This window comes from Phyllostomus hastatus, unplaced genomic scaffold (assembly GCF_019186645.2).
Source record: "Phyllostomus hastatus isolate PE091 unplaced genomic scaffold, TTU_PhHast_1.1 phas_scaffold_78, whole genome shotgun sequence".
In the NCBI taxonomy this organism is placed as follows: Eukaryota; Metazoa; Chordata; class Mammalia; order Chiroptera; family Phyllostomidae; genus Phyllostomus; species Phyllostomus hastatus.
Window position 1 is genome coordinate 29382307 of NW_025334041.1, and position 72089 is coordinate 29454395.

Here is a 72089-nt window from a genome sequence, read left to right on the forward strand (position 1 = left end):
GTCATTTTTCTGAAAGTTACAGAAGCTATCCATGACAGTAAGTGAGGACTTATTACTATATTTATTTCCAAATTCCTTAGGGTTGTATGACACTTCCACATTGTAGCAGAGGTTGTTATCTGCCATAGAATTTCTAGTCCCTTAATTTTTCCTTGGTAATATAATCTTGGCTTTATTCAGGGCAGCTGTAGGCCAAATAAATGACATTTCCCAAGCTGTTTTGCATCTAAGGGTGGCTGTGAGACCAACATCTGCCCAGTGAAATGGAAGTGTTGTGTGTGACTTCCGGGAGAGCTGCTTGAAGGAAAATGACTTGTTTGGGAATAGAATTGTTTCTTATCTTTTTGCTTTTCTTCTTTCCCAGCTGCCACCTGGGACTACACGGCGACTTTGAAGATCAAAATAGAAAGACCTGGGTGTTGCATTAGTTTGCTAAGGCTACCATAACAAAATACCACAGATGGAAGGCTTAAACAACAGAAATTTATTTTCTCACAGTTCTGGAGGATAAAAGTCCAAGGTCAAGGTGCCAGTAGGTCTGGTTTCTTCTGAAGCCTCTCTCCTTTGCATGGAGGAGTTAGGCTGCACACTTTGTACTCCCTTGGTTGCCCCTCAGTCTGTGTATTGTCTGCGTCCTGATCTCCTCTCCTCTTTTTTTTCTTTTTTTTAATATTAACATTTTTTCTTTTTTTTTAAGATTTTATTTATTTATTTTTAGAGAGGGAAGGGAGGGAGAAAGAGAGAGAGAGAGAGAAACATCAATATGTGGTTGCTGGGGGTCATGGCCTGCAACCCAGGCATGTACCTTGACTGGGAATCGAACTTGTGACACTTTGGTTAGCAGCCCGCGCTCAATCCACTGAGCTATGCCAGCCAGGGCCTGATCTCCTCTTCTTGTAAGTCATATTGAATTAAGGTTCATCCACATGATCTCGTTTTACCTTAATTTCCTCTTTAAGGAATATATCTTCAAATATAGACACATTCTGACTGTAGGGGTTAGGACTTGAACACATGAATTTTGGAGGGTCAAATTTCAGCCTATTACAGTTACTGTGAACTGAATATTTGTGTCTTTTCAAAATTCACGTATTGCAGCCTAATCCCCAATGGGGTGGTATTTAGAGGTCGAGCTTTTGAGGGGTAGGTAATTTGGTCAAAAGGGTGAGGACTTCATGAATGGGGTTAGTGTTCATGTAGGAATTGATACACAGCCCTTGCCTGATACAGTAGCTCAGTTGGTTAGAGCATTGTCTGGATACCCCAAGGTTGCTGGTCCAATCCCCGGTCAGGGCACATGCAAGGAGCAGCCAGTGAATGCATAAATCAGCGGAACAATAAAGTGATATTCCTCTCTCTCACCCTCTTTCTCTCTTTCTCTTGCTCTCAAAAAAGTTAATTTAAAAAAAGAAAAGAATAGATACTGAAAGCTTGCTTCTTCTCTCTCTGCTCTTAGCCATGTGAAGATAACAGTGAGAACGTGGCTATCTGTAAGCCAGGAAGCGGGGTCTCCCCAGACACCAGCTCTGCCAGTGCCATAGCTCCAGAATTGTGAGAAATAGTGTTTGTTGTTTAAGGCACCAGTCTATGGTATTTTTATTGTAGCAGCTGGAAATGATGCAGGTAACAGTGCTACAAGAACTGATAGGATGTTGCTAAATCATGAAGGTCAAGGATGACGCACAGAAATGTTGAGAATAACAGAGATTTGAAGAATAGAGAGTAAAAAGTGAAGATATGGGGTTAGAGAAAGGAATATTCCAGAAGGAGAAAATGGAGAGAAAAAGGCACGTGGTAGAAAGAGAAGGCCATGGCTGGGTTCCTGCAGTGACAGGGCATCTGGCAAGAACAGTGGCTGGGGAGGAAGGGGAGCCGGACCACGCAGGTCAGGTAGGGTAGGGGTTTTTGTTTTACCCAAGAGCAACAGAAATATTTTGATTGTTGGAAATAAGGGTGGCATGATCAGATTAGCATTTTGAAAAGGTCATTATGGCTTCAGTTTGGAGAATAGATTGGAAGGATGCCAGAATCAATGGGAGAAACAAAATAAAGAAAAGAAAAGAAAAGAAAAGAAAAGAAAAAAGCATTGGACTGGGTCTTGAAGAGTGCCAACTTTTAATGGCTGGGGAAAGAGGGGGAGTCTATAAACACTTTTTCCAAGAAGTTATTCTGAGAGGAGCTAAGAGAAAGATCAGTAGCTGAACAAGGGCATGGGGTTCAGGTTTTTTTCTTAACTGGATAGACATGGGTATGTTTGAAAGTTGATGGGAAGTCATTAGGGAAAAGGGTTTGACAATTCCCCAAGAAGCCAAACATAGAATTACCATATGACCCATCAATTCCACTCCTAGGTACACATCCAAAACAACTGGAAACAGGTGTTTAAACAAAACGTAACACACAAATGTTCATGGCAGCATAATTCACAATTACCAAAAGGTGGAAACAACTCACATGCCCATCAGTTGATGAATGGATAAACAAAATGTGGTTTATCTCTACAATGCATATCATTCAGTCATAAAAAGAAGTACTGATAGATACTGCAATATGAGTGAACTTTGAAAATACCATGCCAAGTGGAAGAAGCCAGACACGAAAGGTCACATATTGTATGATTCCGTTTACATGACATGTCCAGAGTAGGTAAATCCATGGAGATAGAAAGCAGATTGGTGGCTGCCAGGGGTGAGAGAAGGGAAAAGGAGGAAAAATTGCTTAATGAATATGGGGTTTGTTTTGAGATGATGAAATATTTGGAAGTAGAAATGATGGTTGTCTAAAATGTGAATGTACTAAGTGCAACTCAAATGTACACTTCAAAGTAGTTAATTTTGTGTCATGTGAATTTTACCTCAATTAAAAAAAAAAGGAAGAGACGTTACTGGGGAGACTCCATATGAAAAGCAGAGAGAAGCATTAATAAAGATTGGTAGGGCTCTGAGAATTTGTGAGGATATGGAATTAAAGCAAGTGTGGAGAGGTTTGCCTAATGTAAGTTTGTGGGATAGCTCCTTTATTGTAAGAGGAAGGCAGTGAGAATGATGAGCAGGTATAGACAGATTTGTGCATTTGCTATCAGAAAGCTGAGGAGAGCCCTTATGAATGGCATATATTTTCTCTACAAATTAACAAGTGACATCACCATGTGCTGAAAGCAAAGGGACTGAAGGATTGATTAAAGATTTAAGAAATAAATTAAAAAACATTGTGAAAAAAACACTGGAGAAAGTGAGAGAATGTAGACCAGTGTTCAATATAAGACAGCTAGAGCTGCTTAGGTTCACAGTCTGTTTGAGACTTCGAAGCTGTAAAGGAACTAACCAATCTGCCATGTTACATGATTTATTTTTCTTAGCTGTGTTTAGCTCCCCAGGTGCAAGCATGAAGAAAGAGTTGGCTAACTCAGAGTTGGGGTTTTGCTGGACTTACATGGTGAAAAGACAGTACGGCAGGAGAGTTGCAATATTGACAAGAGCATTATTGAAACAATGAGACACGAAATTAGATGATCTCAGGAGGGAAATTAGGAAAGGAAAAGTTAGGGTGGATGAAATAGGAGGAAATAGAGGGATCAATACATTGGAAGTGCTGATGAAGTTGAACAAGGGCCAAGACGACCCAGGAAAGTATGCTAAACGTAGAAGAGTTTGTGAGTTCGAAGGTGGTATGGGAATTAGCGATGTTCGTCAGGCAACAGGTAAAATGGAGGTGATAACAGGAGTGAGGGGCTAAAAGGAATGGACAAGGACAAAGAGGAGGCCAAGAAGCTGAATGCTCAGGATGCTGGTTGGCTCACAAGGTCATCTCCACAGACACTAAGACCATTCAGGCTTCCAACAGGACTGTGATAAAAAAGAAAAAGAGTTTGAGGCTAGATGTCACACACTTTGATTAAAAAATGGGAATAACAAGATGCTAGCTTGGGTAAATATGGGATGGTTAAAGATTAGTAAAGTCGGATGCACTTGATCTAAATGAGCAGGGTGTGAGAAGATAGGTTGGGTGAATGCAGCAACAGAGATGAGGCTACTGACACTAACTCCCGGCTATAGAATAGTTGGGATATGAGATAATAAACTGTGACACATAGTGTGTTGCAGAGAAACTGTCATCGAAGATGACGTACATTTTCTCTAAGGCAGAAAGATGGAAGAAACCTTTGGAAACGGGTTTGAGGTAGCGGTTGTATATCAGACTTGGACTAGTGGTCAAAAAATAAAAAGAATGTTTTCTGTCTTTTGTGCCATGGGAATTTAATCAAGGAGTTGGTTACGAAGCTCTTGGCAGAACTGGAGGAACAGAAGGAGAGAGATGAGGTCGCTGTTGAAGTATAAAAGGAGAAGCAGATTTCCAGGGATCAGAAGCCACCAATGCCCATAGGCAGCCTTTGCTGTGTGCTACTGGAGAAACTGTCATGGTCAGGTCTGGGTCCATCTCAGCCAGGGCTAGAACCATTGTGACTGCGCTGCCCTGGCTCGGCTGCTGGAGTCCACCATTCCTACTGTGGGTACCACAATTGCCAACAATTACCACACCATCGTTGGAGCCAGAAGCAGGGAACTAATCCCTCCCTCCCACCTTCTGTTCTTCACTGTCTTCTGCTGGCAGAAGGAAGCCACCTGGCAGGGGGCCTGCAAAACTACGCTAATGATCTCCCAGTCCTAGCAATGTGGATCCAAGTGTAGAAGCGTAGGTGTGGGCTGAGAGAAAACACTGAGTGACTGGCAGGAGTGGGGCTTGCTGGTTATGGATGAACTATTGTAGAGGGCACAGCAGAGGGTTGGAGTGGAGAGGTGGGTCAGGGAAGAACAATAGGAAACATCTCCTCCTCTGATGATCAGTGAAAATTCCCACAACTGCTCACCGCCACCCTTGCTGAGCCACCTGACGCTCTGCCTTCACTGCTGCTACTGTGGATAAACCAAGACCAGTCCCATTTCCCCTTGCCTCATCAAGGACATCACTGTAGCAAGTGTTTCCTCATTCTCCAGCATCATCATTTTTTATCCTTATGGAATCATTCCCATCTGAATATAATCACGGAGTAATGTTTCTCGTTTAAAAAAAAAAGGAAGAAGGGAAAAAAAAGGAGGCAAGGAAAGGAGGAAAGAAAAGGAGAAAAGAAGGAAGCCCCGCCCCCTTTTTATCTTTTTTCAAGTACAGTTGTCTCCATTTTGCCCCCACCACTTTCCCCCATCCCACCAACCCCCACCTCCCACCCTCAGCCCTACCGCCCCTTGGCTTTGTCCATGGGTCCCTTACACATGTTCCTTGATGACCCTTCCCCTTCTTTCCTCCATTATCCCCCTTTCCCCTCTCCTCTGGACAGTGAAAGACAAATACCATATGATCTCATGTATTAGTGGAACCTAGTCAACAAAACAAACAAGCAAGCAAAATGTAACCAGAGACACTGAAATAAAGAACAAACTGACAGTAACCTTTTCTGGCTCCATTGTATGCTACATCATAGTAAATGGAAACTCTCCCTCTCCAGTTGCTCAGGCTAAGAGCCTTAGAACCATCCTTTACTTCTTTCTTTCACTGCATCCACCCACTTCGATCCTGTGTACCAGTCTGCCTGTTGAATCACAGCAGCTCTACCTTCAAGGTACTTTGTTACTTATTACTGCTTTTACCACTAAAATTTTAATCTGTTCTACACACAGCAACCAGATGATCCTTTTAAAATATTTAGGGTCATGTCTCCTCTTTGCTCAAAGCCATCCAGAACCTTCCCATCTCATCCAGAGAAAAGCCCAAAGTCCATTTGTTTGTTGGTCAATAATTGATCTCTATGGGATGCGCACTGTCTCCTCTTTGACCTTTCTCACCTCCTGTTTCTCCTCCCCTCACATACTCTGCTCTGGCTTCACTGGTCTCCTTACTGATCCTGAAAGATACCAGATACGCCCCTACCTCAGGGCCTTTGCACTAGCTTTTCCCTCTGCCCACGGTAGTCTGCCCTCTGTCACCCACGTGACCTGCTCATTCTCTCCCTTCAGGTCTCTGTTCAAAAGTTGTCCTCTCTGTGCGGGTTTTAAAAACTGACCTCCTTAAAGCAGCAACAGTTCCCACCCTCTTAGTACTTATCGCCATCTGCCATATACATTTATCTATTTGTTTATTTCTCTTGTCTGTCTTCCTCCCACAAAACGCAAGGTTCAGGAGGGCCAAGACTTTGTTTTGGCCTTTGCTAGGTCTCCAGAACCTGAGCAGTGCCCAGAATCTCACGAGCACTGAATAACTATTGAGTTCAATGAATATAGGGGTGGGCAGAAGTAGTTTTATACAATACAAATAAATAATACAATAATGAATAAATTATAACACAATAATAAACTCTTGTGTGTCACATCCTCACCACCGCTGACCTACTTTTGCCAACCCCTGTAAATAGAAGCATGGAGGACAGATACGTAGATTACATTTTGTGAGGCTCTGCTCTCTGGCTTTGGGTATGACTCCGTGATATGCTTGACGCTTGTGAGGAGCAGTAAAACCTGTAAGTTCTCAGGGGAGGCCACTGTCGCTTCACTCTGAGCCCCTATCTTTCTACTGTGAACCAAAAACACTCACCGTTTTAGAGCAAGCCTTTCAGTTTTCAGTTTGGAGAGGCTGAGGATTCTGTTTGGTTTATTCTCTTAATTTATTCCTGAGAAAGAACTTAAAACAGATAATGTTGATGACAAAGAAAATCTTAATCTGTGAAGTGTTCTGATGTTAAATAAATTCCTCTTGGACTTGGTGGTTGTTTTGGTTAGAAATATGGAAACTGAACTCTGTGAAGTGTTCTGATGTTAAATAAATTCCTCTTGGAATTGGTGGTTGTTTTGGTTAGAAATATGGAAACTGAACTCCAAATTCTGAATTCCATGCAGGAAAAACTAGACATCTGAAACATATTGACTTATATCTGGTAGAAGTTTCTGAGGTATATATTATTTTTCCCCAAGCAGTGTACTTTTTTTTTTAACCTCTAAAGGGCAGGATAATTTGTGTGTTCTTTTGAGCTGTTAAGATAATATATTTACATGTCTCTTCTGTGTTTAATAACTTGGTTGTGTTTGAGTGGTTATTAGTGAATTCTACTCACACTCACTAAGGACACGGATGTGTGCCAGAATGGCTGTGCTATATACTCTCACATGCCTGCCTCTTCCCTTTGGGACACACTGGCGAGGAGGAGCCGGGAGTGAAAGGGTGCAGGCAGAGAGAGAGCAAGGAAGAAAGAGCAATAACAGAAGGAGTCGGAAAGTATGCCTGAAGGCAGGGGAGAGGCTGGAAGAAAGGCACTGGAAGAAATCTGAGAGGCCAGCTTTAGGGGAGAACAGCTGTACTGCATACTGCTTTCTGACAAATCAGTTGAAATGCTTCATAAAAGTCCTCAACCCTTTCAGCAAATATATATTTTTTGTTTTGTTTTGTCTTTTTTTGTTTGAAAAGCATATAACAGGGTTGAGAAGATAGTGTTTAATCAAGGAGAAAACAGTTCTGTTCCTGTGAGTAAATTAATATCTACCCTTAGGCAACTGCTTGAAATGCTTCGGAAACGAAATGGAAGACTCTGGAAAATAAAAAAGACTGCACGTAGCCAAGCCTATGAAAACAAATGAAGGTCTCAGATTTTTAAAGAAATAGACAGGAACACTTTTGGCCCTTGTAGTAAACCTGTTTTGTATTGATTAGGCAAACCAAATCAGACAAATGGACATGTTTGGTCAATTCAGTTTTCTGGGGCCCAGTGCCATAGTTGTACCATGTGGTGGGGATCTGGAAACCCAGGGTGAGGAGGATTTCTGGGAATCCGGTTGACATGCTTATTCAAGTTGCTAATTTTCCTTGACAGTTCTGCGTGGTTGAGACTTAAAGCTTTGCTTTGTTTATATTATAGTGATATCTGTATACACTGAAGACAACTGCGGTTAGCAGATGATTGAGACAAAAAATTTAAATTGTTGCTCTGGTGCTTTTGTCTTTCTCATTTGTTGGGGGTGGTAGGGGATTATGTTTTTATTTTTTTAAACCTGGGAGTTATGTTAGGTATAGTGTGTGGCGGCGGGGTGGGAAATGATAATGAATAAGACTCAGGAAATGTCATCTACTGAGAGGCATAAGAAATACAAGAAGCCACAATGGAGGTCCTTCTTGGACCACCTGTACAGGAAAACCCAGTGGTGAGAGGTTAAATACACGGCAGAGGTGGGTGTGCAGGATTGAAGTGGGTGCAGGGTAGGGGGCAGTCATTCCAGGAAAAGGAAAGAGCGTGAGGGGCCCCCTCAGGAGATGAGTGGAAGGGTTCACCTGGCTCCCCGTTCATAAGGACATCTGTAGAAGGGGGGAAAGGAGCAAAAAGAAAGCATGGCTGTGATCAGATCATGAAGTCTTTGAATTCCAGTCCAAACAATTTTTTTTTGTAAACATGGATCAGCTTATTGCAATGGTCATAGTCTTTGACCAAAAATTCCACTGTGAAAATAATCTTAAATAGGAAACTTTCATGTGTAAATAAGCTATGTTATTTATAATAGCATAAAATCAGAAAGACTCTTAATTTTTAACATTAAGGGAAAGATGAAGGAAGGTACGGCAGATCTACCAATGAGATAAGAAGCTGACAACGTTTATGTAACATAAAAACAGCATAGAATGCAGAATGCAAGAAGCATATGTCTAGGGGAAACTGAGAAAGTGCACTAAAAAGTCAACAGTAGTTGCCTTTGAAGGATTTTTTCCTTTCAATAACCTTTCTTTAGTGAAAGAAAACCCATGGGAATCTCTTCAGAAAGACAATAAAATCAGTATTACATTGCAATAATTTCTGTATCTTTTCATATTATTATCTAATATGTGTGATCGGTGGATAAATTTGTTACTAAGATTAAGAAAGGTTACAGTTTCATAAAAAAACAATCTAAGAAGTTAAAACTTACAACTTCTTGGATCACATCTTTAGAATAAATGATTAGCAGATCTTTAATTACCATTTTCAAACTTAAGTCAAAATACCAGTACAGAACACAATGCAAGTAAATATCCCCACCAGTTTACAAGCTAATACTGCATAAACTGTCACTAAAAAAAAAAAAGCTCAAGTAAACTTTAATCTTTGCTTTCAGAAAAACATTTTACTTATGTAAACAATCTATCCCATTTCCTCAATTTAGCATGCAACATAAGATACCATTTCACTTAATCTGTGTTGACTTTAACTGTTTTTATTTAAAGGAGCTATTCCTCTTTGGGCTTTTCCCCTCCTGGTACTATTGTGTACATCTGAACAAACAGTTACCCTGCTACTTCTCTCAGGTGCTTGGGAAGGAGAGGGAGCAGATCCCTGGTGCTATCGAGTTCTTTTAAGAGTTCATGGTCACAGGCTAGAACTCCTCCTCCATGGCCCAGTTTTAGAGCTGCCCTCGAGGGCTGTTATCTTGGAAAGTGTTTGTGTCCATGCACTGAGTTCTCTGGACTTCTTGAGCATTTTTAAAAAATTTGCCCTTGGGAATGTTAGCAAGGTTGGAAGCTGCCCCAAAATCTGGAGGTGTGGAAAGAAGGGAGAAGAAACTTTGTTTTGATTGTCCTTCCAGTTTATCATCTTGAGCTCTCTCTCCCGCTCACTCTCCCCCCTCTCCCTCCCTTGTCCTTGTCCCTTTACCCTTGACCCCTTTCCCTTCTTCGTCTTCCCTCCTCTCCTCCCTTTTCCTTCTCCCCTTCCTTTTCTTCCTTCTTCTCTCTCTCATATACACACACAAACATTTTTTGGAGGAAAGCTGTATAGTCCCTCCCACAATTTCTCTTCTCACCTTTCTGAGTCTTGAAACATTGTTTCATCAGACCTGAGATGATGATTTATTTTGTGTGTGTGTGTGTGTGTGTGTGTGTGTGTGTGTGCATGTATGTGTGTGAGCAGTCAGTACTGTGGAATGACTGTGGAATGTCCCATAATTCCCACTCTGAATCTAGCACTAGCCCTTGTCTGTGTTTTCCCCCAGATGGTCCTTAGATGGTGGGGGAGGGGGTAGGAAATTTTGCTTGTGTCATCAGTTATACCTTTTAATTTTCACAGGCTTTAAGACATTCTGGATCTCAGAGCTGGGGGGCGGGGGGGGGGGTCCGGTCAGCAGGGGAACTATTTCCCTCAGGCAGGCTGATGTCTTCTCTGGCTTGGAAGGCTGTGGGCTCCCATTCCATTTGTGTGAGCCTGCGGAGTCTGACTCACCGCCCCGGGGTTGGGGCGTGGGGTGGGAGGCAGAGTTCAGACTGGAGTTGGGAGCGAGCCCCTGCCTTAAAGACACAGCACATGGATTCTGGCTTAGGAGAGGAGGAGGGAGCTAACAAGTACAATAACTGGGCTGCTCGGCTCTAGTTTCTAGCTGCCTTGTTTTTGTGGCCATCATTGATAAACATAAACTTCAATGAAAAGACAATTGTTTACTCAAAAGCCCCTTCACTTGGGAATGGAGAAATGCATATTGAATTATACATTCCCTTGTGAAATTGAAATCACCTGTATCATCCACGTGGTGAATAAGAATATTTATTGTATGATTAAAGTTCTGCTTCACAGGGGGAGAAAAAATCATTTGCACGTCACGATTTTTCCGCCTCCTTGGTTCTCAGCCCACTCACTTCATAAATTAACAACAGGTAGCGTCAATCTCTCTTCAAAATATGTAAGACACATGTAACCTGGAGGGTTCACGCTTTGTGAGCTAGTGAAAATGGGTGTTGTCATTAACTTGAACACCCACACCTTAAAGTCTAAGATCCTGCTTGCTTGGGTGCAGGAAGTTTGCTGTTTTAGGGACACTATGCCGGGTGGGTTTCCACAGGGCGTGCACGTGTGTTCATAAATCGCCCCTTGTCCTTTCTGGCTGAGGATGATCAGCAACCTAGAACTTAACAGCCTAGAGCCTGGGCATAACCAGCAATGCCTTTTGACTCCAGCATTCTGGCTGCCTCCTGGGCGTTGCCACGTGGATGAGCTGCAGCCCTGCAGTCGCTGGTGCTGCAGAGGCTGGAGCTCAGAGGCGCTCCTGCTCCCTCCCATGCAGCTGGAACTCTGACTCTGCCCCGTACCTGAAGGCCACTTCTGGAGGTGGAAAGATGCCAGTTACATCTGTGATCTGTTCAGTTAATGGGTGGGAGTGGGACTGATTATTTTCCTCTGTACTTGACAGGTTCTAGATGTGTATGAAGAAGTAACTTATATTTAACATTTTTATTTGAGAAACTTGGATGTGTACTTCAATTTACTAGCTATCACCTTGAAAACCCCTTGACATGCAGAAATTACCCACTTGATTTATCATTGTCTTCTGAAGGTTGCCTCACTCAGAGATGATGTGACATTTGCATCTGAAATCAGTACTGTATTTATTTCATTGTTCTGAGTCTTCCCAAATAAACCCGTTTTTTAAAAATAATTGTGTGAAAAATAATAATGTAACAACCATTTAGGACTTTATGGGTTACCCTAGTTCATAGCCCTTTCAACTTCAATCTTCACAAACTCTGCTCAGAATAGCAAAATGACCATACTCCACCAAAAGGAAAATTATGTGCTGGCACCAGGGCTGGAGCTGGATTAACAATAGGAACAATGACAATTTTTAAAACAAGCACTGTAACTTTGCCCATGTTTCTCCACCCCTAATATCTTTAATAAAGAAAATAATAAGACTGATCTTAAACGTAGGGAAATAAATGTGTTGCTCAAGAGGATAAAGATGCGGAGGGTAAGACGGGACAGCCTAGGTTGAAATCTTTGGATCTGTGGCTTAAGGTCAGGAAAAATGTACACACATGCTGTGATTTTTACAAGATGCTATAGTAACATTCTTGATGAATAGGATGGATATTGCACCCAGGATTTTTAAAATTATTCTCATACCTGAGACCCACTTAGATTGTTATATGTGGAATACAGACTACCATTGATCAAAAAGGGAAAAGTTTGAAATGAAAACTGGAAAACTGAAATGAAAATTTGAAGGTCCGATGTCAACCACTATCCTTACCTAAATCCTAAATATGGGGATGAAAGACAGGCAGATCCTTGTAATGTACTTTCATTGGGTGCCTACTATTTATCACACACTTTTCTGATTCTTTAAATGGACTGAATCACTTACTCACCCCGACAGCTCCCTGAAATAGTACTATTCTTATTTCCGTTTCCAAAGTGGAAGAGCTTGCCCCAAATCCCAGAGCTAGTTAGTGGGAGGGTGGGATGCAAACCCAAGCAGTGTCTGCCTTGCAAGCCCGCATCTGAATCACCGCGGGAGGTCTTTGGGGTGTGGGATGTGCCTGAGATGATAACAATTCAGCAGAGAAAAGAACTGGAGGTGGCGGTAATCTCCTAACTGAGAAAAAGTGTCTTGGAGAACCAGTCTTTGTACAGCACTTTGTTCTACAGGCGAAGATGTTTTATAGCCAAAGCAGCTCAGATGACTTGCTTGAGGTTACTTACAGCTTGTTTGTGGCAGAGGTGAGACTGAAGACTAGGTAGGTTTTTCTGACGTCTATTATTTCTGCCAATGCTTGTTGTACCAAGCACGTTTTCAGGTGTTCGTGATACAGAGCAACACAACGGATGAGGTCCCTGGCTGTAGGAAGATTATATCAGGACCAGAACAATGATTTCACATTACACTAGATTACCAAGGGACACTGTAGATCACCCATGTTAAAATATTAAAAAAGTGGGGATAGACCCTAAGTGGGGAATAAGCTTGATATCCATTCTACCCCATTTTATAGATGAACTTACTAAGGTTCATGGATAACACCGTGTCCAAGTCATAAGTATTGGAAGCAAGCACAGTTCAAACCCACCCTGACTCTCCTGCACAGTGGACAGTGTGTTTGCATGTGTGTGTGTAAGGACATCACAACCTGTTGGTCAGGGAGGGGCTCTTTAAATGAGCCAGTAAAGCTAGTTGGAGCAAGACACCTAGTCAGTTTGCCTGGAACCACAGAGAACCATTTTTTTTCTGGCAGGGCCCACACTGCCTAATAAAGCCTCACTTTTTTTTTTTCATGTTTGACTTCCTTAGAAATTCAAACTCACCGGTTTGCAACTTGTTCCCCCTCTCTAGCCGGGGGAGCCTGTGACATTAGGGAGCATCCACCAGCCTGGTAGCTACAAAAGAGCTGGCTCAGACGCCAGAACTGGGGCCGGTGTGCCACCTCCTTCCAAAATTAAAAAAAAAAAAGTTAATCATTTTGGTGTGTGAAGATCTGCTTTAGTCTGAAAGTCCCCATCAGCTGTGTCTTCTTGGAGGAAAGTGGAAGAAGGTGGTTCCTCTAGGTGGCGCTGTTAGAATAAAGTATCTACCATGGAGGAAAATTGTAAAAGGCATTCCTCCCTATTGTCTCCTCTGTGGGCTTGTCAGAAAAGGGAGCCCAGTCTGAATGGGTGCAGCCCTGGGCCAGGGTGCTTGGATGGGCGGGCCATGGCCTTGCTTCTGAGGGTCTTGGTGGTTTAAACCTTGAGGAGCCCAGGTGGAAGGGAGACTCGAACAACTCACCCACTTGCTACAGTCTAGAGGGGGTAGGGGGAGGGACTGGAGGGTGGAAGCTTTTTGCCTGCGCAGATCCTGTGGAGGGTTTCTAGGCAAAGGAGATCCCAGCACTCCGTCCTGCCTGAACCCACAGCTCACCCGCCTCCCTGTCGGAGCTAACGTGGCAGAGGTGGCAGTGGTTGGGAGGTGGTTGCTGGCTGTGGGCCCTGAAACACTGAGTAATTCCTGGGATGGCTGGGACTGAAGGCACCATTCCAGACACTTCCACGTTGTCTAAAAGTATAAAAAACTCCAACGCCATCCAGCCCAAACTGTTGGAGGCAGATGCCTTGGCTCTGAGACAAGACCCGTCCCTTTCATGGAAGGAACTTTGCTGGAAAGGTCCACTATATAGGAAAGCCAGGGTTCTTTTTCTAGTTTTTACAGAGCAGGGAGGGACCAAGTCAGGAGTGAGGGATGGAGGGGGTTGGCCGAAGGGAACCTCCTAATTTTTCCAAAAATTTTTGAATCTGCATTATGACTCTTGGCTTATAAAGACAAAGATATGAGCTTCCTCTCCATCTCTTCCAATGAAACAGTTGACCACTTTTATGCAACTCCCCCCACCCCCGCGCCCCTGTTCCTCGCCACCCCTGTGCGGTGTTCATGCTGTGGACTTACTGAGGAGTTCGAAAGCATGGAGCTCCTGATTTCAGAAGAAACGAGACAAGATATATTGCAGATCACATCCTATAAATGACAACCCAGCATAGCCAACAAAAATAGGCCTTTGCAGCTGCGCTTTGGTAGCTGAGTGTTTATTTATTGGAGAAGAGAAAGGTACAATCCAGAGAAAAGGGAACCACATCAGGATGTTATTGTAATCAAGCAGATGGACCACCTGGAGTGACATCCCTGACTGTGCAGAGCAGGGATGCCAGCCATTGGGACAGGGACAGGAGAACATTTGGGACATGGATTTAGAGCCCTCATATCAGTTTTGAGCTGGACCTCAGGTTTTAATGCAATTAAAAGCCGCTACAAAGTCTTGAGAGGAGAAATGGTATGATCAAATTGTTAGAGCAGTATGGTTTTTATTTTAATTAGGACAAACCACAGGCACCTGAGGGGATTGAGAGGCTCAGCAAGGGAGGTAATTCACTAACAGAATCAGTTTAGGAGCTGAAAAGGTTTCTCTGAAATCGACACATTCAAGTTGCAGCTGGACACTATAGACAAGAGGTTTTCTTTTCTTTAATTTTATCTGATTCAGTTACCTGGTTACTTCTGACACAGTCCTGAATCACCAGCTTGTGAGTCTCCCACCTATGCATCCATAAACAGCACAATCATACCATTTCACCCATGCATGTCTTTATCCACAGCTACGCTTTAGGAAAAGTGATGAGGAAAAAATGTCCAGACTAAAGGGGACTGATTTCCCTCCCCCTTTATCCTATTTTGAAAAGAAGAAATTCATGTTTTTCTTACTTTCTTATTATCAGCCTATCCCTCTTGGAGGATTTTAGTCTGAAATCTAAATGTGCTTACCAGCTGGGAAATATTTGACATTTACTTGATTTTTGTCCCTTGGAAGTAAAAAAGGAATTGGCAGTCTTATTAAACAACAAGTCTGCTTATTTATTCCCTCAATCCCTCCCCAGGTTGTAGGTTCTTTTCAAAGCTCCCTCAGACCTCTAACCAGTTTTCTAAAGATAATTTCCCAAAGTGCTGCCTCTGGGCATAGAAAATGCCACGTTGTGTTCTGGGTTTATAAAGGCGGAGAAGCCGTTTGGTTACATTTGCTGTTCTTTTTTTTTTTTTTTTTTTTTGAGTGTGGTTCTGGGTGGTAACACCCCATTGCCAACATTATTCTTTCCTTCTTCTGGGAAGAGTCGTAATTGTACTTGGCTTGGTTAACACAAAGGCTCTAAAAAAATATGAAGCTGATCCCTCTAGTGTTCCTTCGTGAAGACTACAGTGCTGCAGAATGCGGAAAGGAGGAACACAGCAGCGGATTGCTGCAGACAATAGCACTGGAAGTCAGTCTGTTTTTCAAATGACATTAATAGAAGTGACTTACATTGATAACTTTGTGTGCAGCGTAGCATATTTACAGAAGAAAATACCGGCCCTTTCCTACAAGCCATTCCCATGTTGTGAGTGTGCTGTTGGTTAACATTATTGGAGGATGTGTAGTATTGAAACTTATCTGAACAAATAAGAACCAATTTAAATAACACTGGCCAGAGTTATCAGAGATGGAGAGGCAGGGAAAACTTGCCTCATTTTCCAAAATGAATTTACTACACTGGTTAGGACGGCCTGACTATCTTCACAGGCTTTTTCCTGGTCAAACAAAGAGAAGAGACGGTATACATTTTTACATTCTTTCTCTGATGCTTCCTGACGTGCAATAAAAAGAGTGGGCTATCTTCTTCATTTTTTCTTTGACATTTTCTTCTACACTCAGACATTTATTAAACAGCTATTCTATTCCAGGCACCGAAGATAACAAAAATGATTAGAGTCACTTTCCTCAGTAAACTGCATAATCTCACTGGGAGACAGACTCTTAAGCAGCTATAGTAGAGGTGTACACGAGGTGCTTGGGACTCAGGGCAAATGGCACTAATCATTAGTATTAGTTAGGAAAGAGGGTGAGCTATTTCAATTGGGTTTTGAAGACTACGTGGGATTTACAGTTCTCCTATAGAAGACAACTCACGGGTTGTCACATTTGACTATTCCCCAGCTTACCGGCAGTTTCCAGGGAAAGCTATGGCAGGGCGGGACTGGTCTTGGAGCTGCAGAAGCCTGAGTTCCCGTGCAAAATGTCTCTTGGTTGGTACAGTTTCTCCTCTGGTGCCTCCTGGTCTTTATTTAAATGAAAAGAACAATCCCTATGCGGTAGAATGTCAACTTTCAGTTTAATGGATATAAATAAAATTTGGCAGCATCATTAGGAGAGGTATTGGACTGCTGCTAAAGCTCTGAATTCTGAACAGGAAGAGGAGCTGCACAGGCAAAACCAAGAGAAATCGTGAGGGCGGAACCAGGCCTGTTCTGCAGCTAGGAGCAGACCCTGAAGGAAGGAGTTGGGCGATGTCCAATGACCTCCAAGAGCCTTTCCATTTGTAACAGCCCATAAATTAATTATGTGAATTATTATCAAAAGGACAGATTGCCCCAGAAAGAGTCTTGGTGGCTGCACAGCCACTTGAAACCCTCCACAATGATATTTCCACCAGACATTGCCTAACAAAGTTGCCTGCAAACAGACCCCCAACTGACAAGATGATATTAACAGTGATGTTGATAAGGAAGTTCACTGGCTGGAAAACACTGAGATAGTTTTCATAGGTTTCTGATGCTTTTGGCTGTAGTTTAGCACATTTTGAGATCATTTGGTTCATCACCTCAAACTGAATCCTCTGCAGTTTAGTATATTTTACCTGCACAGTTAAAGTCAAATCACCATCATAAAAGCTAAAAGCATATCAAGGGGTTTAAGAAATTGTAGAATGTGAAATTGTGGTGTAATTCAGTGTGGATGCCACTATAGTAAGCAAATTGTGTTTTACAGGCAGTTGAAGTAATACTACTTTGTAAAGGTTGGTCTATGGAGATTAGCCTTGAGTCTTCAGCCATTTTATTCCTACATTAATCACAATGCACATTCATCCTGCCAGTGTAAGATAATTCGTATACATGTTGTCAGAAGAAATGGAGTCCTAAATTAATTTGGAAATACAAATTTAAATATTTAAAAGGAAATCTGCATTTTGTTGTGGGTATATCCGTTCATTATAGAAGGGGTAACGGGGATAGAGAACACACATTATGAAATAGGACATAAACATATTATGCCCTTGGAGTCTAAGAATACTTTCACACTTGAATTTCCCTGGGCTCTACCAGCCTGTGCAGAGGAATGAAGTCATATCAATGGGAGATCGGCCATGGAGATTGGCCATGGAGATTGGCCATGGCTCAGATTCATGGGTTCATTTTAGTTATGACTGATGATGAACGTGAGCGGCTTCAAAATGCCCATCTTTCTATCCAATATTTTGAAAAGTGTCTCCGGGAGATGTCTTCTATGTGTAGGGATAAGCATCTTCCCTTGAACCATGGCTACACGTCTGCACACCACAGTCTGTCTCTGTTTTGCCCAGCGTTATAGCTCCCATCCAGTGATGCTTATGCTTACGTAGCTCCATTAGCTGCAAGCCTGGCACTGCAGATTTCCACTGGGCCGACACAGTGTTTTTAGAGTCCTAGAAGTGCCAACTCTGGGTAAGGGAAGAAGAGCAAGAGAGTAGACGGAAGAGAAGGAAGATGGAAGGAAGAGAACAAGAGAACACTTTTCTCCCTGATTTTGTTTCATTAGAAGTGTTGCTTATGGCTTGGTTTGTTAATGGAGTAAAGCAGCCTTTGAAGCTTTTACTTATAGCTCTTTTTCTTTGAGATTCATGCATGTGTGTGTGTGTGTGTGTGTGTGTGTGATCAAAAGATATTAAGTCTGGAATTCTGAATTATTTTAATTTGCTTTTCAATACTTGATATTTTCATACTTAATATTTACAAAAATTGGGTAGGTATTAATTTCACATTAAAAAGAAAAAGAAACATCTATACCTCAAGGTGATAAACTTTAGCATTATGTCCAAAGTCTGCAACATAACAGGGAACAATCGTTAGTTTAAGATTCTGAGTTAATGGTTTTAACAGTCATTTATTAATTCATATGCCATTGATGTATGAAGGAAATTTGATGGCATCTAAGATAACTAGACAAAAGCCAAGGTTAGAAATGAAAGTTAAAATCCAAAGACAAGGAAAGTTAAGAGAATGCTTGGGCAAGAAATGAAAGTAATTTACCCTGATAAAAAGAAATTTAGAAAGACTAATGGAAGAAGACCTTGTCACGGAGGACAATCAGAAGGAAGGAGGCATTGTTCCTATCCCTGGGTAGTTCTCCGTCTTTATCTTCCACGACATTATATTGTTAAATACTGCCAGCTCCTTGCTAGCTCTCCTAGAGGGCTAAACTAAGAAATCCAATTACTTTTCTAGAAGCTGTAGTGATGACCAACTAAACTGTGGCCCTTGGGGACAGTATTTGTATCCTTTGACAGCAATTAATGAAACCAATAAATCAATTAGTTAAATTAAATTAAGTTCCACCCAGCTGTCTCCACAGCCCATCCGTGTGTCCCTAAATGTGATTATAAGGGTGCCCTCGATGAGGAACGGATACAATTCAAGTGATCTTTACTGTCTTTATGTCCTTAACGTCACCCCTTTACAAAATTATAGTTATTCTACCTTTGCCTTGACTCTATAGTAGATGAATTTTGCTTGGGGGAGAGCTCTTGATAGGGACAATGGAAATACTCTTTATCCTGCTAAGTGAAAACTGGTAACACCAGAGACTGCAGTTCCTTCTATTTATTCCTTTGTTGGATTTAAGAGATCTCATTTTTCTTCCAAAATAATCATTGTATTTAGACCTGTTTTTTTTTTCCAAAGAGGAGGCTACTCTCTTTTCTGAGAATGGTAACTCCTCTAACTTCTGCCTTCTCTACGCCATTCTAATTTTCCTTCTTGCCTCACTGGACGGGACTGTCCCTGTGGTTAATCTCGTATTATTTCCCTACTTCCCAACTGTTTCCCTTTCTTCTACTTCTTTCCCACCTCCACCCACATCAGCATTCTAACTTCTCCAGAGACTCTACTTCACATTATGAATATATCATAACAGTTGCCTCCCCATCATTGAATTTAGTGAGGTTTCATTTCCTTGGATGCCTTCCCTGATTTCTCTCCAGACTTGGAGCCCATTGACCAATCTGTCCTTCTTGAAGTGGTCTGAGATTAGCCATGCTATATACGGGGTGCTCTCTCTATCCCTCCACATACCTTCCTTATTGCCTCCAGTAATTCTTATATCCACTAGTTCCTTCTCCGTGTGTAGTAAACATATATTAAGTACCCACTTTTGGAAGGTTGCTTTACATCCTAAATATAAAGATAAACAAGACACATTCTTGAGCAACTTGCAGGATAGGGAAGGTGGCAAAGATGAGCAAAAAACTATTATATGTCAAACTGCAATAAAAGCCTCTGCTCCAAGAATACAGAGGGTAAAGAGAATGGTTTTCCCTGGATGATAGAGAGAAAGACAACACAGATGACACCTATGTTGAATGACCAGGGTGGAAAGAAGAGAAATGTCATTTCAAACATAGGGAACACAAAGTGAATAGATCTGGAGTCAATGATCTGATCTGAGATGGAGTCAGGTGACTTGAGTTGGAGAGTATGATTTGTGATTGATAATATTGAAAAGGTAGACTGTGGCTGAACTCTAAAGAGATTGGAATGCTGGACTGCAGAGTTTAAACTTTTTCACTAGAAATGTGTGAACTCAGGTCTTTGGGCTAATGCTTATGATCTTCTAGGAGTTGCAGAAGACACGTGTCGGCTGTGAGGGGAATGGTCTGGAGCCTGGAGTTCGTGAGACCATTTAGAAGCTTACTTCAATGGTCTTAGAGAAAACTGATTAGGAGTTGAAGCAGGGGAGTGGCAGTGGGAATGGGTAATAGATATCTTATGTGGGCAAAATGGATAAAAGATCATGTTGATTTGATTTTGAGGACTGGGGGTGGAGAAAAAATTTAAAGATGACCCTGAAAGATGAAAAATTTTAAAGATGACCCTGAAAAATTTAAAGATGACCCAGATATTTCTGAAATAAATTTTAGATACTGTCATGCCTCTGTGCAAACATTTCAGTACTTTCTCACTGCTTCATTTCAGTGTTTGAAATACCAGTTGGACATCAATGAAAATTTTTTTTTGCTCTAAGTGAAAGAAATCAACTGGCTAGCCAGTCCAAAAAAAAACACACACAAAAAACAAAAAGAAGATACTAGAAGGATGATAAGGTTATCTCAAAGAAATGCAAGAGAGATTTGAATGAGCTAGCACCTCCAAGGGCAGAAATCAAAGCAGTGACAGTTACCTGGAAGTAAGGAACTGATGAATATTTTGAATATTTCCTCTAGAATTCTCATTCCCAATCCCCTGGTCTCCCAATTACTCAGTTCACACCTGTATCCTCTTGGGACACAATTGAACTGACCTGGGTCAGTTGTTTTCCCAATTCATTCAACTAGGACTATCGTGGCAAAGTCATACAGTACAGCTCTGACTACTAGAAGCCACGTCCTTGTATGTTAAGGTTAATACCCACTCCTGAGACCCGCACCCCCCCCCCCCCTTGAAAGAGAAGCCTCTGTAAACTGGAATGATACCTTATCAGAGTTGTCTCCCCTATGTTCTCAGTTGTTTTGAGTTTACAGACTCACTTGAGAATCTAATGAGAACTTATGGCTCCCTTTCCAGAAAAAAAAAGCAAAATCACAACAATACACAGGGAGCTTTATAGATCTTTTGAAAATTATGCACAAAGTCAGATTCAGAAGCTTTTGCCTGAAAAATAAAGTCTACATGTCTTAGCCTGACTTTCCAAGGCCGTTGCGATGTGGTTTCTCATGTGGTTTCAAAGAGCCTCTCATAGGTGTCGCATCCTACTCCTTCTCTCTTCAAACACTCACAGTTAAAAAACAAGATCTTCTCCACTCTAACCCTTTAATCAAGCCATTTCTTTTCTCTCTAAGGAAGGCCCAAATCCTCTTATCACAATCTTGTTCAGCCTTTAATGGTCTAACTAAAAACCTGTTCCTTTTATGAGATCTCCGTTGAGTCATCCATCACCACGGGGGCCCTCCCCTGTTTCTTGTCCAATACAATACTTCATACCTAGTTCTCTCACAACATTAATTATTTTCTTCTTTACATATATACAGTTTCTATATGGCCTATCTCTGCTCTTAGACCCTAAGATCCCCAGAAGTGGGACAAGGGTGCCATTTAGCACTGTGCCCGCACTTCAGTGTTCTCCGCGAGCACGGGGCACTCAGAAATGCTCGTCAGATGAATGAAGGGCTACTGACTGGGAGAGAAAGGGTCCCTGTCTGATTTTATCTTGCTTGTACCTTTACAATCTCTTCTTTTCAAAGGAGTGAGTCTTTTTCTTATTTTCCTTTTTATTAATGCTCATTTTCTCAGGCATTATGATTTATCTCTACTTCTCTCCTGGTAAATCCCATCACCTGTTTTTTCATTTTCTCTGGGACATAAATTTTCCCCTTTCAGCTTAAAAAATTATTAATATTAATTTGAATGATTCTTTTGTTTCATTTGTTCTGCCACCCACAGCCTTTACTTTGGCCTCATTATTCATAAGAAGGACAATTCTGATCAATTCAAGAAGTGCTTTCCCTTCATGGATGGGCGTTGTTTTCAGATTTATTAATGGGTGCTGGAAATCCACAGAAAACAGTGTCTAATATTTCTGTTTTAAGCAGCAGCATTTAGTTCATTCCCCCACCACTTCAGTATTTTCACTTGTTTAAAAACAATAGATGTAAAGATCACCATTAAAATACTTAAATGAACTTTAGCTGAGTGAAAAATTTCCTTCTCTTTGTTTGAAGTGCAAAACCACACTTACAAAATGGCCCAATAGCAATCCTTTCCCGCTGTGGGCTGTTTTCCAGAAGGAATTGGGGTGGGGTGGGGGCTTGCTATGCATGGAAGAACAGCATCCTCTACTGGTGAGAGAGCCTTGGGAAGTCTTCTGAGTGTGGATAGCCAACAAAGCTTTGGAAAATTCTTGGCTGGCATATTCACAGATGGGGAAATCAATTCCAGATTTCTTATGCTCATTACCCATGATATTACTGAAACTTAATTAACTTTATACCACTGAAAATCAGCAATAAATCTTCCTTCTTTCCCTTCTCCACCAGGATTTTTCTAATTGTTAAGAATTAATCTTACTCTTAATTCCTTTGGAAATTCTCATTATGCAAAGTTTTCATTATGGTTCCATAACAATGTATGTTGGTTTCAATGGAGTGACGTGATATCATCATTATTGTCAAATATTTCATTAGAAACCAGCACTGATGGTGTGCTTGGGGTCTCTACACGGCTGCTTTATAAGGGAGGTGATCTTTTATAATGATGTCTTCTTGGCATTTGCAAGTCTTTGGCCAGAGTCCACAACCAACCATCATTAAATAAAATTCCCATCTGTAGCAAATATGTGTGAAAATGAGTATATCTTGTGTTTATTTTTAAAACATGGTACTTGACTTTTTTTCTATTTAATTGGCTCAGGTTGCCTTCTTCTACCCTGGATACCTAAAGGGGAACAAGCTTACCCCAAATTACAGGCATTCTTATGCTATTTATAGGGTTTTTACAAAGTGGCATCTTTCTGGGACAAGAGAGAAAATAAGATGAGATAGAGCTAAGGATAAACAACAGTGGGCAAGTAAACGGATTTCTTTTAAATTTGCAAACTGATTTGTATGATATTTATGAATTGCAAAACCTCACCCATTCATCTCTGTAATTGTCATGCACACATCGTTCTTTGTTGTCAAGAAGTTGACAAGTTCCCCAAAGTGACCTCTGCTGTACAAAGGGCCATGGAAAGAGGAGAGAGCTCCAGGAGTCTCTGCAATAGACACGTGCCTAGGAAGATCCGTGTCTGGGGATTTTCATATGATTTTAGTGGCTGGGCTGTTTCTTTCATGAGTGTGCATCAGGGACATGGCCCATGGGGTTACTTTCTATCTCTGGACCACTTAGAAGGAAAGAGGGTCCTAATATTCAACCACTGTATTCCCTGAATGCAAAATTAGTTCCAGTGTAAGGCATTTAGTTTCAAGAATGATACCTATTTTTCCTCAGGAGGCCTTAAAGCAGATCTGAACCAAGTCTGGGTTTTTCAAAATTTTTCTTTGCTCTATTTTCATGGAGAAAGCTAATCTCTAGTAACTAATATCCACATGTACTTTTTTGCATTGCAATCATGAGTATATCCACTTGCAGTTCTATATTCTGATTTCTTTATGATGGAGCAATTATCATTAAATCATCCTTGAGTTTATTATGACTACAATGGCTGCTATAATCACAGTTAGTCATAACTATAATTATCATCACAAATATAGTGGCTATTAAACTAAATTTTAATAACTCACTCTATCATTAATATAATTGTTATTGTTAACTTCATGCCCTTTTAGAGACTTCATTATAATGAATGACTGACAGAGAAGTGGAAATACAAATCACAAAGAACAGAAGAAGAAATTCTATTTCACATGTTAATTAACTAAGTACCAAAAGTTTACTTATAGATTTGTAGTTTAAAAATCAAACATTCTTCTTCAGTACTAAAGAATGACGGTCAGCTTTCCAACTAGCTGCTGACTCCAAGCTCTTTAAATCATAATGTGGTTTTATATAAAACTAATAGGACAAGCAAGAACTAGAAGTTCAGGGCAGAATCAACTTTTGTGGTGCAATGGGTAGACAGAGAAAAATTTCTTTGTTGGAAGCCAGGCTGATTGTAGGCAAAGTTGAGTACTAACTGAGATTTTTCTCTCACCTTCAATCTTTGCCAGGCATTTTGGACTACCTTCAGTTAAGTCCTCTCTGGTGAAATCCCACCTACAACTGATGCCAGGATGGTGGAAAATGGCTATTTGACTCCACGTGGGATCACTGTTCAGAGGAAATGAATGGAAACGTTGGGAACAGGCCTTCACCAGCATGTCCGGGGCTTGTCTTGGCTATAGCTGGCCTTTCTTCCTCCTCTGGTTCTCCGCATCTGAGAGTGCCAGGAGTTTGGGATGCTGGTTGTTGTAAAAGATTTGGGGTGTCAGGGAAGAAGTCCAGAGGTTAGCAACCTTTTGTGCTGCTGTTTATCCTTCGGCACCCTTAACTTGCCATTAGCAATTCTGTTTCCACAGTCCCTCCTAAGGTTGCTCTGTACGGCCCATTCTTATGATTGATCGAACTTTGGTGCAGGCTTTGCCACCACTTGCTAAAACCATTGCCATAGATTCCTATACTTCCACATTCTGCTCTTGACATTCCCAATCCACCACCCAATCTTTTCTTGCCTTTGTTTCCTTGGACACATTTATTAATCATTAATGTCAACACTGTGCTATAAGGTGTTATTCCCTGTCTAAAAATCTTTACAGCTCTCTTTTGCTTATAAAATAATTTCCAAGTTCCTTGACAAGACTCTGTAAATTCTAGCCTTAAACTACTTTGCCAGAATTATCTCCCAGCATGCTTTGTTTTGTGCCCTGTACCTCACTGATGACATGGTTCTAGTTCTCTAAACATAACACATATTTTCACATCTTGTTATACTTGCTCATGCTGTCCCCCTGCCAGGAGTATTTCTCCATTAGTTTTCTGTAAAATTCTTGTTAATTCTTTAAGACCTGTTGGGAACCGCCCTGACTGGTATCAGAGGCTGAAACCCCCGCCTAGCTAAGGCTAAGGGAACGCCGTTGGAACTGTAAGCCAGCAAGGAGACAAAAGCTTATCTTCCTGGCAGGAATGCTGTTTCTGCTGCTTTATTCATAACTGAACCCCCAAAGGCTTGGTCGGTTAGCCAAAGACGGGTAAGATTCCCCACGGGGGGAACGACCTAAGCCAGGCACGATCACTTTGGGAGGCCCCCCAAAAGAAGGACTTGGGGGGCTGCAGCAAAAGGGGGTGATGGACCCTCACTCCTCGGCTTTGACAAAGTCTGAGTTCTCAGTGTCTGGAAGAAAATCTCCTTATCTCTCGGTTACCTAGTTCCCTTGCTCCACCTAAGCCTGAAACAATGACAGGGTGGTACAGCTCGGTACTGAGAAGTGCGGATTTCCCGGGGTGGTCAGGCCTAAGAAAGAACATGTAAATTACTGTGAAACCTTCTTTGTTTAGAATGCTCTCAGTTGAATGAGAAGGGTCTTAGGAGGAAGTTAGTTTGTTCCTCAGTCTTACAGCTCTTTGACCCCAACTCAATAGACTGGTAGAGTTCTTTGTTTTCTATAGTTCCTTACTTCCCCTAATGAGTACTGTACTTTACCTGAATTATTATGCAAAATGATCCCAATAAAAGCAGGTATGGACGGTAAATCAGCGCGCTCCCCACTAGGGGGGGTGGCCATTCTGTCCCTACTTCCCCACAGAAACTAGTCTGTCTCTGTGCATGTGGTGTTTTTTCTCGCGTGTTTATCGTCGAGCCATCCACAGCGTTCCGTGGTCACTGCTGGCCGGAGACCCACGCGCAACAGCTGGCGCCCAACGTGGGGCAGCGATTCGGGACCAGAGGTGGGACCCTGTTCGAGACCACTTGGAACCAGCGGCTACGAGCCGTCGCTGTGGACAACGCATCAACTTCGGGTGGATTTGTGCGCTAACAGCCCAGGTAAGGGCCGACGACCCCGAACTCTTTCTCGGGCATGTCGTAGGATGCGTTGAATTTTCAGGGAAGTAGGTCTTTCTTTTCTAGGTCGTTTCTCTCTTCGCGACCGCCTATAATTGGGTAAATAGTAATTTAATTCTCAAGTTTGAAAAAACAAACGATTTGCCTTGAAAAAAGTAATCAGGTGATTTGTTTTGGCCAATTAAAAATAAGTAAAAAGAAGCTTTTTCTTTAAAAAAAAAGGAAGGTAAACATAGGTTGTAATTTATCTAAAGGGCAGAAATCTTTTCTGTGTATATTACAAGTTCTTAAAGAAGCAAAATATAAGGTGAAAGAAAAGCATCTGGTTCAGCTTTTGCAATCTATAAGAAAATATTGTCCTTCATTTCCTGATAGAGGGACGTTAGACATTGATGTTTGGGAAAAAGTAGGTGAAAGATTGAAATCTTTGCAAAACAGTGGTATATCTATTGGTGCACACACCTTTGTAACCTGGAGGCTTGTCAGGGATTCTCTTGAGTTCATTTGGACAAAGCAAACAGAGCTAGATGATGAGGAATCTGATTCTGACAGTGAAACGGTGTGCAATTTGAGTGAGCAGATCACGGAGGCCCCACCTTCACCCCCACAGAGAAGGATGGATTTTGCTCTGTATCTGCTCTGAAAAGGAAATTGAGGATTCCAGGGAAAGGTTGAAATTTCACACTCTAGGAATATAAATGGGAAACTGTAAAGATAAATGGAAAAGTAAAGGTTTTAGGAAAGAAATTATGTGATGTTAGTTAATAATTGAAGGTATAAGGCATGGAAATGCAATCTTGGTGAATATCAGAAGGGGTATGAAAGAAAGATTAGAGGGTTTGTGAATGTTTCAGAAAGTCTGTGGAAGTAAATGTTTTAAGAAAGAATTATGTGGTGTGTGTTAGTGATGGAAGGTATAAGGCATGGAGATGCAATCTTGGTGTATATCAGAAGGTGTATGAAAGAAAGAATAGAGAGTTTGTGAATGTTTCAGAAGGTCTGTGGAAGTGAAAGTTTTAAGAAGCCTGGTAGATATCAGAAGGAAAAGGATTTTCCTTCACACTTTATATTTTTCTCCCTACCTGATCCCTCCAGAATTTGGCATTCTAAAGGAGTGAATAATGACATAAGGTTTCTTTGTATAAATCTAGCAAGACCAGTCGTTAATAGTGGTTATGATTTAATTGTGTCTTCCAACTCTTTCCAAATCTGTCATCTCCAGAATATGACCAGAAAATTAATGAATCCAAATGGCATTATAGCATTTAACAATGGACTGCCCTCCTTATGAGTCCGACAGTTTGTTAACACCTGGTTGCACTTATTGTTTAATCAATGCTACTTCAGAATTAGTCCAACAGGCCCAAATAGATCAGGAGATCCTGACCCGCCTTTCTGCAGTTGAATCAGCACTGGACTGGATTGGCGAACGCCAGGACGGTCTCGTGACTCGCCAACACCTAACCTGTGACCCTGGTTTCTCCAGACTGTGTGTCACACCGCTACAGTGGAATTCCAGCCAACATACTTGGACTGATATACAACACCACTTGAGGGGAGCTTTCCCCACTAACTTAAAAGGACAAATTGATAAATTGCAGTTGGAGTTACATCATCAGCTGCAGGACATTCAACGTTTAACCAAACAGGACATTTTTCAAGCCCTTAATGAAAATATTAATTGGCTCTCCCCCTTTTTTAGTTTTTAAAATCAATTGTGGTTGTTAAGCCTGTGAAACCTACTTTTGCTGTTTTCGAATGCAAATCAGAAGAAAAGCAACATCTACATACATCATAAGGCAATAATAGAAATATAAAGCAGAAACTAAATTCTATGGGTTGTGAATACCTAAATTTCTAAATTCAGTGCAAGAAAACATATTAAGGGAAAAACAAAAGTAATAGGTCTGATTACATTTCAATCTTTGTGAGAAATCACATAGATATCAGAAAAGGCAAATTACAAGGCAGTTTGAGCATAATGCAAGCCTGACTTTTTACGAGAGCATTTCTTAACAGGTGCAGTTCTGCGCACCGACTCATCACCCACTTTCTTACATGGGTGTTGAGTTTTAATTTTACGTCTGCCAGAGTGGTTTCTTATACCTTCTCCCTTGTTTTCAGTTAGGACTGCTAAGGGTTCCATAAAGGTGGCTACTTGCTGGCCTCTGATACGACCCTGGGAAAACAATTTGCAAATACACCGAAGTACACAAATCAATATCACAATCAGTAAACAACCAGCAGCTCCAAAAACCCAAATTCTTAAATTAATTCCATCAAACCATGTTTTAGGATTTAGCCAATTAATATTTTCATTAAGGGCTTGAAAAATGTCCTGTTTGGTTAAACGTTGAATGTCCTGCAGCTGATGATGTAACTCCAACTGCAATTTATCAATTTGTCCTTTTAAGTTAGTGGGGAAAGCTCCCCTCAAGTGGTGTTGTATATCAGTCCAAGTATGTTGGCTGGAATTCCACTGTAGCGGTGTGACACACAGTCTGGAGAAACCAGGGTCACAGGTTAGGTGTTGGCGAGTCACGAGACCGCCCTGGCATTCGCCAATCCAGTCCAGTGCTGATTCAACTGCAGAAAGGCGGGTCAGGATCTCCTGATCTATTTGGGCCTGTTGGACTAATTCTGAAGTAGCATTGATTAAACAATAAGTGCAACCAGGTGTTAACAAACTGTCGGACTCATAAGGAGGGCAGTCCATTGTTAAATGCTATAATGCCATTTGGATTCATTAATTTTCTGGTCATATTCTGGAGATGACAGATTTGGAAAGAGTTGGAAGACACAATTAAATCATAACCACTATTAACGACTGGTCTTGCTAGATTTATACAAAGAAACCTTATGTCATTATTCACTCCTTTAGAATGCCAAATTCTGGAGGGATCAGGTAGGGAGAAAAATATAAAGTGTGAAGGAAAATCCTTTTCCTTCTGATATCTACCAGGCTTCTTAAAACTTTCACTTCCACAGACCTTCTGAAACATTCACAAACTCTCTATTCTTTCTTTCATACACCTTCTGATATACACCAAGATTGCATCTCCATGCCTTATACCTTCCATCACTAACACACACCACATAATTCTTTCTTAAAACATTTACTTCCACAGACTTTCTGAGACATTCACAAACCCTCTAATCTTTCTTTCATACCCCTTCTGATATTCACCAAGATTGCATTTCCATGCCTTATACCTTCAATTATTAACTAACATCACATAATTTCTTTCCTAAAACCTTTACTTTTCCATTTATCTTTACAGTTTCCCATTTATATTCCTAGAGTGTGAAATTTCAACCTTTCCCTGGAATCCTCAATTTCCTTTTCAGAGCAGATACAGAGCAAAATCCATCCTTCTCTGTGGGGGTGAAGGTGGGGCCTCCGTGATCTGCTCACTCAAATTGCACACCGTTTCACTGTCAGAATCAGATTCCTCATCATCTAGCTCTGTTTGCTTTGTCCAAATGAACTCAAGAGAATCCCTGACAAGCCTCCAGGTTACAAAGGTGTGTGCACCAATAGATATACCACTGTTTTGCAAAGATTTCAATCTTTCACCTACTTTTTCCCAAACATCAATGTCTAACGTCCCTCTATCAGGAAATGAAGGACAATATTTTCTTATAGATTGCAAAAGCTGAACCAGATGCTTTTCTTTCACCTTATATTTTGCTTCTTTAAGAACTTGTAATATACACAGAAAAGATTTCTGCCCTTTAGATAAATTACAACCAAGACCAAATTAAAATGTACTTTTTATGAAATATTTCCCAGTTGCTCCTTCTCTTCTTGTTTTAAATTTAAGATTAGTGATCCTTTCCAATCTCCTTTGCTTATAATTCTATAGGAATTCCTTCCTTCCTTCCAATCCTCACACGAGGATATATTTACTGATTTTATAGAGAGAGGGAGAGAGAGAAAGAGAGGGAGAATCTTTGATGTGACAGAGAAACATTGATCAGTTGCCTCTTGTATGCGCCCTGACCAGGGATTGAACTTGCAACGTAGGTATGTACCCTGACCAAAGATCAAACCCACAAATTTTTGGTGTATAAGATGATGCTCCAACCAACTGAGCCACCCAGGCAGGGCTAGCAGTACCTCATTTAACATGAATTTGTCAGTTCCCTACTATGTGGTAAGCACTGTTATAGTTATGAAAGATGAAATACACAAAGACCCTATCCCCCAAGGTGCTTAGATTTTAATATATTGGCCTGAGAAATCGGAATAATAGGTTTGTTATTTACTTGAAAAATAAATAACAGGTTTAAAAATAAAATCAAGAGTTTGGTTTGGACTTACTGAGTACGAAATGCTATTGGATATGCACATGGGAGCATGATGTAGGTAAATGGATATATGGTATCAGGGGGAAAGGTATGTATTTGGGAATCTCCAGTGTCTTGAAGGCACACTAAAGTCATTAGAATGAATGACAATGAAAAAGAGAAGAGGCATGAGAATTGAAACTTGGGGACCCTTGAAGGCTGCAAGGGTGAAGAAAAGCTAGCACAATAGACTGGGGGAGAAGCTGGAGAATGGGAGGAGACTCAGAAGACAGTGCTAAGTGAAGAGGCATTTCAGAAAGGAAGGTAGTGGCAAATTGTGTCAATATCAGCATTGCTGACTTAAACATTTGCTTTCAGATTAACAATGATATAGTCAGTGGGGACTCTATCATGAGGCCATGAGGTCAAAGCCTGACAGAAGTGAGTTGAATAAGAAGAGAGGAAATAGAAGCTGCAAATGTAGACAATTATTTCTGGTGCTGAGGGGAAAGGGAGGCAGAGAACTCAGGAAGTGGCTAGAGGAGGTGTAGGTGGAGACCCTGCGTTTATTTTCACGATGATGGACTGATCCAGTAGAGACAGAAAACTTAATGACGCATGGGGGAGGGGGCACAAGTGCAGCAGCAGTGTCCTTCAGTAGGTAGCGGAGGGGCTGGGTTGAGTGGGAGCACAGTTAGCCACTGTAACGGCAGGAGAGCCAGAGTGGATGGGCCCAGATGCTAGTGGTACGGTAGATGTGTTGGTCAAGATGGTGATGGTGGTAGCGCTTGTGGACATTTGATTCTCACTGCTGTACCCCGCTCTCCCCATCCTCACCCCCAGCCCAGTGAACTGAGAAGCCAGTTTAGTTAAGAGTGACTGGTGGAAAAGAGTCTTGAAAACTTGAGGAGAGAACAGAAAGAGGGAAATAGTGATTTAGGAAAGAAGAATGTAGCCTGCTTGCATTCTTCCATTGGTTTTTGTCTCTTTTTTCCAGTTGAACTCCCCTGCCCCCCACCAACTTTCTGGCAGGGGTCCTGGCCAGAGAAGGGGCTTGAAAAATGTTGGCCACATCAATTGATTGAAAGCTTTTCTCTTTACAGCCTGGGCCAAGGGGTTCATGGCTCAAGGCCATTTCAGAGGCTTCAACTAATTAGACTACTCTCTCTTTTTAAATGTATCATCAATCCATTCCATCTTTCTGTATTTTGAACTAGGAATTCAGCATACTTGCATCTGAGCCACACTTTGCAAAAATATGTTTCTGTTGACATCAGATAAAAGTTGAGTTGTGAAACACATCTCTTTAGCAGATTAAGCAAGCTTCCCAAAATGTTCTTTGTTGTGGGACATGCTACCAGATGGGAAACTCTAGGCTCTGGATGTTAACAGTATTCTGGTGATTGCAGAAAAATAACTTCATTTTATGTACACAAAATGAACATATATATGTAAAACAGGATGTTATTGTAAGTAGATATGCAAATAAGAGTGAAAAACATAGTTAAGTTGCTTATGATTTAGAGAGATGGAAATGGAAAATGATTGCTTGTTAATTAAGCAGAACATACCTAGAAAATACTGTCTCTACTCCATAATTTCCTAACAAGGTTTTAGGCACTGGGCTGGCATTTAGAAGATTATCTGATACATTCTCAACCTTCAAAGATGTTAGTCTTAAATAAAAGTTCTTGTTATAAAGCTTGGGAAAACTGCTGTGATATAAACTGTGGCAGCAATTCTGAAAGCAATAGAATTTGCTTTCTGGTTTGAACCGAACCAGTCAGGGAAAGCTTCCTGGAGGAGGCAAGCCTGGTACAGAGAAGAACTCATTTCTCTGAATGTGACTTTTGCTTGGAGAGCTTAGGTAAAGTAGGGACTCTCTGGCTTTCAGCTTGTATTGTTCTGGGTTTACTTTCCTGTTGATTTTTTATGTGTGTAAATCATGTCCCTTTGACTAAAATGTTTGTCATTTAACAAAAGTGCAGTGAAGAATTACTGGCTTTCTTGGTGCTGTGGGTTCCTTGGTGAACAATGATGGGCAACCGCCATTGAGAAAGTCATAGTATTATGAAGAGAGACTCATTGTTATGCTTCCCTTTTGGCTTTTAATACCCCTACAATGGAGTGTTTTTACTTCTTGCTGATCCACATATTAATCTTTTTATTTCTTTAGGGAAAAGTAACTGTCATGGTAGTGCCATAAAGACCCTGGTGCCCAGTACTTTTTCAGTAAGGCTCCAAGCTGCTGCTCAATGCGGAAAGTTGAGGGGTTGCACGGGGCATCTGTCGGGGGTGTCCTGGGGGGCACCAGTTTTGAGTTTTGTGTCTGAGCAAGAGGTGATTCTCCTTCTGAAATGGGCTTCACCTCCTCTGACCACTGCAGAAGAGGTTGGCTGGTGGCAGACTTGCCTGCACCAGATTCTGGGCTCTCAGACATTCAGGGACAAGGGACAACTGCTGCTCTTCACGTGGCACACAGTTAGCAGTTCTTCTGGCACTATGTGCCAGACACTAACACAGACATGGAAGGTGAAGGAATGAATGACATGGGCAAAGGCCCTGCCCGCCAGAAGCTTATCTTCTATTTTCAGTAGACAGACAATAAACAAATATTAAATAGAAAAATAGATAACATGGCCTGGAGTGATTGTTGCTATGAAGAAAAATAAAGATGCATAAAGCAGAGTAACGGGGGTTGGGGTGGGGGACAAGGGGTTTTGTTTTAGATTAGGTGATTAGAGAAATCCTCTGTGATAATGTGAAATTCGAGCGGAGACACAAGGAGAGCAAGGAAGTGTGGAGCACGTGGGTGGGTGGAGAAGCTCATCCAGGTGGAGGAAAAAGCAAGTGACTTACCGAGGTGGAACTTCAGGACCCCACAGTGAGCAGGTGTGGAGGGTGAGGGTCTGTGGGAGGCTGCGGTGGCAGGTGTGGGAAGCCTGACCTGTGAGACTCACAGAAGCAACAGACAGTTGGACCCGGGACTCGCTCCTTCACCACGTGGACTAAGAGCTCCCTCCTGCCTTACGGAGAGAAGCTGATCTACAGAGAGCAGGCGCTGTTGTTCTCAAAAACTCCAGCTGTCATTTTTGTGCAGCCATAACTGCCCTCCTCCTAGTAACTCTCGTACAGCCTGCTTCAAGGAACTTGGCACGGAAGGCCGCTTCTTCACCATGACCCTCAGCTTCTGGAGAATCCGGGTCCCACTGCTGGCCAAGCTCCTCTCCTGCTGTTAGGTCTCCCCCTCCTCATGCTTGTCTCTTCTCTAACTTGGCCTTTTGCTTTCTGATGCCCCATCTGGACTCTAATCACCGAGCAAACTCCATCATTTGCTCCCAGTTTAGGTCTTAATATCAATCAACATCACTTTCTCAGAAAGATCTTCCTGAATGACCCCTGTCCACACCACCCATTCCTTTCCCTCACAGCCCTGCATGTTCAGAAAAATCTTGAATTGCCTTTCGTAGTTATTAAACTTCAGCTCTGTGAAAATACTAGTTACATGAGAGAATGAATGTGGAGACCCCAACTGTGGTGGACCCTGCTAATGATTAGGGTCAAGATTCTAGCAGTTGAAATTAAGTAAGCAGTATCCTTAAAGAATTCTACCTTAACCAGTCTTACTTTTGTCTGGGTGCTACATTATATATTCCAGATTTGATCCAGGGACCCCCTTTTATTCCAGTGGAGAGGAATAATTTGGTTCAGACTATTTTTATTTTAATGTCTAACTCTAGCGTGTCTGAATGAATGAATGCAGACTCACTGCGGAAAGGCTTGGGGAAAATGTAGCGGCATTTTGAAACCATGAGACTTAGATTTTGTTTAAACAAAGTATTGTTCAGGCGTTCATCAGATGACAGCATGAGAAACGATTGCTCCTTCCTCAGCTGTCAGGCGGGCTGATTCCAGACTCACTGCGACGTGGGGCGAGAAGCGCAGGGGACGGGGGTGGGGGTGGCGTGGATGAGTCCGTCTGCGGGGAGAGAAATGAACTATGAATGCACTGTTTCTTATAGAATCTGGTAAAAAAAAAAGAGTGAAATCTGATTTTGTGTTTATTCAGTTGCTGAGAAAAAAGATAGCTGTGACAATAATCCATTAGAGACAGACGTGGGACTTGAGCACATGCGTGCTGCTGTGAGCTGTGACTTGAAGCAGGAAATTGTCCCTGACCTGCCTCCTTGCCTCTGGCCCTTCGGCCTTCGGGGTGCGGTCAGCTGACCTGCAGAAAGTAAAACCCAGGCTCTCAGGCTTTCGCAGGAGGCTGTGGGAGAGGAACACAGCCTGGGAGAGGAGGGCGTGTGCTTTAAAAGAATGTGAGCAAATTAATACCAGTCATTCAATTACCCTATTGACAGAAAAAGGTATTGCTCCGTTAGAAAATCTCCTGTTTGTAAATAGTGAGGTGAATATAAAATAACGAATGAAGAGAAGTGGAGCTTCTGTTTCAGCATAGGCGAACTGGTACACCGAGAACACAGATATCCTCAACTCAAATCCTTTCTCACCTGCGTATTAGGGAGATGAGAACAGTCATTTAATCAGCTCCTGGAAAAAAAAAAATAACAGAAACAGTTATGGAAGAAACACTATGGGCTGCTGTTTCTTCACTCTCTTTTTCACGTGAAAGCATTTCAGCTTCCCATTATTCTTGCCGGATGGTGTTTAACATTAAAACGAAAGCTTTGTCGTTTTCACAGCTGAGTTTGGTAAAACCTAGGGCCCTCCTTCCTCGTCTATTGCCGTCCATGACCACACTATCTGATATGGTAGCTGGTAGCCACAGGTGGTGATTTAAATTTAAATTAATTAAAATTTAATACAATTAAGAATTATTTGCTTATAGCATTACACACAAGTTCAATAGCCACAAATGGCTACTGACTACCACGTTGAACAATGTACTGCCGTTTTTTCATCAGCACTGCAAAGTTTATTCAAATAGCACTGCTACAGAAGTTAAAGGCATATGTTGGTACGCAGCATGGTACAGGAGAGATTTTTTTTAAATGTTTTTTTTTTTTTAGCTAGGAAACCAACCGAATGGGAGAATCTATTTATGAACAACAGCTCTGACAAGGAATTAATATTCAAAACACATCAAGAACTCATACAACTCAACACCAAATAAGCAAACAATCCAATTAAAAAGAAAAAAAATGGACAGAGGACCTGAACAGACACTTCTCCCAAGAAGACATACAAATGGCCAACAGATGTATGAAAACATGCTCCACCTCGCTAGCGATGAAAGAAATGCAAATTGAAATCACAATGAGCTGCCACCTCACGCCTGTTAGAATGGCTGTTATCAACAAGACAGGTAATGACAAGTGCTGAAGAGGTTGTGAACGGAACCCTCATTCACTGCTCACAGGTATATGAAGCAATTTTGATGCAGCACCATCTGCTGGGGACCTTTAAGAAAAGAAGTGTTTGTTTCCACGATTGAAAACCAAGTGAGTTTTTGTTTAGCATTTTAAAATGCTTATGTTTGTTCCTAATCCAGAAAGCAGACAGAACTAGAACTTTCCTAGGAATGAGCAAAGAATTGTATGTGGGTAGTTTCCAGACACACTGGGGAAATACTGGAGACGTTTACTCTCCTAAATGATTAGAATTGTTGAACTTCTATTGTCTGGGTGTGTAGAAGAAGTCAGCCCTTGTATGGAAGGTTACCCCGACTGAACCTAGCTCAGTCCATGCCAACAGATGAACAGGCAAGTCCTTTAAGATGTTTTCTGGATCAACTGAGGAAGGAAGAGAGAAATATCTTCCAGTGCAGATGGAAGGAGTATATATTTTTAAAGTCTTTCTTATCTGTGTCATGAGGACCACTGAGGTATAAAAACAAAGAATTCTTCATAATGTAAATTATGGGACTTGGGCTTCATAGTATAAACAAAACAAAGTTTTACCACCGGTGAATTGTCCTACTAGTCAGCGATACCATTATGCATACCATCTCCCCCCAAGGCAACACTGATAATAATGTTAAATTTAGTGACATTTGGAGCATCTGGCTGTTTGGGGGCTCCTTATAAACTGTCCTGCTGCAAGAACATCCCTTTTAATTTGTTCAAAGCTGTGATCATAGTGCAAAGCATTAAAAGCAAAACAGAAACAGACCCATAGACAGCGAGCAGGCTGACAGCTCTGTGGGGCGGTGGGGGTGGTGGACACAGGTACATGGACAACAGTGCAGTGATTGTGGTGTGGGGAGAGGGTAGAATCGTGATGGAAAAAATACAATAAACAAATGCAATCTGTTTTTATGCCTCTGCAAAAAAAAAGCAAGCTAAAGGAATCCTCTTCTTATAGTCATTTCTGGTGGTGGCAGTGGTAACTGTCCTACTTCTGCTGCTGTGGTTCCATGAATCCGACTACTGCCTGTTTCTGTTACAGCATTAGTCACACTGGTGCTGCATGTCAGAGGCTTTACATGTACATACATCCAATGCTGATGTTGTGTACGGTGAGCACTGTTGCTTTCGTTTTATAGAAAGAAAACTACAGCTCAGACAGGTTTATCTGCCAAGCCAGAAAGTTACTGATCTGGAATTTGATCTTCAATGCATCTGCCTCCCAAGACCACGCTTTTGCATGATTCTTTACCCCTTATCTGCTACTCACAATATGGCCATAGCTCTGTAGCCCCTACCTGCATAGAATATACACTGAGATATGCACAGCCCAAGGAGTGTGAATTTCCATATAGGAAACTCAGATGGTTGCCCAAAAATGGTCTGTTTCCTTTGTGTTCACTGACTCTGGCTTGTCTCAAATACTTCAAAATTATCTTAATGTCATTTCAAAGGCAATTGAGGAAGCATCCATGGAGATAAATTACGCCCGCAGCCTGTTGCTGAATGCGTATTAAGTTCTATTCATGGATTTCCTAGCAACCGGAGCTCAATGACGCACGGAGTCAGTGAGCTGGCGTTATATTCATCTAAAGAAATTAAATCACTTGGATTTTATTATTAATATTTTTAGAAAGCCTCGCTAGATTAGCTGTTTAAAATGCATTGTTATCTGAGTTACGATCAGCAGCTGGTCCTAGTCACATCAGATGTCACTGAGGACTCTGTAATTTTCACAAATGCTCCACTGAGAGATTATCTCCATTTTAGTATTTTTGACAATTAAGAATTTAGTTGGAAAAGGAGGAAATTAAAAAGTAAAAGGATGTTCTAGCAGCTTGTGATCTTGGCTAAGTTTTCAAACTTGAGACAAACATAATAGAAATAAGCAGTAGGCATCCTGGTGAGAGGAGACAACAAGCTAGCTCGGATGGCAGGCTCATTTGCATCAAAGGGACACATTGAAGCTGAAGAACGTACTTTTAACAAACCTAGCTCTTCCCTGACATTCTATAAGGGTGGGGGCAGAATATTTTTCACACTATGGTTCGCAGAATATGCTGTTCTGCAGACACAGATCATCCGAGTTTGTTTTTCAAGCAGCCTAGAGCGGTGCAGGCTTTTCACATATTTCTCTCAAGTTTTCATTTGCAGTTCATTGACACACAGGTTAAATTTGAGTGTGATCTGCTGTAGTGGTGTGAGCATGGCACGCAAGTGCATGGTCAACCGTACACATATATGCACACATTCTATTTAGGAATGTCAAAAATTTAGGCATCTCATTTCTGACCTTTTTGTCCTTAATAGGAAGTACCTCTAAGGCATGTCTTGAATAAACACATTTGGATTAGATATCCAAATGAACAAATGTGCACTTAATCCAATGATTCGACTTTGCTTGGATTTTTTTTTTTTTTTTTTTTACTGAGACTTTGTTCATTAGAGCAGTTTTAGGTTCACAGTAAAATTGAAATTTCCCATATGCCCTTTTCCCCTGCCTATGCATATTCTTCCCCATTATAAGCCTCCCCCACCAAAGTGATACATTTATTAGGATTGATGAACCTACACTGATACATTATAATCAGGAAAGTCCATAGATCACATTAAGGTTCACTCTTGGTGCTGTACATTCTATAAGTTTGGACAAATGTATAATGGACATGTGTCCATCATAATTGTGTCATATGGAGTATTCTCACTGCTCTAAAGATCTTCTGTCCTCAGCCTATTCATCCCTCTCTACTGTTCAAACCTGGGCAACCACTGATCTTTTGCTTGTCTCCATGGTTTTGCCTTTTCCAGAATATCATACAGTTGAGATCACATAGCATGCAGCCTTTATGAATGGCTTCTTTCGCTTACTAATATGCATTTAAGCTCCCTCTATGTCTTTCATTTCTTGATAACTCTTTTCTTTCTAGCACTAAATAATATCCCACTGTCTAGGTATACAACGGTTTATTTATCCTTTTATCTACTGAAGTGCCTCTTAGTTGCTCCCAGCTTCTGGTAATTATGAATACAGCTGCTAGAAGCATCCTTTGCAGGTTTTTGTGTGGACATGTTTTCAATGCCTTTGGATAATACCAAGAAGTTGAATTGCTGGATTTTATAAGACTATGTTTAGTTTTCTAAGAGACTGTCAAGCCGTCTTTCAAAGTACTTGTGCCACTTTGCTTTCCCACCAGTGGGGAGAGTTCCTGTTGCTTCACATCCTCGCCAGCATTCCGTGTTGTCAGTGTTCCAGATTTCAGCTGTTCTAATAGATTTTCAGTGGCATATCATTTGTTATCATATGTTATTAATCTGCATTTCCCTGATGACTTATGATGTGGAGCATCTTTTCATATGCTTATTTGCCATCTATGTATTTTATTTGTTGAAATGACCATTAAAGTCTTTGGTCATTTTTCGACCAGGGTGTTTGTATTTTTATTGTTAGGATTTAAGACGTCTTTGCATATTTTGGATAATAGTCCTCGAAAAAAGCCTATGATGTTAAATCAGAATTCAAAAAAGGCATAGATCTAACTACAGAGATCTAGGTTCTTCAGGATAACCCCTGGTTTTGATTTGTGCCTCAACCCACTGTGAGTCTGGATGGCGGCTGGTTGAGTGTGCCAGATCCTAGAGCTGATGCGTATGAGTTCCGGTATTTGATATCTGGTGTCTGGTATCTGTGTATGAGTTCAGCGCTAATGGGTATGCGCGCTGAAGCCACCTTCGTCAAAGCTTCTCCTTCATGGTGAGTCGAGGGTATGGGCTGTTTTCTGCCTTATTTCCTTTACCACCATGTTTAAAAGCCTGATGGGTCCAATAGGTTTCTTGAGAACAGTGATTGACAATTTGTATCCCCTAGAGCACCCCCTGGGGCCACCGTAGTTGTGGTGGGCTATCACAGTGCTTCCTCTGCTTTCACCCAGAAGGATTCCAGTTCTACATATCTCTTTTCCAGTGACTTAATTTTAAAACATGCAAAACATTTGGAAACCACTTCTTAATAGCTGATACCAGTGGCTCATTTTCTCTTGTCAAAGAGTTTGGAATGAAGGCTTGCTCGTTGGGAGAAATGAGCGGTTTTCAGACTTTCGAACACTACTCTACTCTCCAGAATCACCGATTATTCATGGATTTCATTTCAGTGCTCGTTTAACATTTCCCATTAATGACCACCTGTTGCCAGATGGAAAAGCAACGATGGTGTCCAGTGAAGTATGCCCTCGCCAATGCAGCACGTGGCTCCCAGGGCTGCTTTGGGAAAACAGACCTCTGAGTGTTTTCAGCAAAGATTAATTATTTTGGAACAAATCTGCCAGTTTTCCTCCAAGTGGCTAAATGTCAATAAACTTGAAATAATTTGTCTTCCTATTGATTTTGATATTAGTGCAAATTCACGAGCACATGTGTATATGAGTAAATGTGCCAATTCAAAGGGACTTAAGGAAATCTCAGAGAAAGATTGATCCGCACAAAAAATGCAGCTCTGGATTTGAGCCATCACAGCTGTTATCCTACAGCTGTCCCCAAAGCCTTTCTTTGACGGTGGGAAGGAGTAAAATCGTGATTCATTGTTGAAAAAAGGGAGTCTAGGAGATGGAATCCAGGTGGTCTTACTGGTGGCAAAAGCAACTGGATGATCATTTGCTAGCCAAAGCTAATGAAAGAAACTAGGGGAAAATGGTGAAAATCTGGTGCTAATTTGACTTCTAAAATTTACCCAGGCCTTTTGTAAATTATTTTTCAGTTTCAAAATATTCTTTAGAATTAACTCAGAATGTCAGATCTTAATCTTGACCACATATAGTTTATTATTTTCTATTGTTTTTATGTGTAATCCTAGCATTCACTTGAATGTATTGGTTGTTTTTGTAATTTTCATCTTCTATTCTTCATATTCCTGACATACACAAATATTTAAGTCCTGTCTTAACTTGTAAATATCCAGAATTATTGGTTCTTAAAAAATTATAAAGCTGCTCTGGCTGGTGTGGCTCAGTTGGTTGGGAGTCATCCCACAAAACAAAAGTTTGCTGGTTTGATTCCAGGTCAGGGCACATGCCTGGGTTGCTGGCTGGTCCCTGGTTGAGGTGCATGTGAGAGGCAACCAATCGATGCCTCTCTCTCTCATTGGCGTTTTTCCCCCTCTCTTTCTCCTTCCCTTCCCCCCTCTTTAGAAATAAGTAAATAAAATCTTTAAAAAATTATGAAACAAATAAGCATCTAATACTTACACTGTTATTTTTTTGTGTCACTAATCCCTTTGATAATTCCTACATCTCTATTATGAAGTTGTAATAATTGTGTTCTGCCATTCTCACCTTATATGAGTATGTATCTCCACAAGTCATGACCCACACATATATAATTTAAAAACCTATATAGTGTATGGTCATATTAATAAATCTTATTTGCTTACTCATAATAAGTTTTTCTTAAAATGAAAATTAAGTGATAATATTAATAAAGGGCTTAGTACTCTAGTTTTCACAGGAAGTGCTAAATAAACATTTATTAAATTAATAGCTTTACTGATGATCATTTGCGTTAATATTATTTCATTGTAAATTGTACCTTAGTAGCTTCTTTTTTTTTTTTAAAGATTTTATTTATTTTTAGAGAGGGAAGGGAGGGAGATAGAGAGAGAGAAACATCAATGTGCGGTTGCTGGGGGTTATGGCCTGCAACCCAGGAATGTACCCTGGCTGGGAATCAAACCTGGGACACTTTGGTTCCCAGCCCACACTCAATCCACTGAGCTACGCCAGCCAGGCTTAGTAGCTTCTTTAAATATTATCTTTAAAATAAGTATTCCAGGATCCTTCCTTGGAATATGATTCCTGGGAAGAAATACTAGGCAACAGACTCCGGTAGTTTTCAGAGCTTCTGCTGTGTGCTGTTCTCTGATTTGTAGCAAATTCGCAGTACAATTAATAATGTCCCTGTTCCCGGTCCCACCAACTTTGGATTTTATAATTGTTATTTATTAGGGATGTTTTTGGACTATCAAGTGATTTTTTCTTAAAGCATGTGACATGAAACTTCTATATTAGAATGACTTGTGGAGCTTGTTAAAAAATTTCAGAAACCACCGTGGCCTGTATGGCTCAGTGGATTCAGCACTGGTCTGTGAACTGAAGGCTGTTGGTTTGATTCCCAGTCAGGGCACATGCCTGGGTTGCAGACCAGGTCCCAAGACCTACGCAAGAAGCAACCACACATTGATATTTCTCTCCTTCTCCCTCCCTTTCCCCCTGTCTAAAAATAAGTAAATAAAGTCTTTAAAAATATTTCAGAAAACTAGCTTTCTTGCAGATCTACTCAAAGTGTCTCCAGACGAGATCTGAATATTCCCATATTGAATGCCTAGGCTTTCCAAGTAAGTCTTAAGCACTCTAAAGCTTCAGAGCTACTGCCTTATAATTATCTTAATTTGTATTTCTTTAACTGAGAGTAAGATTTAGCATAATATACTAGACTTGTAGTTGTAGGGAATTGGCAAGTTTTTAAAAAATATATTTTATTGATTATGCTATTACAGTAGTCCCATTTCCCCCCCTCCACTCCCCTCCACCCTGCACACCCCCTCCTGCCCATGGGAATTGGCAGGTTTTTATAGAAGTAAGTACATTTCTCAAATCCTTGCTTCTTCTCTCCACATCGTAGGTGATTATCTCTTTTAAACTATTTTGTTGGTTGTGATTTGACACATGGTTTTTTAATAAGGCTGAATGTTAAACACATCCAAATCTTAATATTTTCAGGAATATACAAATTGCTGTTGCATCTGATTTAGCTGTTACGGGCATCTTATTATCATCATAAAACCACACAAGCTGATGTTGAAAAATGAAATGGATGCTGTGGTCATGAGGCCATCAGAAATGATTGGTTGTACTTTGGCAAAAGGAAGAGTAATTTCCTGGGTTATAAACAGGACCACAATACCCTAGTTAAATAAAATAATGATGACAATCAAACATAATTCTCATATTTTTATGCACCATGGCATATTGTAGCTTGGTAAGTCAATTTCAGCTTTCCCATTTCTAAAATTTACTCTATCACTGTAACTTCCCCTTTATTTTTCTTTTGTTAATAAGTGATTAGTTAACAAAAAAAATCAAAGGGTATAGAAGGACTGAGAAATAAGTGTGTGTTTGGGCAGGGGGAAAGTGTCAGAAATGAATAAAGTTCAGTAATCAGAAGTGATGATTCATAGAGAAATATTGATAAAAAACTAGGTTATAAAATCAATATGTTATGCAACTCTATTAAAAGCATAAGCAAAAAGTAATACTTTGCTTTTGTGTCTCATAGACTCCTTCTCCCAAAGTATGTCCAGACAGTAAATTTGTAGAGTTAAGCCAAAAAAAGAAAAAAAGATAGCAATGAAGCAATAAACTATTGTTTCTGAGCCTGCAAAAGCAGAAGACACTTACTGTAAAATCAACAGAGAAATGGGTTTATTCAGGAAGTGTTCCTTAGGAGGTCATTTGGATAACCAAGGTTAGAATATGGAGCAAGAATACAGGTCTGCAGTTTTTTGTTTTTACTAAGAAGAGCCTCACACGGGGCGTGAAGGAGACTAACGTTTCTCCAACACCTTGTGCATACAGGCGCCGGGCTGGAGGCTTTGATATATGTTGTCTCAGTCAATTTTCTGAAAAACTTGGTGAGCAAACACTAACCTCCATGTTTATAGGTTCCAAACAAGGCACAGAATAGGAAATAGTGAGGCATCGTGGTGTGTAGAAACACATGCAACTCAGTCCTTCAGCCCGATCCCTCGGAGCTTTCAGTGTTCCTTCCTGCACCCACCACCCAGTGGAGTCCTTACACCTTTTCATCCTCAGAGACCACCAACAGTACTAACGAGTGTGCATGTGTGTACACATATTGGATATAAAATGTGTTCATTTTGTAAGTTAATTTTTTATTGATATTTTCTACCTCATTAAAATTTTCCTACCATATAATTTTGGTCAGCCTACTAGACCCTTATACAGGTACCATAACTTCTTTAACTGAAAGAATTTTATTTTATTTTATTTTATTTATCCTCACTCAAAGACATAGCTATTGATTTTAGAGAGGGGGAAGGGAGGGAGAGAGAGAGGGAGAGAAATACCTATGTGAGAGAGATACATCAGTCTGCTACCTCTTGTGCAGCCTTGACTGGGACCAAGCTCCTGACCCAGGAGTGTGCCCTAGCCAGGAATCAAACCTGCAAACTTTTTTGGTTTACGAGATTATATTCTAACCTACTGAGCCACACCAGCTAGGGTGGGGAGAATTTTAAATATAGAATTAGTTGAAACTCCGTGGAAAGCCATTTTCCTGATTTAGGTGTAAGCATCTTTTTTGTAGAATCTGTGGCTCCTGCTGCCGACCTTGGCTATATTGAGAGCTCATTACACAGCATTTCAGTTTGTTCATTTCTAAAGTATGTGTTGACCATCCCTTTCTCTCCAAGAGATATGGTGATACTTCCTATAACTAGGTAAGACATAAGAATTAGGACCTAGAAATGATAGCACTTTTGGCTTAGACAATTTTAGAAGCAGAATGAATTTGAGAAATTATTTAGACTATATCTTATTTTATAGAAAAGATAACTGAGCTCAGGGAATTTAAATGCCTTGTCTAGAGTTACTAGGGTAGAAACAGGATTAGAGCCTTCTTCTCAAATCCTTCTTTGATGCTCATTCTATTGTATCACAACTGCTTTACAAAAGAGAGATGACTTTTCTGAGCAGTCAAATAATAATAATCATGCCTGGCACTTGTATCATATTTTCAAATTCACTGTCTTCTCTGATTGAGTTTTCTTAACAACTTTCTATGGCAAACCTCATGATCCCCATTGTTCCACTAGGAAATAGGGCAAAGAGAGATGACAAATGTCTTAAGATAACATTGATAGTTATAGATGTTGCCATGAGAGCAATATCTTTTATCCAGCATAATTGTTTAGCACCATTGTTTTATCCTCACTCAATGAGACACTGTTAACTAGCCTTATTTTATAGATGAGGGAAATAAACTTTAGTCTCGTTGTGGTCACCCATCTAAGATATAATGTAGCTGGAATTGGAATCTATGTTGTCTGACTCTAAGGCCCCCATTCTCAATCATTGTATCACGTTGCATTCATGTTATTTCAAATTTTTCATTCAGTGCTTTATTCACTCATCAAAAAATTATGAATGTTTGTTTTATACGAGGCTTCATCTGAGGTGCTAAGAGGAAAAATGACAGAAAAATAAGACATGGTCCTGGGCACAGGAGAGAGAATTTGACATGCAAAAATGTAATGCCATCCTGCAGGAACTTTGATAGAAGAATATACAAGGTCAAGAAGGGAGTATAATTTCATTTGTACCAGTGCTTGCTTAGCTTTGAAGCCATTCTCCAGAAGCCTATGAGTAGTAAATGAGGGATGAGTTTGAGCGGGCCTGAAGAAACAGGCTTTGCCCCCAAGTTGAAGTCTGGTCTCTGTTGGGAGAACTCTATTCCTGGACTGCAGATGGCAGCCTTTCCACTGTGTCCTTTCGGGCTGGAGAGAGAAAGCAAGCTCTCCCCATCTCCCTGTGCGTCCACTGATTTCATCATCGGTGCCACACCTTCATGACCTCATCTAACCCCAGTTGTTTTCCCAAGGCTCCATTTTCAAATACCGTTATATAGGGCACTAGGGTTTTGAAATATGAGTTATGGGGGGGATATAATTCAGTTCATAGCAGTGGGATCATGCATATCGTTCATACTGTTGCTGATTACAGTTATGAAGAGTATGATCACACATGCATTATTCTGTTTAAGCCTAATTATCTTCCATGTTTACATTTTGCACGTTTACAAATTTTAAAAAAAATTTTATTATGATGTCTCTGAAAGGTTTGAATGAAAAAAATTGTTATTTATTTAGGAGCTAAAATAAGTGATGTGGAGAAACTGGCAACAATAAAAAAGGAAGGAGTTGTGGCCCTCTGGTGGGAGCTGCAGATGAGAAATTTCTGCCCAAAGCCTTGGAGCCAAATTAAGAATTAGCATAAAAGGTTAAATACTGAAGTCGTACCTTAAAGCTGTTAGTAAAACGTGACAATGTTGGTTTAATTTTGGGGTATATTTGCAGTTAGGGTTAAAATTTTATTACAGTGACTGGAATTATAATTTAAAAATCTGAATAAAAGACTGGTGAAATACTGAAATCAAATCTTAGCAGTGAACCACTGTTTGGAGATAACAAACAATGATATTGTGATTTTTCTAGAAAATGCAGTGTGTTTTATTTTCTAGGCAAAGCAAAAACAATTTTGAATACTAAACAATAATGGGTTTAAAGCCTTAATGTTTAAATTCCACCAGCCCAATACAGCTTGACAAATTACTAACTCTTCTGAATTTTCTTACATATAAACTGAACTTCTCTTTTTCTTCTTTCCTCCTTCCCTCCCCCTCCTCCCTCCTTCTCCTTCCTTCCTTCCTTCCTTCCTTCCTTCCTTCCTTCCTTCCTTCCTTCCTTCCTTCCAATAATTACTTATTAAAGGTCTATTATGTGCCCATTGAAGACATTTGCGCTAAGGAGAAAAACTCTCAAAGCTGAAAAAAACCTTTCTCATAAGATAAGTTTACATAAGAATTTGTATGAGAAAGGACTATAAAAGCGTTCAACGTTTTAAGTATATTAAGTACTTTACCCTTCAGAGTAGACTTCAGGATTAATGAGCCAGGAAGTTTTGTCCATGCCCTCATTAAAGGAAGTAAGATTAGTGACTTAGATAAGTTGAAAACTGAGTTCATTAAACCAAATCATTCTGTATAGTTCTTCAAGTCCTCTGCAGTTTCAGAACAACTAAAATAAGCAAGGTAATACTAATTATGCACTCTGAATTTTAGAAAAAGTTCAAAATATACCTCCTTCAGCCTTATGTATTGTGAATGTTACTATAAACATCTACTGAATCACAGAGGGTTTGGTGACAAGGCAGGTCAATAGCAAAATGATCAAAATGACACATATTTTTCTTTCACTCTTACCCCCAGCACATCACGTTGATTGCGTGCCTCCTAGGCACTGCAACACCCGCCACTGAACTTTGGGATCCTGGGCACTGAGTTTGCAGGGAGGTTGTGGTCGTGGTGATGTGTAAACCTGTGTCCTTTCCCAGCTGGCCTCTGTTATTACTTTGTAGTCATCCGATGCAGTGTGTTGGATGAGAAAAGACAGCTCAATGAAATGACTGAAAGAAATCATACCTTCCGGCTTCTTCCAAGAAGACTCTTAGGAAATGGAGGGAAAGAATAGCTCTTTGCTTATTAATTAATTTTTCTATTCTTAACCAAGGATATTTTTCTTCATTGCTTTTGGAGAGAGAGGGAAAGAGAGAGGAAGGGAGAGAGAGAAGCATTGATTGATTACCTCCTGTGGACATCTGGACTGGGGTTTGAAACCAGAACCTAGGTATGTGCCTTGGTTGAGAATTGAACACACAACTTTTCAGTTACTGGAGAACACTCCAACCAACCAAACCACACTGGCCAGGCGACTCTTTGCTTATTAATATGTATTTGCCTTAAATGCCTTAGCAATGAATGCTGCTTTTGATCACTAAAGCCAATGACATCAATCCACCACAGAAATTTGTCAGTCTCTTCTCCAGAAACTCAAAGGGACATAATCACAAGTGTATACTATAAAAGTCTCTCTCTCATAACAGAGTTGTTTAGAATGAAGAGCTACCGCAACTGTGTTTCGAACCAAACCGGCCTACCAGTACGTAATTGCTCAAAATGGGATTCCAGGTCTGAGGTGGGCAAGGCTGTGCCATGTTTTCGAGGTCTAAGTTTGTTCTTGACTATTGTTTTCTGAGGTAGTCCAAGGGCCAAAAATGTGTTACATAAACCCATGTTTATTTCATTCAGGTTTTAACAGTTCAAGGGGAATGCTCTAATATGATCATGTTGCTCAGACTCTTCACCCCAATATTCAAAATTGTAAGATGGCTAATTTACCAGTAAGAGTTTGTATCATTCTTGGCTTTGTTGGGAGAGGCCTAAAAACCAAATTCAGTTTAGCAGGACATCTGAAAAAGTAAGGTTTGTTGTTTGTTTTATTAGCTTTCTACATCAACTTTTGAATTTAAAAAACCCCAGCTATGTAAAATAATTCCATTTTAAACAAACACCTTTGTGATTGATAGCAGTCTCAGGAGAATGGATCATTGAATTTCTCTGAGCGATTGGTTTGTTTTTATCTCAATGGATTCTGTGTGCTTTATAACTGGTGCTTTCCTCTGCATTTATCTGCTAGAAAGATTAGAGCTCAAATTCATAGCTCACTTTTTGCAAATGTATCAGACTTTTTACAGCCGGTACTTTGAATACAAACATCACTCTTAATTCTATCTTTTCTTCCTTCCCCGAATTCATCCAACTTATAACAAGTATATTTTATCTTGTTTCACTGTTCCTTTTTTGAATTTTCTTAAGCATTTTTCTTGGAAGAAGGAAGAGTACAAATAGATAATAATAATGCATAATGTTAGCAGGGTCAGTTAAAGCATAGGAAGTGACAAATATTAATATTCAAAAATGAAGTGTTAATAGGTAATCCTAGAATAAATTACTTCCAGCTGTGGTTTGGAAACATAATGTCCTGCTAGGTTTTTGTTCAAATAGTTCTAAGTAAATGCAAATTTGGGTTATACAAGGCTGAGAGAAAGGATGGGGAATTCTTCTACTTACTTTTTAAAAACCTTCACATGAGAGAGTGGGGTTACAATTCTCTACAGACCTTGCATGTTGGCTGCTTATTTTCCCTGTTGGCAATTGCTGCCATTGAAGGTTTTGGGACCAGGCTAAGGCTGGTGATTATTTGTTTGCACCAAACTATGGAAATACCTTCTGTTGATAGAGAGACCCTACCTACCCCAAGCCCCCTAACCCTGTCACTTGGTTCATTCTGGCCATCCTCTCACACCCATGGGCCTTGCCAGCAATTCTTCAACTAAAGGGTTTACTGCTAAACACAACAGATGGCTTCCAGCATCTTCTACACTCTGATTGGTTAGTACCCCCCACATAAGGATTTTAAATATTTTGCATATCATCCCTGGGCTAAGTCTACACATGCAAACCAAAGTAGAATGTTGTACAACTAACTGGTAAATTAGAATGCCAAAATTCAAAATAAAAAATTCATATTCCCCCCTTTAAAAAAAGATTGAAACTTGGAGAAGATACTTAAAATGATTTTGGATAAAACCTTTTACCAATCTATTATCCAAACAGTAAGAGTTTTTAACTATGTCTTTATCACTTGTGTTAGGCATTTTAGAGGATATAAAGGAATATAACACCTGGTGGAGGAGGTGACAATGTGCTTGTGATGAGATAATTGCCAACCCAGGCAAGTGGTATTTGTTACAGTCTTTTTTTTAAAGATTTTATTTATTTATTTTTAGAGACGGAAGGGAGAGAGAAAGAGAGAGAGAGAGAAACATCAATGTGCAGTTGCTGGGGGCCACGGCCTGCAACCCAGGCATGTACCCTGGCTGGGAATCGAACCTGCGACACTTTGGCTCACAGCCTGTGCTCAATCCACTGAGCTACGCCAGCCAGGGCCTTTGTGACAGTCTTCAGAGGATGGGGAGAACGCTGATTGAGTATAATTAAGAAGACGTATTGGGAGAAGTAGTACTGGAGCTGAGTCCTAAAGAATGAGGAAGATTTGCAAAAGTGAAGATATAAAGTTCATTCCTTTCCACAGAATCAAAGTGACGGATACTATATCACTGCCTTTGTATGTGGTGGAATCATAGAAAGAACCAAACATTGGCAGTCAGATTTGAGTCCACATTTATCCCAGCCATTTTCTTGGTAGAATACTTGGAAGATGGCTTAATCCTTCTGAACCTCAGTTCAGCATTACTGTGTAGACGGAGTAATATTCCATCTACATTATATTAGCGATAAAAAGCATATCCACATAATTGTTTTTGCCACATCTCTGTCAATCAAGAAGTCCAATGACTGCTTTTGGCGTTCATTGTTGTGTGGTACCAGCTCCAGGTGCATAGATATGTGGGTCTCCAGGGTGGCCTTGGTGGCCTAATGTTTTGACAAAAGCTTTTAGGGAAAGCAATAATTGCCTTCCAAAAAGTGTATTTTAGGTTGGTTTTGAATTCATAGGCTAATTACACAAAATTTCATTTTCGCTTAAATGAAGAGGTATAACTGGCAACTCATTTTATTAACAAATTTATGAAGGTGCTGATTGAATTCCCTCATTTTGCATTTAGCTATGCTCCCATTTAAGTAGACAGACCTGACTTCTAGAGGACAGATCTCCAAAAACCAGAACCTGGCACTTTCTGAGAAAGTTTAAGGAAAAGTTAAACTCACGTGTTCATATCTGTTAAACAAAATGAAATGGAATTACACTACAAAGAGCCATTGCATGTAATTATAATACAGAGATGTAGAAGAACCTGTTTTCTAAAGGATCCAAACAAGCTGTGAGGCCTCTGTGTGCAGCACATAGTATGTTAAGAAACAGCTGTTCAGAGATGACATTTTAAAGCTGGTTCTTCAGATAGGGATTGTCATATTTGCATTTGTAAATATTTATTGCATAGAGAGTATGGATAAAATATCACAGAATTTTCTCCTTAGGCTCTGGGGTTTCAGTTAAATTTTAGGGCTTTGGCATGGCCTTTGGTTTTCTCTTATTCCATTGGTTTCTGACTGTAGAAACTGAAATGTTTCAACAGGTTTTTAGAGAGCAGACAAATTTCTCAAAATTGAATTAATGGCATATATGCCATTGTTAATATAACAAGAACAGTTTATGAGACATCGATGTAACCTGGCCACCAAGGAGAGTGGACTGGAATGTGCATTCATAAATAATGACGACTTCACTATACTACTAGTCAGTGGGGGTGGTAGATGCTGTTGAGTGAGCATGTGTACTGTGTGGCTGTCACATTCAAAATGACTGAGCTAGTAGAGCAATGAATCTGCATCAGATTTTGCATTAAGCTTGAACATTCCTCCAGGGAAACTATTCAGATGAATCAGAAGCCCATAACTATGAGCACCTGATGACTGGCAGCTTCATCACAACATCAAGCTTGCTTCTGTATCACTCGTCTTGTGCAGAGTTTTTGGGGAAACATCAAATCACCTAGGTGACTCAGCCCCCCTACAGCCCAGATTTGACACCCTGTGACTTCTGACTTTTCCCAAAACTCAAATCACCTTTGAAAGAGAATAGATTTCAGATTCGTTGATGAGATTCAGGAAAATATGATGGGGCAGCTGATGGCAATTGGGAGAACTGTGTTAGGTTCCCAGGTGCCTACTTTGAAGGGGATTGAGGTATCGTTGTCCAATGTACAATGTTTCTTGTATCTTGTATGTTCTTCAATTAATGGTCTCTGTTTTTCATATTACATGGCTGAATGCCTTCTGGACACACATCGTATTCTGAATTGCATTGAGGGAATGACCACACTTAGAGAAAACTGTAAGGGAATGCGAGAATGAGGAAATGAAAAGAAGGTGAAAAGTGTTCATTTTTCCTCTCCTATATGTCCATGCTTATTATCTAATTCAGAATGCTTACTGAGAGACAAACATTGAAAGTCAGATAGCCTTTAAAACATTGAACATGCATGTTCAATGCATGGGCAAAAAAACCATGCATGGGTTTTTTATAACTAATTATTTTTTGCTGCAGAGAGTTATTGTTTATTGGTATTTCTTATAGCTGGACTACTGTGAGAATTTTCTCTTCTAAGAGGAAAAGGACCATCAAACTTGTATCCTAAAACTTAAAAATTTAGATGGGAAACACTGGAATATAGTATAAATGTGTGCATTTGGGGAGAAAGCTTAGTTTGGAATGAGAGGAAAGAAAAGGAGCAGCCCACAGGAACACCCGCTGATTCTAAGGTCTGGGTGTTTCCATCCTTGCTTTTCTGTACTGTTACAAACTTGATCAGAGATTGAGTCTCCCTTGGCTACCCTTGACATTGCCAATAGAAGGTTTACATCAATGCGAGGAGAACTCAGGGCTGCATTATATTAGATAGTAGAGGACTTTATTTTTTTCAGTTGTGTTTCCAGTTTTCACAGTCTTTTATAATACACTTTAGCTAGTTCACCCTCGTGATGGAATTCAACTGTGACCGAGTGACCTGAGAAGAAAATTGGTGCCTCAACTCTGCATTTTTTAATTATTATACATATCACTTATTTTCCACATTGCCTCTGATATGTCTGATAGGAGGCCATATATATATCATTTAGCAGCAAAAAAGAATGAAATCTCACTGTTTGTGACAACATGGATGGACCTGGAGGGTATTAGGTAAAGTGAAATAAGTCAGACAGAAAGACATAAATATCATATGATTTCACTTATGTGTGGAATCTAAAACAAAACAAAACAAATGAACAAACAAAACAAAACAGAAGCAGATTCATAGATATAGACAACAGACTAATGGATGCCAGAGGGGAGAGTGAGGAGCGACTGGGTGAAAAGGTAAAGAGGAATAAGAGGTACAAACTCCGCTTATAAAACACAGAAGCCACAGAGATGTAGGGTGCAGGGTATATTGTCAATAATATAACTTCGCATGGTGACAGATAGATACTAGACTTGTCAAGCTGATCACATAGTGAGGTATATAAATGTCAAATCACCATGTCATATGCCTTAAGCTAATATGATGTTGTATGCTGACTCAACTTCAATAAAAAATTTAAAAAATAAAGTAACTCTTCTTATGATATTTAAAATAATAGTCATGAACTTTATGCTTTAGTGTCTCTTATTCCAACTACTTTGGGCTACCAGCTGTACCTAATGCTCTGTGTATTTTCTCATTTTTACTTCTATGGAATGGTGTAAGTCAGGAAAATCGAAAACACACTAGGGTATTTCGCAGGATAATTTGATATAGGGAACTGGTTAAACAGGAGTTGGAGGATTGAAAAAAGCAGAAAGCAAATATTCAGGGGTGATGACTGCAGAATGCAGCTATCATTCTGAGGTTAGAGACACCCAGCAAATGCAGTGCTTGGGTGAGAGGTCTCACAGAATTAGGACTGAGGAGGGGTGCTGCCTGGACTGCTCCTTGTTTCTCAGGAGCCTGAGGAGGAGCTCATGACTTGGAAGGGTGCTAGGCTGCTGCCACAGCTCAGTAGTTGAAGAAGGAGCCCATGATGCTGGCAAACAGATAACCGGGAAGAAGATGGTGCCCACTGGTGCTGATACCTTGGCAGCTTGGAGGAGGGTTTCTGTTAAGCTAGGCTCAGTACTTGAGTTTGGGGATCTGCCTTCCTAGTGGTCTTTTCCCTGCAGAGAGGGTGATGACCCTAGTTCTAAGAATGTCTAAGAAAACAAGACACTGTACCCAACAGGAAGAGGAAGTAACCTTCTCTTTTCTGTAGTCTTTCAGGTTCCCTGCAGCGCCTCCTGTTTGTAGAACTTAACAGGAAGCCAATTGGCAAATACAAAATACATTTTGCAGACTTGTAGCTTATTTCTCCACCCCCACCAAAAAAAGGATAGATTTGAAACTGAGAGAAAATTGCCTAGAAAATTACTTCTAAGAATTCATATTTCTGAACTTCGGTAGAAACTCAAATAAAGGTAGATCCACTTCCATTATAGTTTCAAATCAGTAATGTTTGCCTGTTTGGTCCTACATAGCTGCACAAGAAGAGTTTCTCCAATCATTCCTATATAGTTTCCTTGGATTTTTTGTTATTGTTGTTTAACTTTGCTGTAAATTGAATTTTCTCTAGCTTGAAGATGATAAATTTCTTCTTTGTAGACATCTTCACATCTCACATGTATTCCTTCTAGTGTCTAAGACTCAAATTACCAAAATAGAAATGCTGCAGACTAAGTCACTTGGGAAGTTAAAATTGAAGTAAAATTAATATCACTGACCTCATTCAAAACTTTCCTTGTCAGAATCTAATGATGAAAAGGAAATATATTGAAGTCAAAATATAGCCTTCTTTCTTTGAAAAAAGTGACATAACATCTTTTCATGTGACCACCTTGATGTTCTCCTTTGCAGCGGAGGCAAAATCTTGCTGTAAATTCATGTGTTGGGTATGCAAAGAAAGAAAACTGCCATTTTCCAAAATTTCCTATGGTTTTCTATATTGAGGACCATTAAGACAGGTGAAAGATTAGGAATGCAATTTATTGATCCTGAATACTTCCTTTTGTCTATTTTTGACATAAAAGTGGGAGCAGTGGTCTGGGAATTTCCATTGCCTATTTGTGGTCCTGGCTCTGTCATTAAAGATGTAGACCATTTGCCAGTAGCTCTTTAAGCCTCAGGTTTCCCCAGGGTGAAAAAGGAATACAGGCAATGATCTCTAAGTGTTTTTTATTTTAATAGTCTGAATGAAACAAGTCATTCTAGAATGTTCTTAGTTTTTCTTTTTTAGAAGTAGGGAATTTGGCAAAAGAAGACCGAAAGAAAATGTAATATCTGATTATTATGATTATTATTGTTTCAATGTTAGTCTTCCTCTTCTTCCTGAGTTTCAATGAACTACCGAAGTTGAGCCTTGGTGACATTTTATAGTTAGACTGTGTTTCAAATTCCAGCTCTGTTATATAAGTTGTGATCTCTGATTTTACATGACATCTCCGAGTCAAAGTGTCTCATCGGTTAAAGAGAATAAAATTATCACAAATCTTTTTAAGGAAAACACGAGATAATAAATGTAAGGCCACCAATAAAATTCTTCATACCAATAATATTAATAACATGGTTAATAAGAATTGCTCACTAACAGCCTTGCTTGTACTGCTCTATTATACTGGCATGCAGTGCAACCAAAACTATTCTTACCTACTCATTCTTGTGTTGGCCTGGGGCCCACTCACACAGCATACAGCCCAAAGCATGCACAGGTGCTCCAACATTTATATTAGCCTAGATTTGTTTGCACTGGTGTGTGCGAACCCGTGGGCACAGGCATTGCCCATAGAGGAGAGCTGGCAAGGTGAGTTGCCTACTGTTATCTGTCATCTCATAGCATGTAAGAATTTGGTAAGACTTGGTGAGGCTGTAGAAGAAGTCATGGGGACTTAAGAGTCAGGGGTTTGTTCTACATCTTTCCCTCCACATCTTCAAACAACACAAAATTATACAACGATGTAGTAGTGATTTACTGTGGTGGCTTCATTATGAGTCAACTTCTTTTTTATCGTGCTTTTTTTTTTTAACTTCTAGTAACAGCATTACTTTAAAAGTTAGGAAACCAAGACTAAGAAAGTTTAGATATCCTATTCTAGGACACTTAGTGACTCCAGGTAACATTAAGAATGGGAGGTTTCTCTGGATTTATTTTTTGAATTCCAGTGATTTAACTTTTTTGATGGGTGCGATGTCTGTCCCGGCAACCTTTGCTACGAGCCCCCAGGCTCACCGCCCTTTGTGCTTCAGTGTAATAGATGCTGTCTTGCGACTTGTGCCTTCTCGGTAAACCCCCTCCCAGGGCTGGTACCGAGCTCCAGGATGGCAGGCGCCTGTACCAGAGCCCGCTGTGCCCAGGCTTCTTGTTTTCTCAAGTGCCCTGTCTCCTGTCCCCACCGCCATTTATTCTGAACCCTTCAGCAGCTCAGCACAGCGAGCTTGACAGGACCTGTCTTCCTCGACTGTTAATTTCACAGCCGGATGAGTAGAAAGGTAATTTATATGGGTCAGTCAGATTTAAAATGCTGCCGAGTCTCTTGACGAGGTGGAATGAGAGGATTTAAAAGAATTATTAGTGTGGTCCAGAGCAGCAGTCTGCGGTCTCCTCGACACAGTCCTGTACCTTTTCCATTTGGTAAATGCCCCACGTGGCCTCCAATGTTGACTGTGGATTACAACCAAGATGAGAAGCAAGCCGCTGGGGGGAGATTTTTGTTTTCATTTATTTTTAATTAATTGCAAACTTCCTCTTTCATTTGGCTTGCCACGCTCGGCAGATCCTGGTGACACAGGAGCTCTGCCAGCATCAAGAGCTACTGTGCCCAACTGTGAGAGGCTTAGAGTGCCAGCCAGCTGCTGTGCTCGCAGTCCTCGGGGAGGCTGTGGCATACATTTGCATGCTTCCGATGCCCCTTGAAAGGATGATCCGACCGATGGTGCTGAAATCAGTATTTTTTCTTCATTTCCTCCTTAAATTATTGTGTTTATAGTGAAAACTGCCATTATTCATAGCATAGTTACTAATTTTTTGCGGGTAAACAAAGTGTTTAGAGGCATTTTAAGGTGAAAGTCCATGGAGAGGTTTTTTTTGTTTTTTTTTTCCCCCTTCTAGGATTTACTGAAGAGAGTGTGTGTGTGTGTGTGTGTGTGTGTGTGTGTGTGTGTATGTGTGTGGTCAAACACTACATGGTGATACATTTGAAAGCTTTAGTCAAAAAAGTTAAAATTTAGAAAAACGACCAAATTTACCACAATGACTACACAAAATATGAACAGTTTTGTAACTGTGAAGTTGAATTAGTAGTTAAAAATAAACTCAAAATTAATCTGACACAGGGACTTTTTTTAAAATTTTATTTTAATCATTGTTCAAGTAGAGTTTTCTCCCTTTTACTCCCATTCCAGCCCACCCACCCAACTCTCCCCACTTCCCTCCCATTACCACCCTCCCCCTAGCTTTTTCCATGTGTCCTTTAAATTTGTTCCTGTAAACCCTTCCCATTCTCCCCTGAAATTCCCTCTTCTCTCCCCTCTGGTCCCTGACACAGGGACTTTTACAGACAAGTTCTACACATTTAATAAAGACATAATTATTTATTTAATGCAACTTCTTCCAGAGAGTAGGAAAAAGAGAATGCTCTTCCGGTCGTTCCATGAGGATGGTGAATGCCAGGAACCAGAACTTGTCACAACTGTAGTGGCACTGAGGAAACTGTCAAGTTCATTTATGAAAAGATGTGAAATTCTAACTAAAATACACACAAAACAAATCCAACAGTGATTAAAGTATATAGCATGACCAAAGAAGGTTTATTTTAGAAATACCAAGATGGTTTAACACTAGACAAATCTATTGATTTTACTTACCAGATAGACAAATTAAAGGTGAAAAACATGATTAACAGTTTGAAAATAAGTTTTTGATAAAATTGAGTACCCATCCAGGGGAAAAGCAAGGCAATCTGACATAGGCTTACAGCAAATAGTATACTTAATGGGGGCAGAATAAAAGCTCCATTCAGATCCCTGGAAAACGATACCAGCTATTGCCACTGCATTTACCATTGTACTGGAGGTCTTAGGCAGTGACATAGACAAGTTAATTAGTTAAACAATTTAAGCATGAAAAATAAGAAAGAAAAAGCAAAATAATCATTATTCCTGATGATATGATTGTCTACATGAGAAAATCTACAAACTATCAGTACCAATATTTCAGCTAGAATCCTGAATGTAAGATCAGTACACAAAATCAGGAGAGTACCTTCATACCCTTCCTGAAATGTAGTCAGTGTACCTGAACCTCAGTCTGACAAAAGAAATATAATATCTTTATGGAGACTTTTACAAAATTCTACTGAAGAGCCTTAAAAAAGAGTTAAATACATGGAAAGAAGACATTGTAAAGATTGGAAGACAACACCATTAATGATGATAATTCTCTAAATAATTTATAAAGTTAATTTAGTTTCACAGGACTTTCTCAAATGATCCTAAATATCCTACAAAAGTAAAAAGCACTAAGAATGACCTAAAATAATTTTATAGAAAGAGATAGAGAATGAGGTCCAAGAGGAGACAAAAAAGAAGAGACTCCACCAAGAGTAAAAGTCACTATATAATCATATTAAATGAAGCAGTTTTATCGACACGAGGAGAGACAAATAGCTCAGTGGAAGAGAACTGAGTGCCTGGAAACAGACCCGTCACTATGTGGGAACTCTGTGTATAATGGCCTTACAAGTCCATGGGGGAAAGTTGGGCTGGTCAGGGCTAACGATGAGCTATCCACAGAGAAAAGGGTTCTGGACTCCTACTTTACACCATACACAACCATAAACTGCAGATGGATCAAACACTAAATGTAAACAGAAAACTTTTGAAATGTCAAGAAAGCATGTAGGATAATAATAGTTTATAATACCTGGCAAGAGACATTTCTCAAGCAAAAAAAAGACTTGCAAAACAAGATAGTCATAAATTTGACTCCATTAAATTAAAAACCTAGGCATGACAAAACACACCATAAACAGCAAAAAAGCAGTCTGCACTGAGATTTTTTCTATCTATGGTAAGGGAAAAATAAACAGTATTCAGAATACACAAAGACTTCTGTAAATCAGTAAGAAAAAGAAACAACCCATCAGGAAGTGGGAAGAGGATATGATACAGCAGATCACAAAAGGAGAGCCAGAGTGCCCCATACACGCAGGGACAGACACCCAATGTTGCTGATGCACGGGTGACACAAATTAAAGTGACATGAGATACTGTTTTATCCCCATGAGATAAGAAAGACAAGTCTCATATTGCCATATTTTGGTCAGGATGTAGGGAAACAGGACTCAGGCTACTCGAGCAGGAGGCTAAATGGGCATCGATGAAAACACATATGTCCTACAATTCTAAAATTCTATTTCTAGCATTGCATCTTAGAAAAGCTCTCACAAGTGTGCACAAGGGACTCTACACCAAGATTTCATGGCAGCGCTGTTTACAAAAATGAAGAAATAAAAGCAATGTAAGTGTTCCTTAGTAGAAGACTGGAGGGATAATCTCGCTTTATTTGGACATTGACTATGACACAGCAGTTAAAATGAATGAACTACATATAATATATCAACCAGAAAACAATTTCATGAATGGTACACTTAGTGAAAAGAGTTGTAAAATGACACATGCAATAGTAATATCATTTATATAAACTATAAAGACACATCAAACAATAGCATGCATTTACATACATGTGGTGAAATAAAATAAATTAAAAGGCAAAGATATACACATACTTGATCAGGGTATTTATCACTTGAAGAAGGGGGAACAGAAAGGTACACTGCTGCTGGAGCTTTATCTCTACCTGTATATTTTATTTCTTAAAAATATTTTAAGCAACATAGAAACCTATTAAGGAAATATGATAAAACAATGTTTTGAATAGGGTAAGTGGTATGTGATGATTATACTTTTTCTGTGCTTTTCTAATATTTGTTTAAAATATTTTGGTATTGGAACAAAAATTTTAAGATAGTCAAAATATTTTATGTATTTCAGATCAAGCTGAAAGCCACTCTTCCCATGGAGGTTCTGACATGCCTCCGCTCCCCAACGCCATCAGCCTTTGAGAGCTATTGCGGTGCATAGGATGAAGTTGTAACCTGCCAGTATTTTGTTACAATCTACTACTTATAGTTTACGTTATCAAAACAATCTCATCTTCATCTTCCCAGTTTGGAAGTACATTCTAATATTTATTATACTTTTTAAATCTGAACATGCCTTTGGGAGATGCTTATGCATGCTCTCTCCAACCCCATCTCGCTTTGCCCAGTTGTGAATCACAGACAAGAAAGAATTAGGTAGTAGTGCACGTGTGTTTTTCTGGAAGGCTCATTCATAGACAGTCTGCAAGATAAAGAAAGGGGTCAGTGTCAGAACTGGAGCCCGGCGTCCTGGCTCCTCTCTCTGTTCAGTAATTGTGAGTCTCTTTTCTTAACTTTCCTGTGCTGCAGTATTTTTTTATCTTTAGTGTGGGAGTGTTGACTTATCTCTAAATCCTTTCCAGCTCTCAGGTTTTGTAATTTCATGAAATATGCGAGTGAAGTCAGTCATGACGGTAAGTGGTGACTGGAATACATGAATTGAGAAAGAGCCAAATGGCTCCTCTTGCCTCCCCTATGTCTTTGCCAGGGAGTCACCATTTCGGATTAAGTTCTTGAAGGCTGAAATTTCAAAGCAAGTGTTTTCTGAGAAAGCTATGCCACTGTTGCTCATTAATGTGTAAGTGGAAATGGATTTTAACAAGCACATCAAATCATTGGCTCCCTGAAAGCTTCTAAGAGGTAGGGCAGGTACTTGTGATTATGAGGGGAACTAGGAAAGGGTGGAGGTGTGGAAAACACTACCTTAGAGGGGGTCCTCGCCCTTTCGAAGGACGCATGGGGTGCTGTGTCCTCTGCAATAGTCAATCCTGAAAAGGGGAACCGGGTGGAGATTGGAGGATGGAGCAGAACCGAGGGCCAGCGTTGCCACCGTTCTGAGGCAGCTCCCAGAGTCATCCCTTAAGTTCCAGCACATGAAGAACTGCTCCCTGCAGGCAGAGGGAATGTAGTTTTTGTTTATTTGTTTGTTTTGTTTTGTTTTTGGTAATTAGGAAGAGTATTTGGAAATCTTTGAATCTGTCGCAGGGGTGGTATTCCTGTCTGAGGGTGAAGTTGAAGAGGAGCCAGTAGTAACACGACCAAAGGAAATGCCCAGCAAAAGTGCTCCCCACCACTCAGCAACCCGAGCCTGCTGCTCTGCTTGAGTTAGCTCAGGGTTCCATGAGACTGAAAGGAAAACTGTGGAGGAAGAGTGGTTCGAAAACTTCAACAAAGAGCAATCTATTCTTTTTATCATACAGGCACTTCTGAAGGATTCTGCACAAGTGATTTAAATGTAATTTCCTGAAGTCTTAATTGCTAATTATTTTAACTAGGACCTCTAATTTAAACATTCTCTGTTTTGAAGGCTTTAAGGAGTTTAAAGCAATCGCTGTCATTGGAGATGTGTTTAGTATCTGTTCTCAGGAGTGGAATCTAATCAGCCGCGGAAGGGTGGCAACCTCAGAAAGACAGCCTGTCGCGTCAGCCTTAATCGTTTTAAGAACTCAGTGTCCACTTGAGTGAAATACCACCTTTGGTGGAAAATTTTGGAACGTAAAGTTCAGTGGATTCATATGTTGATTTAAAATTTATTTTTTGACAGGCTTGCCTGGTCTGTTAATCAACTCTTATTTAAAAAAATGAGATTGGTGATTTGGGGGCTCAGATGGCTACCCAAATGAATGTTTCTGCCTGGACATACATTAAATGCCATTAAAAATTGTACCAAGTGATAAATTCTCTCAGTTATGCGTCTTCTTTGTCTACCCCACTAAGGAAACTCTGCATATATGTACATACATAAATGAATCTGTAAAAAAGTACTTTCAGTAGTCACTCCCTACCAAGTGAGTAGGTATATACTTGAAAATATAAGCATTTCAACACTTCAGAATACCCATCATGCCATTTAAAAGGTATACTACTAAAATTTTATTTTATCCTATTCAAGAGTCCCAGGGAATTTTACAATAAAGTTCTTGAGTTATTGTAATAAGAGGTTTGAGCAGTATAGAGGAAGAAACAATTTTTCTTTCACTCTTCTAGGTTTTTGGCTGAGACACTCTTGTAATAAAAGACAGGTTATGAAATTTAATAACATGTATGTCATCGGTACACATGAGAGATACTCAGGAAAACTAAGTAACTTTCCAAAATGGCCCAAACCACCACCTTAAACACCCTCTCCAGCTAACGACAAATGGAGATGTTAGGGTATGGGCGTGGGGCTTTACCAGGCACAGCACAGTAAACTGGAATAGAGTTCTTATGCAGATGTAAGTCCTTGCTTTCTTCATTCATAGGCATTTCTCGAGTTTCAGTCATGCTCCTCTTCCTCTTACAGAAAGAGAGGTGGCCTCACAAATGAATATTTTCCTTATAAATTAAATATTTCTTGCAAAAAGGTAATTTCTACTAGGTTTTCAAGTTTCTCCTGTGTCTGCTGTTTTCTTTTTTATTTTATGTAAATTTTTTTCAATTACAGTCCACATGTAATAATATTTTGTATTAGTTTCAGGTGTTCAGCATAATGCTTAGACAATCATTTACTTTGCAAAGTGTTCCCCTGATATTTCCAGTACCAACTGCCACCATACACAGTTATATTATTGTTGACTATATTTCTTATGCTGTACTTTACATCAACTTGAACAACCCACTAAATGGGAGAACATATTAGCTAATAATACATCTGATGAGAAATTAATATTCAAAATTTATAAAGAACTCATCCAACTTAATACAAAAATCAAACAAGCAATCTGATCAAAATATGGTCAAAGGATCTGAATAGACACTTCTCTAAAGAGGACACACAGATGGCCAATAGACATATGAAGGGATGCTCAGCATCACTAGCCATCAGAGAAATGCAAATTAAACCACAATGAGATAGTACCTCACACCTGTCAGAATGGCTATCATCAATAAATCAACAAACAACAGGTGTTGGTGAGCATGTGGAGAAAGGGGAATCTAGTGCACTGTTGGTGGGAATGCAGATTAGTGCAGCCCCTGTGGAAAACAGGGTGGAACTTCCTCAAAAAATTTTAAATGTATTTTCTCCTTTTTGAAAAATAACAAGCCTAAGACAATTTTTATGCCCAGAAGGCACATTTTGGGTGGCAAAATCCTACTGTCTCTTCAATAGGATTTTAATTTTTTCTGAGTTGTGGCAAGTCCCAAATCTGTGGAAGAAAAGGTATTTAGAAAATTCTAGAAAAAGTTACCTAGAATTCTAAATGCAGGGAAACAGTGGTTGCTGGGACCATACAACTGTCTTCAGGAAACGAGCCCACAAAAGAACCCCTGTCCTCTTCACGAAGTCTGTGGAAGGGGGCTGTGGGGGAGAGAGAAGGAGCTGCTGCCTTTTGGGAAGCTCCAGGTTCCTGGATATAGCAGCACTCTATTTACATTTTGTTTCCCAGGTGTATGTTGCCTTAGCAAATAGACTTGCTGCCCGCTCCTGTACTGTTGAAAAGAAAGAAAAGGCAATTTAGAAGCAAGGTGACAGAACTTCCAGGGAAAGGGACGACTGAGGCTGAGACATCTACCCTATTTGTTCCAATCCAACCCTCCTGGTTCAAGGAGTTGTCTGGAAAAAGTACATGGAGCAGGGACTAAAAACTTGTCAGACCTGCCGTGCACAGGGGCCAGAGGTGCCAGATCATGGGCAATCTGTTGGGCATGTGCTAAAAGTCACAGTTCCCATCCAAATCACATGGGAAATGGCCACTGCTTGGGGACATCTTTTGGGGGCTCACTGATATTCAGCAGTGGGGCACATTTGCATGCCCACACATACATCCTTGTCGTACCCGTAGACCACATTTGGCGGATGGTAGTCATGGTCACACTGGTGTGAAATATAATTTGCCCAGGCAGATGACATGACATTTTCCCTCTTCCAGATATGATACTCTCTCCCTTTCCATGGCCACTAGCTAGCCCCATCACTGTCACCCCGCCAGCAATTTCTAATTGGTTTCTGTGCACCTGGACTAGTTGTGCCACAAGTCATTCTCTGAACAGCTACTAGCAAGATCTTGAAAAAGGTAAATCTAACCATGTCATCTTCCAGATTAGAACTCTTCCATGATTCCCATGTTACTGTTAGGCTAATTTAGGCTCCTTAATTTAGCTTTTCTGGTCTCTCTGGAGTCACTTCTTGGCCATTGTAAACTTTTTCCAGTGTCTTTACTCTGCCGAAGTGCTCTCTTTCACTTCTGGGCCTTCGTATTCCTTCATGTCAGCAGGAACACTCTTCCTTCAGACACTGCACCCAGCTTCAGACCTGCGGATTCTCACTTGACCTTCACTTAGCAGGTAAAAATGTTACTTCCTCCACAATATACCTGCCAATTAATTCCCATGTTATTTCTTGTTTCCTCCCATGTGGACATGAACACCTGCCTGTCTTATTCACTACATTATCCTGTCCCAGAGTATATACTTAATATATATTTGTTGAAAGAATAAGAGTTAATTACAGGCCATTTAATCCTCAGGCACTAAAAAAGATAAACTTATTTACTTTAATCAGATCAAAGCTGGGCCTTCTGCCCATGCCATATTAACTGGTGACTCAGAGCAGATGCTCACATTGTACCAAGGAATTGACTAGAGAATAGTGAATATAATCCATCATTTTAAGACAACAAGTCAAAGAGAAAAAACTTAGTGCTAATAGCAGAGAAACTTATTCTGACAATTGTGGACCACATACCCTTCCTCAGACTCAAACTGCTCAAATTGTGTTATTGTTTGTTCCCAGCCTTCTCTGCTAACTGCAAAATTATCCTCTTGGACCCATCCTTCTCATGTGTGTGAATGCAGGGAAAAAAGGCGTTTTATGAAGTAGTCCTACTGATAGTTAAGGACAAGCCTCTGAACTTTTTATATGGACTTCCCAGTTCAGCAACTTCTCTAACCAACAACTTTATTCCCTTAAATTCCCCAGGAATATTCACCTTAAAAAAAAAGTCAGGTTGGGTGTTTTGGTTACTGTATGTATCATAAACTGAGTAGCTTAAACAATAGAAATTTATCATTTCACAGTTCTGGAAGCTAAAAGGCCAAGATCAAGGTGTTAACAGATTTGGTTCCTTCTGATGACTATGAGGAAGAATGTGTTCCATGCCTCTCATCTAACTTCTGGCGATTTCCTAAAAATCCCTGTTGTTCCTTGGTTTACAGAAACATCACCCTGACCTCTGCCTTCATCTTCATTTGGCATTCTCCCTGTGTGCATGTCTGTGCCCAAATTTCTCTATTTATAAGCACACCAGTCATATTGGATCAAGAGCCTTCTCTACTCCAGTCTGACCTCCTCTAAACTAATGACATCTTCAATAACTATATTTCCAAATAAGGTCACATTCTGATGTCCAGAGACTAGAAATTCAATATATGAATTTTTTGGGGGGGCATAATCTAACCCATAGCATATATAAATAACAGAACTTATTAAGTGAAAAATGGAATTCATTGAAAAGATGTAAACACCTTTCAAAGGTCTCAGTGATTGGAACAGCTCAAGAGTCTATGCCAGGCACTATGGCTGGGAAGAGTGGACTCTTTTTTTTATCTTTGAATAACTCAAGAGTCCAGTCATAGGAGAGAAAGTTCAGCTGGTCAAACTTAGGTCACATGCTGCTCCTTGATTCTAGGGGATGGTGGTTGTGGCAATGAGTAGAACTTTGGGCAGGAAAGGTCTCTGATTTCCTGGGGTGGGCATGAGGGTCGGGGGATGTGAGTAGTTGGGGGGATGTGGCCATTTGAGGGGGAGGCGCTTGGATTTACTGTTCTGCAAAGTCTGCCCACAAGGTAGAGGTGAAGGTAGTTTCTCAAATGAAACCTGAGATCTGGGAATGTTAGAGAGGGGAAATTGATGCCAGGTAGCCAAAAGGAAAAAAAAATCCTCCAAATTTTTTCTTTTCTGGAGGAGGGGCAGAAAAGTAGACTCAAGATTTCTTTCTGATGTGAATATTAGACCCTGCAATAACCAAGTATGGAGATATTTCCAGGCAGATCTAAGTTGAAGCTTTAGGAAGCCTTCGATCATACCACATAATGACACCTTGGATCTGATGCTGTCCCCTTAGAATAGGTATTCTCTATTAGAATAGGCCATCTTGAGGGGAGCTCAATATATGTCCATTTATAGTGATAAGGATTTCCCAGAAGGAAAGAGACAGGCATTATACTTTTATAATTCTTTTGATTTTTGCCTTTTCATATTAATCCTTGGACCTAGAGGTGCCTTTCTATGCTTGCATATAGGAAACAGAACTAGCCTTAGGTAAAATGCAATCTGTTGTTCCTGGTAACTTACCTACCCTGTGCTCCCCAAAGCTGAGGCTGTCACTCAGTTTCTTAGAGAGGCAGTGTGGTCCAGTGGGTGGGGTGTGGACTTCAGATTCCCTTGGTTCTGTGGGATGAACCAAGTTGGTTCAGTGGGAAGATCCCCTTGGTTCTGTGGGAAGTGAACACACTTCCTCTGAACCCCAGGACTCTCCAATGTGAAATGGCAGTAGTGATGCTTCATGGGGAATACTACTCTCACAGGGTTTGTGTGAGATTAAGGGCAGACATATTTGCCAAATGCAACTCAAACAAATTGTGAAGGTTCAGTTCTGCGGTGAGGGGTCAAGCTGCATTATCCTTTATCACAAAATTTTGCTGGCCAGTTACTTGCATCTTCCAAACCACAGCACCTCACACCTCGCTTTCTCTACTCCTCCACTTTGAAAATCTATTCAAGTATTTCTAGAATCCGCAGGACGACCACTCGTGTGCCCATAACAGCTGTGCCAGCTTCTCCTGCAAGGCCGGCCTCCCTGATGGCATTTGTCTGTCAACATTTCAAGGAAGACACCTCTGTCCCTGCCACTTTTGCTCGTGCTTGTTGTGAAGACACTGCTTCCTCCCTCTACACAGACCCTGTCAGTCTGATCCTCAGCTCCTTTAGACTTCTTGAGTCTGGCTAAAAGTATGGAATATTCTCAGGGGATGTTAGGTTTGGAAAGTAAAATCAAATGTGAGAGGTTCAGCCCTGCCTGTCTCCACACTGACCATGTAATGAATCCTAGGGCGTGTTTGATCAGTGGATTAGCACCATCAGCACCTGTAACTCCCCAGAATGTGACTTGGCAACATTGGAAGGCTTTATCAGATTAGCTCAAGGATCAGTACATTTGAAAATTTACTTAGGAGATTAAATACTCTTTTATTGTGACTACTCTTCTTATTCCACTTAAATCTTTTCTAATAAAATTTCTTCTGCAGGCCATGAAAATAGCAACAAAGACTAGTTCTGAGAGTTTTGGAAATTTGTTCACTTCAGAAATTCACTCTGCACATCAAACTCCAGACCATATGAATAAGTGTGAGGGAGAGGGACGATTTCATGAGGCCCTTGACTTTGCCAGATTGGAAAGTTGTGCTCGCCTTCCTTGTCTGTATTTCTGGGGTGAGTGCGTGCTCTGTGCAGACGTGGCCCTCCTGCTACCGGGGCTCCTCCAGCTCCTTCAGCCAACTCCCCGGTGCACATTCCTCTGCCTTGCTGGCGTTTCCTTGCTTCAGCACGTTCTCCTCCATCTTTTCCTTCCCTCCTTTCTGGGTTACTTGTTAGTCAGTTCATCTGATCATCTTTGTTACGAGGAGATAAGATGCTCCAGGATAACTCTTGTGGCCTGCTGTCAGCTCTACCCATTCTTTTAAATTTTTACTTAAAAAATCTAACTCCCAGTTTTGGAAGACTCCCTCATTCACTTACCGCATTTTGCTGTGTATAATGTTCACTCACATTTTTGACCCAAACTTTCAGGGGAAAAATCATTTTAAAATTTTAATTCAATTTTTTATGTATTTATAGTTAGGTACATATTTTTTGTATTGTAAAGAAATTTTAGCATTTATTTTTGAACATATTATAGTATAAGAAATTTTATGTAACAAATAATTACAAAATATAAGAATAGATACAATGTATTTCAGGTACTACCCATGTATAATGTGTATCCTTATTTTTGCCTCAAAATTTTGTGCATTATATATACACAACATAATATGGTATTATCATCACAATTTTGTCATATCATCATAACTCTTATAGTGTATTTTTCTTTGATCCAGCCCTCATTTTAAGTTGAAATACATATTTTAGCTCTTACTTTTAGCAATAATACCCATGGAACAATGGCTTTCACTTGTAAGTTATGTAATTTCTAATACACATTAAAATAATAAGTGGTTATTTTTAAAAGACCCGTGCCCCTCAATAACACTGTGTAATGATGGAAATGGTCCATATCGGCCTGTTCAGTATGGCAGCCCCTAGCTGCATGTGGGTGTTGAACACTTGAAATACAGCCAGTGGAAATGAGGGGCTGAGTTTCAAATTTAAATTTAAATAATCATGTGTGGCTAACGGCTATTATATTGGAAAACACAGGTCTATATTGTTAGGTGGTTGGACCAATTATGTCCTCAGGGTTCTTTCAGCTCTAAAAATTTTTTTAAAAAGAGAATCTATAAGGTGACTATAAGTATTGTAGAATATCTAGATAGGTAGAAGAATAGAAAGGTATTTGAACCAAAAATTTTGGGCAGAAGGGACTTTGTCAATGGCTAGCAAACAAGACAGCACTTGGTGGAAAGCAAATATTTTTTCAATGGGTGGTAGCTTTCATCAACTTTCAAGTCACATCCAGAGATAGAGGCCTTGATGACAGAAACATGAGACTTAAGAAAACTTGGTTGAAGTTGTGGATCTTTTTAATTGCCTTAGCACAACATTTTATCCAGGGTTTACTGTGTGCAAAGCAATGTATTAAAAAAAGGAATTCAGCCCCTTGAAGCATAATCCCCGGTATGTGGTCAAGGACAACCTTTAATGCAAGTTATAGTTTTTTACAGCTAAGAAAACTTTCAAGCATAGTTCTTTCTCCAACGTAGTTTCAACTTGAACAAACACAAGAATACTTGGAGAGAGAAATTTTCTCCAAAGTGCAATCTTCCAGTGATTGCCAGCAGCCTCACTGGCAGCAGCTGGATGGAGTGTCTGAATCACCCAGGCTGATTACCTTAATCACCTTAATCACACAGTCTCCTCTCCCTGGAATGGTCTTAATAACACGGAGAGTGACAGGACAGTCCCTCTAAACTGAAAACGCCTTGTAAAAATGTATTCTGATGTGTTTAATGAACAGCATATGATTTATATTTTGACAAGACAATTTCAAGGCTTTGTCAATCCTTTGCTGCTCTTTAGCTGGTAATGAAGAGCTTTCCAAGAACGCCTTCGTGAGCATAGATGGTCCATCTTTGAGAGGCGCTGCTGATGTCCTGAGGTTAGCTTCCTTTCCCTGACTGCTCATTAACTGTTTCAAGCAGTGCGTGGGTCTTTTCCTTCTCTGGTCCTTCTTTTTGAAGCCCCATCAACCCACATGTATTTGGGAATAGGCTGTGGAGCTTGATACCCACTCTGAGAATAAGCAGTGATTCAAATATTCCTCATCATGCACATTTCTCAGTGGGTCCCTTAATAGACATTCACTTCACTGGGGTTAGACTACCTGAATATTCAAGGTACTGTGCCTTGCTTATTGTTTTTGTTTTTTAATGGTACATCACTTTAGAAGAACATCCATAACAAAACCAGCTGTTACATTCATGCCAGTAACCACATTATTAGAATTTGTATATCATTTAATGATTGTAATGGTACAGGTTTGAGCTTATGAGAAGTCACCAGGGGCTGTTATTTTTAACTCCCACTGCCTTTTAATAAAAGTTATCAGAGAAATAATGGTGATAAGGTTATACTGTATTGTCTAAACAAGTAGATTTTGAGTAGGCATGGTGAACGATCAATGATTATTTATAATATATGACCTCTTTAATGAAATAGCAAGTATTAATAGCAAATGATCTCTAAGTACTAATGTTCAGACAAAATGTTAAAAATGTTACAAGCTTTAGTGATAGCTAGGGCTGAGTTACTATCCTTTTTCCAAGGAAAATTAATTGCCCATAATGATTCAGAACTTCAATGTCGGGGTCAGGAAAGCCTGGGTTTGAATCTGTCTCACTTCCTTTTTCTGTGACCTTAGGTAAATTTCTAAACCTATCTTTCCCCAGTTTTCTTATCAATAAAATGGAGCAATAATACATAACTCAATACATCCTCTGTGATAATTAATAAACATTTGTGAAGTGATTAGGGTGGTCACTAGCACAAGGTGGAAACCAAGTAAATCATAACTCAGTAGTATTATTATCATTTTTAACAAGGCTTTGAAAACCTCTATTTTCTAAAATTGGTTCTAATTTTTAATAATTATCTCAGCAAGTATACAGCACTTACTACCAGTCTGTTGCTGCTCTGTGCCCTTCACTTCACATCCTTCACTCTAACTGTTCAACCACCTGAGGATGTCACTGCCATGATTACCCCCATTATATAGATGAGGAAACTGAGCCATCGAGAGGGTAAATAACTTACTTAAGATTATAAGGAGTCATAGCAGAGCCAGGATATGAACTAGGCAGTCAGACTCCAGGATTAGTGCTTTCCCTCACTCAACCACACTTCTTTTAGGGTCAGAAACAAAGGTGGGTTATAGTTGTAACATAATTATAATATCTAAATTATATATGTGCTATATATGTTATGTATAATATGTAAACAAAATTATATGTCATTTGCAAATCATGTTAATTGCAAAAAATGAAAAAGTATGTATAAATAAATAACAAAATCTTCAGTACCCTCTCAACTGGGATAACCACGGCATAATTTCCTTCTTCCAATGTCTTTGGATGAATTTTCTTATTTAGTGAACCCTCTGCACTTGAGATTTTACAATTCAACTTTTTTTTACATCTTGTCTTGAACAAATGAAAGTTTGTTTCTCACGAAGGAATTCTTTTTCTTTCCAAGTATCATATAAAGTAAAAACAGAAGACTTCAGTTTGTTTATAAAAATCATCCTGAAAAGAAAACCAGCACCTAGTGTCAGAGCCATGAAGAGAGAGTGGGAAGTAATCCAAGTGATGATTGCTCACTTGGAGATAAACATTCTAGACCAATTACAAGTGAGCTAAGGAATCAGGCCGTGACTTAGTGCTGTGATGGAAACAGGAAAGCATGTGATGTGCACACCTGCGTAATGAGGTCTGGGTGCTATGAAACTGAATTTTGGGGGACATCATATGCCATTGTGATATTTTAAAAATTGGGGACTTCCAAAGTAAATAAACAAATCCTGTGGGAAAATATATTTTAAAATATATAATTAGGATTATAATTATATATGCATATATTTATATTTTATTTATTTATTTACACTATTATACTGTAGTTCCCTATTTATTAAATCTTCTAAAAACTTTTTAAATAATTTCCTTATGAAAAATAGAGGGTTTCTGTTTTTCATTATTACAAATAATTCTGTGGGCATTACCCTTGAAAATGTTCCATTTCATATCACTTACTGCCTCTGGTTGCATTCTAGTTGTTTAACTACTGAGTTGAAGGCTCTAAGCTTGAGGGCATGTTACCAAGTGAATTTTCACAAAAATTATACCCTTTTGTACTTTTCTAGGTGTGAAATAGATTGCCAATATCATTGCACCTTTACCAATCTTAAATATTCCCATTAAATAATTGTATTTCATTTTTTAACTTGCAAATTATTATAAAATTGAGTAAGACATGGAACCTATTCATAGGTAGTTTTCTTCTGAGTATTACCTGTTTATGCCTACATTTCAATTAGAATATTAATATAATTCTTATTGACTTGTATCAATTCTATCTATATTTAGACTGTATACATTTTATATTTTTGTAATATTTTTCCAAGTTTGCCATTTGCAATTTAAGTTTGCTTATAACCTTTTTCATAATTATGTTTTAAGATAAAGATATATAGTGGTCTGTTCATAAATATCATGACCAAATATTACATTTGCTATAATAAGGCAGATATTAATTATTAATATTATATCTGCTTTAATAATTTATTTAATAAAATACATTTAATTTAATATTTGCTAATTATAGTAATAAGAGAACAGGCATAGCAAAGTCTGTCTTCTAGATTAACATTGCCAGCTATTAGCATTAAAATACTGATGAAAGAGCACATGGAATGCTTAAAGTTGTCAGACATTACTATTTTGATAAATCAGCATACTACACAAAAGACATATATACTTTTCTCCCCTCTCCATTCTTAATAATACCTTATTATATACTTTTTCTGTTGCATCCATAGTCAAACTGCCTTAAAAATCTTTTGTATATACAATGGAAAATTATTGTTTAGCCTTAAAAGAAAATCCTGCCATTTACAACAACATGAATGGACCTTGAATGTGTTGTTCTACGCGCAATAGGCCAGACAAAGAAAGACAAACACTGCATGGTATCACTTACATGTAGAATCTGAAGAAGGAGGAGGAGGAAAAGGAGGAAAAGAAGGAGAAGAAGAAGAAAGAGTCAAACTCATAAAAATGGGCCTCAATGGTTGTTGCCAGTGGGTGGGAGAAACAGGGAGAGGCTGATAAAAGGGTGCACACTTCTGATTCTAAGATAAATAAAGTCTGAAGATCTAATGTATAACATGATGACTATAGTTGGTAAGATTGTGTTGTATGATTAAAATCTGCTAAGAGAGTAGAACCAAAGAGATAAAATAAAAGATAAATGTGTGAAGTGATGGATTTGTTCATTAACTAGATGGGAGGGAGTCCTTTCACAATGTATATGCATATTAAATCACTACAATGTACTATTTAAATGTCTTATAATTGCATATGTTAATTATAACTCAAGAAAGCTGAAATTAAAAGAAAAAGGATGAATAAATGCAAGAAGTTCTGGGGATCTAATGTGCAGCACAGTGATTATAGTTAACAATACTGTATTGTATACTTCAAAATTGCTAAAAGAATAGATCTTAAATGCTCTTGCTGTCAAAAAAGAAATTGTAATTATGTGAGGTGATAGAGGTGTTAACTAATGCTGCTGTGGTAATCAGTTTGCAATGTCTGTACCTTAAATATACACAATGTTATATGTCAAGGATATTTCAATAAAGCCAAAAGAAATCTTTTGTGGAACTTGTCTACATATTTTGGAA